General features: G+C 40.8%; 1 protein-coding gene across 1 annotated transcript; it reads right to left on the bottom strand.

Moving 5' to 3' along the window:
• Nucleotides 1-13,537: 13,537 nt before the first annotated feature.
• Nucleotides 13,538-67,642, bottom strand: LOC118109126 (RNA-binding Raly-like protein). Its single transcript, XM_035155972.2, has 8 exons — nucleotides 67,473-67,642; nucleotides 57,568-57,640; nucleotides 36,475-36,525; nucleotides 23,564-23,748; nucleotides 21,407-21,520; nucleotides 18,093-18,232; nucleotides 16,122-16,173; nucleotides 13,538-14,492 (listed from the first exon to the last, which is right to left on the bottom strand). The coding sequence occupies exons 1-7, from the start codon at nucleotides 67,507-67,509 to the stop codon at nucleotides 16,135-16,137; spliced, it is 639 nt and encodes a 212-aa protein (XP_035011863.1). The 5' UTR covers nucleotides 67,510-67,642; the 3' UTR covers nucleotides 13,538-14,492; nucleotides 16,122-16,134.
• Nucleotides 67,643-72,089: the final 4,447 nt, after the last annotated feature.

Here is a 72,089-nt window from a genome sequence, read left to right as displayed (position 1 = left end):
GCTGGAGGCCACAGTTTATTAGTTAATGTTATTTCATCACCCTCCACATCCATGTGCTCCATATGAAAAATGATTCATAGGTGTCATTTCCACTTCGCAACAGTGGATCATGTTATTTAATTTCCCCCCTGTGAACAACATTGGTCCAGTGAGTACATCATCGTCATTGTTGCTGTGTTATCCACCTTTTTGGTTAAAAAGAAAAAGTAGAGGCTGTGTAGTATGAGATTGTCATGACTTTTATTCACACATGTGCCTGGACTGTTGAGTCCTGGACTGTCTTCCAGACTGCATCGTGTCCCCCCGCACTTCTTCTATAGTGGTTTAATGGTGCGTTCACAGCGATCTTGGCGGTTGACTGGTTGTGTTTATTTGTGTTACACTTGATTCACACAAATAGGTTTGAATGGTTAGAATTCTGTGCTAAATTTAGATAGAAAGTGCTTTTAAAATACAGGATAATCCAGCGAGGAAGTTTGATATGGCTCAACCTTTGCTGCAACACCGCCTGGATAAGTGGACAGATCTGAGTGTGTGCGTTAACACCTGGCAATCAAATTTGTGTGTGTGTGTGTGTGTGTGTGTGTGTGTGTGTGTGTGTGTGTGTGTGTGTGTGTGTGTGTTTGTGTTGGCACGAGCAAGTCAAAGAGAGGTTGAATGAATCTCGTGCAGAGCTGCGAGCTGTGAAGAAAGATTTTACCAATTTAAGGTATTGGTGATCAGTGTTGATATTGTGGCGGTGGTCACAAACAAATCAGCAAGAAGACAAAAACCATGTTAGTAAAACTATAGTCAAACTGCAGTGGGTCAGAGGACGTCAGCTGAGTAGGAGATCCTTCATGTGGCCCAGGACAGATTTGCGTTCCCACTGTGGCCACATGTGTCCAAAGAATGTGGACACATGTGGCCCACGTCACCTTCGAATGTGGTCTGGCGTGATCGGATCAATATCTGATCTGAGTGCTTTCACACCTGTACTTAGAGCTGTCCACTTGAGATTGGATCACAAAAAACACATTTTAATACCAGGTGTGTACGGGGCCAAACATCGGTGTTATATTCTCTGTTTCATGAGAGCAATAACTGAATCGGATTGTGTTGATTGTGTGAAAGCTACTCTGGATTTTTATCTGAAGATATATCTGCCTTATTATCCTTCATCTCATGGGCTGTGATGGGGATGAGCGCCCAGATGCCAAACTTGAAACTTGAATCAGTGGCTGCACTATGCTGAACTCAGAGGTTTGATGTATTTTGCCTCACTTGACTCTGTCCTGTACCAAAGATGTCATGTTAAATAGTTTTTCCACGTTCAATTTTAGATTTGTTACTATTCTCACTACCATTTGGACTCTTCCTGGTGGTACCTTAGGCAGTCATATATATTACACCGCCTCTCATAAGTGAATATCCCCGAGATGACGTGCAATAGGCAGATGTTGACAATCAGGCAGAGAGAGCTGACAATATTTAACATTTTTAACACTAAGATCATTCAAGGATGAAGTAGCTGTCTCACAGCACAGTTTTCCATTATTAGTCTGTTTAAAATGTGAATAGCGTGTTAGAATATCAGCGGGGGAGATTTTTTCCAAAACAAACCAGAAAGTGATGTTTGAGGCCAGAAAATCTCAACAGTGTTAAACCACAGATGTAAGTGCATGTGATATCCTGACCATTTTGTAATAAGTTTTGATATTTCCCACTTTAATGCTCTGTCAGTATTTCTCAATGTGGCATTTCTGTGTCATTTCATGAAACGTCAACATCAAACAGCACCATTGCAACACAGACATCAACACAGATGACGTAGTTATGATTTCAGAGGTTTATGCATTAGCTGCAATTTCATACCTTCAGACCAACCAGATGTTTTGCTTAATACATGTCACACATCAGGGAAAAACAATTATTCTTAAAACGAAGAAGAGTTTTACTATAGTGACTGAGTTTAACATGTTTTCTAGGAATGTTCTTCATTATAGTGCTAGGATTTTAATACTTTTTTATTAGCACAAAACACCAAGTACAGCTGAGGCAGATGGGATATCAGTAGTCATTTAGTCAAATACCTAAGTATTAAGCCAATTTTGACCTGATGATGATGTTAGAGGAGAAATCTGTCTCCCAGAGGGGACACAGGACAGGTGGAGACAGGATTTGGAGGAAGACATGCAAGATAAGATACTTTGTGAGGTGAAAGATCCAGGGGCATATCATTGTTATAAATGCAACCAGGAGAATTGCACCAATGCCCATGGCCCACAACTCATAGAGGCAATATTATGTTTTTAATCATAGCAAGCTTATTCTCCTCCTAACTCCAGAACTTCCCCGGAAATAAATGGTTGGTAAATGGTTTTGTATTTATATAGAGCTTTTCTATTCTTGATGACCACTCAAAGCTCTTTACAGTACAGTTTTACATTCACCCATTCACACACACATTCATACAGTACATCTATTAGCAGCACTTTGTTGTTCTATGAGGGGCAATTCAGGGTTCAGCATCTTGCCCAAGGACACTTGCAGATGGGGACGACTGGGGATCGAACTGCCGACCACAGCCGCCCATAATAACCAAATAATCAGCTTTTCTCCAGTATCACAGTAATCCATGGGTTTATTTATTCATGTTCATTTGTCAAGTGACTGAGGGTTAAGAAAATTCATGGTTCAGTCCTTTTTTAGTTTTCCAATGACCAATGTGGTGAACCAAATGACAACCGACAGATTGACTTCAACATCTATAAGCAGTGATTAGGCAGAAGAAATATTTTCTCAGTTCCATCTAAGGCTTTAACAACTTATATTGTTCATGATTGGTAAATATGCATATTATCTCCTTGATGAATCAATTATTGGTTTGTACAGAAGCGTTTTCTGTCACACCAGGAAAAATTAGAAATCTGTACCACGTTATAAAGTGAAAAGTTTCCCGGGATAATGTGGTATGATGAAATGTAGAAATGTGCGTGGCCAGCAGAAGAAAAGGGGGAAATATTCACAGATCCAGACTTTTCAGATCAATAACTAATAAACGAAATGTCCTCAAAACACAAGGGAAATCTTGTTCCAATCAGAGTCATGTACACAACCAGTTTCAGTTTTATGTTCATCAAAACGAGCTCAAATCTGATCAGGAGGGAAACCACTGGTCTCTGGGTATACGGCCTGCAGTTGAACTTATCCCATTGTAATCCTATATCACATTACAATGAGAAGCTTTTTTACGTTCTAATGTGGGTTTTATCATGTTATAACAAGAAACATGCATGATCACGTTATAGTGAGAAATTGTTTATGTTATTACGTGATACGGATTTATTTTGAATTTTTATGGTGTGACAGCAATAAGCTTCCGTTGGTTTGGTCTGTAATTTGAAAAAAAAGACACCCATCAAATTTAATATAGAATGTCCTTGAACACAGTAATGAATCCTTTGATTGCTGTATCTGTCTAAGTGTTATTAGTATTAAGTGTATGAGGGTTCAGCAAAGTGATGTATTTATATTGTTCATTAGAAACTGATTTAACAACTCTATGACACCATGAAGTCACATTTTCGTAATGTGGAGAATTTCTTTTTTCCATTTGCTTCAGTAGAGAAGGACAAGAGGGTTAAATATCAGCAATTTGCTTTTGACCTACAACTGTCACATATTTGCATTTTTATAGCTGAAGTGTCTGCTGATATTGGTTCATCACTTGTCTTGCATCGTTGCAATGAAGTGCGACTACGCCAGGGATTGATTTGGAGAGTCTTGAAATTCCAACGGGTGGGGTGCAGAACGGAAAAAGTGTGTTTGAAAGCCAGAAATCTTTGCACCTGGCAGAGCAGTCATTGATACTGATCAACAACGTCGTCAACCACTTTCAGATATAGTGTTCATTTTGTACTAATGGCTGATAGATATCGTACATTTTTGTCCTTTAAATATTTATAGAAACCTCACTACAATCTGTTCTCACTGTGGGTGTAGTGCATTCACTTGGTTTCAAAACACTGATACATGAGTCATACACAAAAAAACAATGACTTACAAAGAACGCTTACGTAACAAATTGGCTTTAAAATGGCAAATATGTGAAAATTGCCAGCTGATTTTGTATACACCCGAAACTTTTTATACTCTATTATTATACACTATTTGCCATCTTGCTATAGCTACATTCAAAACTGCCTCTTGCTGTGAATAGATGTGTAAATCTTAGAGTTACCATTTATCTTTTTTTATTGTTGTACTGAGGCAACAAGCTGAGCAAACGTAGATCACATTTCCAAGATGCTTTGGGGCTTTATTTCACATTGTCTCCCTCAGTTCCAGCAGATGGATGTCTCACAAGCGGCCCATAAATGTGTTTCGAAAATAGCATGTTTACTATATTAATCCCTGTGAAGTTAACAGCGTAATTGCAACTGATGTTTCCTGCTCCATCACATTCTGCTGCTATGAGTCATCTGCTGTCACGGACACATTGCGTACTGAAAGGACACACTCTTTTCCTGGTGCTGAATTTGTAATGTGAGTAATGTGTGTAACATTGTCCTCATTTCAGCCCGTTAACAATCAGCCGATATGAGCCTTTCACTATTGGTATCAGTGATTATTTGTGCCGATATGAAAACTTTCATTCTACGGAATTAACAATGCAATGGTAATAATTAACAATGTTTACATTTTACATCAAATTTTCTTTTTATTGAGTTTATAGTTAAACTGTGAGTTTATGTCATGAGGGTTTGAAAATGTAAATTTTGGAATCATTGTCAATTTTTTGTATTTATCGGCCAATATATAATACCCTGAAATTTGTTACTGCTTAATAGCAGTATCGGCATCAGCTGCCAAAAATCCAAATTGGTCAGAATCTCCCATTTCCCAATTATTTCCTCACTTAATCATCATGCCCATCACAATGTTTTGTCCATAAGACCAAGAAAAGCAGTGAGTCCTCACATTTGATAACCTTGAACTTTCTTTTTTTTATGTATCTGCTTGAAAAGATGAGGGATTAATTTGCATATACATTTTCTGTCAATCAACTGATTTATATATCACAGTAATTGAGCAGTTCCAGTCCAAAATAACACAAGCATTCACTGTCAAGAGGTTGGAACTGTAAGTTAATTTCAAAACAATCTCATGCTGGACATTCATTAATTTATCCAGTTGTTATGAATACAAATCCCAGATATAGACAGGGTGTGTGGTTGTTTCCTTTTTCCTTTTTTTTATATATATATTTTTTTCTAGAGTTCCCACTTGACAAAAAACTTCTCAGCATGTCGTGGATTATCAAATAGATTTAACTTTCTTTGTAAAAGATGATACAAGATAATGAATGAAAATGTATTACAGTGCTCTATAAGATTTAGCTTTGAATTATTCTTTGTCCATATTTAGGTTTTATATGAATTTGATGACATACAGTTCAGACCTCACTTGTTACCGGTTTAGTGTTAATGCTGTTATGACTTGAATGTGCAGTGAATTGGACGCTCAGAGGAGCGTGTCTGATAATTGTTTTACATTGTCTGTGGGTGTGTCCCATTACGAAATGTTCTAAAACAAAATATCACCATTCTGATTCTGGGAAGTCACATCATTCAACAGGGATGTGGAACATGTACTGTGGTCAGTCAGGGAGGTGGTGTGGAGGTAGAGGATTGGCAAAGCTCCAGGCTGGTGTCTTCACTGCTGAAGTATCAACACAGTTTAGATCAGGTGTCAGTCCCTGCCCTGGATCATTTGCTTCTTATTGTTTTTGACAAGACAATGAAGCCGTTTTTCTTGCTATGTGGTCAGTTGCAATTTTACCTTGATGATAGCCTGATCCACAGGAATAGCAGGGTGTGTGTTTAGTGAAGGGATGATGATACAGGAGTGTGTAGGTAATTCTACCCTTGGCATCGCCTCATCAAGGACTTGGCCTTGCACCCGGTAAAGAAGAGCTCTGCTGACTCGGTGACTGGCTTCCTTTAAGCCTGCTGCGCTTGGGTATTTTTAGCACCATTTCATATACTCTATATAAAACTGCGATTGAGTAGGATGCTGGTAAACAATGCTCTGGTAGGGAGCCAGCTCTAAACTTGGCTCAGCCATTACTCAGACGGTTTCACTGAGAAATGAATAGCTGTATTTGCTGGCAGGAGTGCAGCACAGTCCATGGGGGTTGCAGGTTTTTTTTTTTTTCAAAGAAACACTTGTGTTTTATATTTGCGCCTTGCCACACATTCTTTTGTGTTCATGGGGGAGGAAGAGGATGAGAAGCTGACTTTTGAAGTCTTTCTGTCTTGTCACGTTAAGCATTCCTTTCAGATAGAGTAGATGATTAGTCACTCACTGATTCCTCATTACAGTTCATATCAAGTTGGATTTTTTTTAAATAATCTCTGTGTGCGTGTGTGTGTTGTTATGCACCTGTGTTTGCACAGGTATGTATTGTGCTTTACTGCATTTATGTGTAGTTTGTATGTGTACATACAGCACTCATACATTAGAGCGTGAGCATTCAGAGGTGTAGTGACTGTTGATGCATGCATTTTAAATGTGTGTGTGCACCCAGGTGTACTTCTACATGCATCCACAGTAACCTCTTACTTATGAGGGTAAAAATACTAATGGGAGGTCAGAGTGGCACACTGCTCACCTTTAGCTTAGCTGTTTATGTTGTCAAAAGATATTTATATCTGGAATGAACAATTGAGAAAGATGGGTTTGATTTCCCTGCTGTGGCCTCGGGCTCGGCCTTCCTGTGGGTGCAGAGTCAACCTCAGTCAGATGCACTGATTAGAGCCAGATCCTTTGTCCCAAATTCCGTCTTGCACCCTTGAACCTCACGAAATGTCTAAACTAAAACCTTCAGTTATTGGTGTAAATCCCACATTACACAAATCCAACTCTAATGTGATGTTGTGAAATGTCAAGAGGCCGATGTGGAGAAACATGTGCTGGTGGACGAGAGATGACATTCAGGTGAAATAAGGTTGAAGGTGAAATTCCGCCGGTGAGGCAGAGCCGCTCTGAACAGCAATAGTCACCGTAGTTGGTGTGAAGTGGAATGCTGCTGTTAATTCCTCACTCTCTGGACCCACTTTTGGTGTTTTTCATTTTTATGAGGTGGAGGAGGACATCTGTTTGTGCCGTTGACCCTTACTGGAATTCTCTGGGGACCTTTAAATCTTCTGTAGAGATCTATAATATGAAGATGCAGTGATGTGCTATTTTTGTCTACTCTCTCGCCAGATGCTTGCCTGAACTCTTAATGCGGCTCTATCATACCCCTGGGGTCCATGAATTGTCATGTGCGATACTGTGAAAGAAGGTAAATGATCTGCAGGCATTTTATTCTACAGTCCCAAGAGTCCCCCTCTGCTCCGTAAACCTCCACACACCCCTGGGCTCTTCAGAACCCTGTTCGCTATAAATACCCAGAATTCCTGAAACTTTCTAACCCTATATATTGTGAATTCCTCCGATGCCTTTAGACACTGTGTATCTCAGATGCTGTGGTACTCGAGGGGGCAGTGAGACCCCTTAACCCCCCCACATACACACACACACACACTCGCAAAATTTCTGCTGCTCACACACACACACACACACACACACCCCCTGCGATGGATTCCAGATCGGGAATTTAATGCATTTCTGTTTCGCATCACGTCCCAGGAATGCGCCACGCGTGCCACAAGCCTCATAACCTCAGGCTGATGAGTGTGAGGATGTTTAAAAGAGAGGAGGATGATGGGATACAGACGCTGCTGGGGGTTACGATGGGGGGGGGCTGTGGGGGGAACTGGGAGGGAATGGGAGGCAGGGGGGTTGACGGAGCGCATCCGGCGCGGCACTTGGCATTAATGACAGGCCATCTTGTTGCATAAAGCCATGTTAGTGCAGCTGTGGTATGTGCCGAGCGCATCTGGACCACAGATTTTTGGGAACATACTTTGTGTGTGTTTGTTTGGTCTGTCCCGTCTCCCTCAAATTAACGACTGTTGCACGATACGGAGGGAGGATGGAGTGAATTAACTTAGTTGGGGATCTTTAGAGGGGGAGCTGATCTAAAAGTGGAGATTTTACAAGCTGGTCTGTTCTAAATAATGTTCAGATACTGTTTTTCTTGTCTCGCGAATACGCGTATCAAATCTTGTCAGCGTTAGGTGCTCGTTGTCAAGTTGTTTGATGGGGAAGGAAAGTTCCTGAACCTGCAGATTTACCACAATCTCTCCTCCAGTTCATTTACTGCCCGAGTTCCTCTGCTTGGAGCAGCTGTATCCCAGGAACATTTCTGAAGAGCAGCTTGATTTGTTTCCTGCGATCTGCAGTCCGAAGATGCTTTATGCACTAACCCCACTCTTATATTCAGAGCAGGGAACAAACCAGCATTGATCTACATCATAACATCAACGTGGACAACATTTGAAAACAAAGAAACTCAATAGGGTCATGTGTCCGCAGGGCTCGGTGTTTAACCGCAATGTTTTGCTGCTGATCAAGATGTGTCAGAACAATCGGACCTAACAGATTTATAATCTTAGCTACAACTAACAATAATTTACACAATCAGTGTCATAAAACTGTGCAACGAGGTCATCACAAGTTTTCAGAGTTCAATTTTTTTTAAGTGAAATGATATATAACAAGAGACAGCAGCAAAGTCCACACATTTGAGAAGCTGGACACAGCAAAGAGTAAAACAAGACTTGGACCGGTTTATTTCCTGCTCTGAAAATAAGAGTGGGGTTATTGCATAAATCATCTTCGCACTGTAAATCAGAGGAAAGAAAGACTATGTTATTTAGAAAAATTCCTGTTGTACATTCCTTGTCTGTGTTGAGAGAAAAAATTTATTTCTCTGGATAATGTTTCTAAATTGTGTTGTTTCAGTATCAGCAACAAATCTCCAGTATTGTGTCAACACAAATTTCAAAACATTTAAAACAATACCCAGCCTGAAATCTTAAATCTTTTCACACTTTAACATAAGGGGACAAACATTGGATGCAATTTACAGTGCCACAGCGACAGGAGAAAAAAAGATGGAAGGAAAGCAAAGGCATTCGATTTGTGTGAGTGTGCGCTCAGATGGAGAGCTAAAAGAAATGTAATCGTTTTGAAGCTTAATCTTTATTTGGTATCGTACCCTCCTCCACATCTACTATGTTTCAACTTAAGTTCACTGAATTTTTTACAAGGGGTTACAACATTTATATGATCTTATATATCCAAACAATTTGACATAAAGATCTGTAATGTGAAATAATAACAACCCTGAACATACACAGCACATATAACACATCAAAATAAAAATAAACATGGGTTATATATTAGTTCCCCTTACATAGACATACATATCCACTGCAACACACATAGTGTCCTTATTACTTAGTCTTTCCCAGAATGATTAACAACTCAGCAAGACGCCCAAAATGTATACTAAGATTTAAAAAATACAATTACAGGACATTATTTATCCTTTCCCTTCTCTCTTTTACTTAAATCTTAAATCCTGTTTAATTATTCAATCCAGGGTTTGTTTAAAAATGAACACATTATCAGTGTCAGTGAGGAGATGTGTGGCAGGTTGGTGTCACTCACTTCCTCACTCTTTCCTGTCAGATTACTACAATTCCTGAGGATACAAACAGAGGATGGCAATATATTGCCATCCTCTGTTTGTATTGCCAATAACATTATTCAACGTTACAATTACACACAGTTCATGATGTCTGTATCTTACAGAGGACAGTGATGGTCTATATTTTGGAAAACTGAGATTCTTGACAGTGAGGTCTTGGAATTGAAGTAACTATTTCTCTCATCTCTCCACAGATGATCCACAGTTTCATGGTAAGTCTGACTCCCTTTGCCTCTGGTGCTGTCATACAATGAAGTTCTGTACGTCTCGTCGAGGGATGTGGCGTTTGTGGAGCTGTAGCCCCCTCTAGTGGACACAAACTGTACTGTAAAGCGCTTTCAGTGGTCATCAAGGCTAAAAAGATCTACCTGTATATAACACAGACCATTTACAAGGAGTTCAAGCAACAAAGTTAGAGCTGATTATTAACTCTGTCAAGGTGGTTATGTTTTCATCTGCATTTGTTTGACTGTGTGTTAGTCTGTTAACAAACTACAGGACAGATGAACATCAAACTTGGTGGAATGTTGCATTATGAGTCAGGAAAGAACCAATTAAATATCAGTGGTCCAGAATCCAGGATTTTCTTTTCATTTTGTGTAAAATGTTTTACAACATTTTGTTGATGTTTCAAAGAATGATTCATGGATCTTGAAAAAAAAATAAGACATGTCTTGATATTTATGAGTTTGGTGCAGATCCAAATAAAAATCTAGATCAGGTGAATATGAATGTGGTTTCAGACTGTCATTTTCAATTAAATATACTTAAGATTTATTAATTATCCAAATAAATGATTAAATTACCCTTGACTAATTGTTAGAGCTCCTAACTATAGTGCTAGTTTATATGTGATCATGGTGGTGAATCGTGATGGTGGATTGTCGATCCCAGTGGTGGATCCTGATCGTAGTGGCAGCTCATCATTGATTATGATTACAACAGGACTGCTAGATACACAATATGCCTTCTCACATATTCTACCATTACTGGTAATAACTCCTTCGTTTCGATTGTCATTGCTGCTCCCTTCATCTCTATCAGACTTTTTCTTATATACAAATACTTTAAACATTGACACACTTTTCCATCATGCTAAAAATTGTTTCTTCTAATCAATGTTGTAAATGTTGGAGCTTTGTTTGGTTTGCCTCACATGTGGCTCTCTCTGAGGTTTCTACCTTCTTTTTACCCTGTTAAAAGCTTTTCTTGGTAGTTTTTCCTTACCCTTGTTGAGGGTTAAGGGCAGAGGATGTCACACCTTGTTAAAGCCCTATGAGACAAATTGTGATTTGTACAAATACAAATATGATTGATTGAATCTATTGTATTTTAGACATGCAGATCAGAGTCTAAGACTCAGTAGAGAATACAGTCAGCCAGTTATTCAAAATGTTTTGTTGTATTGTTCAGTCTTAAGCTTTTTACATATTGATAAAAACATAAAATAGAAACCAGTGTTCACTCGTAACAGTATCAAAGGCACTGGTGGTTACAGTACAATAACACTATACACATGTTTGGCAGTGTACTGTGCAGCTTAACTTTAGTAGGAAAGAAACCACTGTTAACATATTTGACTCATTCTCAGGAAACCACTGATTTACCATGGCCGAGATCTTTTAAAAATGAAAGCCTCAATTTAGTTCAAATTAAAAAACCTGCTGCCTCCTCACCTGCTGCCTCCTCCTAACCTTCTCCAGCCTCCTCACCTCCTGCCTCCTCATCTTCTCCAGCCTCCTCACCTGCTCCAGCCTCCTCACCTGCTGCCTCCTCACCTACTGCCTCCTCACCTGCTGCCTCCTCACCTACTGCCTCCTCACCTGCTCCAGCCTCCTCACCTGCTGCATCCTCACCTGCTGCCTCCTCACCTACTGCCTCCTCACCTGCTGCCTCCTCCTAACCTGCTCCAGCCTCCTCACCTCCTGCCTCCTCATCTTCTCCAGCCTCCTCACCTGCTCCAGCCTCCTCACCTACTGCCTCCTCACCTGCTGCCTCCTCCTAACCTGCTCCAGCCTCCTCACCTGCTGCCTCCTCATCTTCTCCAGCATCCTCACCTGCTGCCTCCTCATCTTCTCCAGCATCCTCACCTGCTGCCTCTTTTCTTTCTCCAGCCTCCTCACCTGCTGCCTCCTACTCACCTCTCCAGTCTCCTAACCTGCTGCCCCTCCCCTGCTTCCTCCTACTCACCTGCTCCAGCCTCCTCACCTTCTCCAGCCTCCTCACCTGCTGCCTCCTCCTCACCTTCTCCAGGCTCCTCAGCTCCACCCTCCTCACTTGCTGCGTCCTCACCTGCTGCCTCCTCCTCACTTGCTGCCTCCTCACATGCTGCCTCCTCCTCACCTGCTGCCTCCTCACCTGCTGCCTCCTCCTCACTTGCTGCCTCCTCACATGCTGCCTCCTCCTCACCTGCTGCCTCCTCATCCCCTGCTCTAGCCTCAGCATCCTTTCTCCCTCCGGCTCTAGCAGGGCAGTCTCACCCTCCACCGCCCAGAGGACAGGCCACCCCTGTCAAGTAAGTATCAAGTCATCAAGGTCACACAGGTTGGCAGTGCGTCACCTGAGGCCTCAGCAGCAGCTGTTTGACTGTGTCACGTTCATGTGGTCGTCACCTCCTGTGTTGTTTAATGACTCGTGTGAATTATTTGTGGCTCCAGGTTCCCAAGAAGGTGATGACCATGACGGCATCGTGGTGGCGGCTGCTGTGGAGCAGGAGCAGGCGGCTTCTGGTGGATGTCTGCGTTAGACACAGGCGTGTTTCAGAGCAGCAGCTGATGTCTTCACTTTTAATGCGGTCAGTCCAGGACTGTCTACTCTATAAGTTTCAATCTTCCATGGGGGCATGAGAGTGACCCATAAATCATCTCAGCAACTGGACCCTGCTCAGTGTGATTATGCGTCTACCGTGACATGAGTGTGAATTAAACCATAATATAAATCATTTAATTATACCATGAACTGGAAAAACATAATCATAGTTAACAACACTTTTTATGAAAATACTTACACTATTAAATACATCACATTCAGCACTGAACAAACACAAATACATCAACAGCAGAAACTACACTGAAACCAAATGAAGAGTTGTCATATTTCCAAACTGATGATGTACGTTCAGTTACATAATTTCTTCTTAAACATTTTAGAATCATTTTTTAAAAGTTTGAAATAATGTTTAAGTATAAAGAGCCACTACTGTACACATAAATATTTTCAAGTATCGTTATTCAACTGACAAATATATTACATGAGCACTCGGTTTACAGTCGGTCACAGTTGTCCATATAATCCAGCAGGGTAAAGATGCTAGAGGTCTTTGTGTGGTTTGACACTAGAGTATTGTGGCTGTGCTTGGCACAAAGTCAGTCACCCACAATCTGGTGAACATAAAATTATGTCCAATAATGCAAATCAAATATATTGGAGGCAACTCAACAAAAGATAATAGTGTTTTGAGATTAGAACATGTATGTGTATGTACACAGGCTTAAGTTGTCAGTGCAGCATCATTTGACAGTGGGATAGAAGAATATATTGGTTGCCAAAAATTATGTGGTAAAGTTATCTTTATTTTTTTTTATCAAGATTAAAGTTGAAACTAATAGTATAACTTCATGCTGTCAGTCCCTGAATGCTGCAATCTTTACGACATTAGGTGGAGCACATAAGTTAAGGGTTAACTAATGCAAAGCCAACAGTTTTAGGTACTGAACTATTAGCTAGATTTACCCAGTTTCAGGTGCTGATAGCAGCTATCGTGAGATTAACTATTTTATTAAAATTGAGATAAGATAACTTTATCCAAACTGTTTTACCACTAAAGGTAATACTTAGCTTAACTCAACAGTTTTAGTTGATTAATTAGTTAAGAAAACCAGCAACTGCCACTGTGAGAATGTCATTTATGTCAAGAATATCATATAACATTAGCTCAAGTTATAACATGGGTGGTGGAAAATCTTCCAATTTATATCCACAACATGGCATTTTTATTTCAGAGTTAATACGAATGTCAGGAAATTGATAGTCTATCAGTTTATGACTGATTTCCTGGGTGGATTTGCAAAAGCGTGCTCACTGAGCCTTAATAACAGAACGGTAAAGCAGTCCTGTACACAGCTGGTTACACATAATAACCACAGGTCTGATGAAAATAAACTGTGTGATAAGGAGCTGCCAGCTGCTGCCACACTTACTTTATTAACATAGATCTGAATGGAGCACAACATGGGCAGAAACTGCTTAGAGGAATAAATGAGACCAATATGATTTAGTTGTTTTTTTATCATACTGTGGAACAAATATCGTACGGTCTTCACAGACATGTAGTTTATATATGTGTGCACTGTATAGTACATACTTTTGGCCTCACTGCTGTAGCAGAGTTTATAATCAGGGCCGGATGGTGCATGTGTGACAACTGAAAATCTGGCAAACATAGCTCATGAATTTGTTACTTTTGGGAAGGTAAACATTTTAAGATGCTGGATCATCTTTGATCGCATCAATATGCAAGGGTGAAATAAAATAAAAATAAATTGCTTGTACAGCAATTACTGTAGTGGACTCAATGGCTGCCTGAAAGGTAGGAAATCATCTATGGTGCTTTACAGGGAACATATACATTTAGTTACTGTGCCCCGTGTGTCGATATGTTAGCACGGAGCATCAGATCAGGTACACGTGGGATTTTGTTTGTACTGTGGAATGGAGACGAGAACTAAGAAGGCATCAATGATTGTGACTGGTTCAGATGTGGAGCGGGGTCGATCTGAAGTTGATAATGCCAGCGCCTCCTCGTAGCATTTTCAATCCCAGCTGTTATCAATTCAAGCGTCCGTTTCTGGAGAGCAAACAGAAAGAAGAGTGAGTATCTCTAGATCTGCAGGACTCAAACAATCAACATTTTAGCTAAGCTTAAACAACATCGTTTTTCTTGCTTCTCTTGGCTTATTAGGATGTGAATCTCAGTGGGAAAGGAGATGTGTTGTCATTGTAGCATTGAATGCTTAATTGACAAATTGCACTTAAATTGAATTGAGTGTAAATTGCTCTTAACAATACTATTGGTAAAGCTTAACAACAGCTTTTCGACTTCAGAGCTGCTACAAGCTTCAGTTCAGTTCACTATTTCATGATTTAAAGAGACATAAGCTGTGAACACCAGCAACGCAGCAGGAGATTCTCCGCTCAGACACTTTCACAGCACAGACATCTCTGGAGCGTCCAGGTGAGGGCTGGTGCAGCAGACAGAGGCAGGGTGTAACATTTACATTTGACTTTGTAGATCACATGTTTTTGTCTATGACACATCACTGTGTCAGTCCTTATCAGCCATAGCTTTCTAGACAACTTTGTCTGCGTCTTCTATGTGTACGACTCCACTTTTTCATCCTGAGATATTTCTATCTTTTAGTTTTTTTAAGTTTTGTGACTGTCGCATGTTATTAACGTCAGTGACACATCCACTTGCTTGCAGTGAATCCTGCAGAGGATCTCCTGCTGTGTTCTCACATGAGCTCATTCAGGCATTATACAGAGTTTTTACTCGGGTGCTGGATGGAGAAACTCCAGACAAAAGCCTCTCACATACAGCCCCACCAGAGAATGTCAGGCGATTAGTTGTTAGATCTTCACCACTAAGAGTTGCCTTTATCTATTTATTCTCTGATGTCATTTCTCGCTTTAACAGTTGCAAGAACTGTGTTGAAAATTAACTTTGGTGAATTACAGGACACTTTGACATCTGACATTTAACACTTTCATATGTCCAAACTATTTCAAAAAGGTTTCTTCTAGATGTTCTGAGATGAACTGAAACTGTTTACCAGTAGCTGCAAGATTTGAGATCAAATCTTTGAGTTAGTGCTTTGAACTAACATCATATAAAATAAAAATGCATGATTATGTTTAGAAGGTAATGATTTCCAACATCTTAGATTAGCATGTTTGTATTCTAACATGTGAACAGCCCTTGCTGATGAGAATGTCATTAGTTTAGCAAGTATTTTGTCATAAACAGAAGCACTGAACAAATTGGGATTTTGACCATTTGGTGGCGCTGGATGAAAAGTCATAGGATCACAAAAGTTATGACAATTCATCAACATGAACATTGAATGTGGAACAAATTTCTGGACCATCCATTTAGTCATTGAAAAATGTATTGCCTAATCAAAAATGTCAATCTCATGGTGGCATGAGAGAAGTCAGACTATCTCCAAAGCCATTGGGCACCAAAAGGTTGTGGCATTCCATGCAGAACATGTTGATCTATTTCATTAAACGAGTGAAGCTGCTGGTAGCACAAGACAAAAGGTCAGGAGATCGCTGTGAGAGCTCAATGCCCTGCATCTTAAGAAAACATGTGTGAATAGACAAAACACAAGCAAATGGACACATGTATTTAATGCATTAAAACATCTAAAACCAGCACTCTTTGTTCTCGGTGTCTCAGTTTGAGAATTCATACCTGAGCTGCAGCATCACAGGTCGTCCTCCAGATCAGACTGATGCTGCTTTATCTGGAAACACACAGGAAGACGCTCTTAACAAGACACTGGGTCAACACATTTAGCAAGCCTTCATCACCATCATCAACACCATCATCATCATCATCACCACAGCCTTATCTTCACACAGACATTGCTGATAACCCACACAAAAATGCTAATTCACACACACACACACACACACACACACACACACACACACACACACACACACACACACACACACACACACACACACACACACACACACACACACACACACACACACAGAGACAATGGTAATTGCAAACACACTCTTTATTCACACACACTCCTGTCAGAGGAACATTGCAGCCGATAAAGGGCTGGTCTGTTCTCTGCCTCTGCTCAGAATAATGAGGCAGCTTCGCTCTGTCAGGCAGGTAGGAAGCCTGCAGGCTAATTCTATATCATTAAGTTTCGTTGTAAAGAAACAGAAAGACGGAACACACCGTTTCTCCACTGGCTGATCATTCCAGCGAGGTGCTGAATAAAGAGACCCACGACACAACAGTAAACACGTCTTCAGCCACTACAGATTACACAAATTGTCTTTGGGACAGTGGGTGTAGTGTGGAGATGTGTGAAACATGCTATTACTGTAAAGAAAGGAGAAGGGATGGTATCAGACGGATAAAGAGGATCTCCTCAAATTGTACTTTGTCATTAACTACAGTAATCTTCACTTGTCCTTGTTCTTTTTACTAAATCTGAACTAAACATCAAACAGTCCATCGCAGTATCTTTTTTCAAGCTCTACCTCAGGCTAAAGGATTTAATTGGAACTACTAATCCTATCTGGCTTCGACAGAGGTATGTATGCTGCTAGTACAACATTGACTGTTGGTCAGTAAATACAGGACTTTAAAAAACTGTGACAGGCATTTTACACTTTTCTTTGACATTTTGTATATTGATAAAGCAATTCACTGAGAAAATAATCAGCAAATTAATTAATAATAAAAATAACTTTTTCCCACACAGTTGTGCCCTGCAGTTAAAACATACAAACACAACAAACAGCAGAGTTTCATGATTTTGTTGAGCTAAAAGAAGCTGGTGTAAGTAATTGACTCTCCACTAGAGGGCAGACTTACATTAGCTTCTGCAGTAATGCTGACTGCCACAAGGCAGTAATTGGGGTAATAATTTACCCTGTCGGGGTGTAGTTGAAGGTACCTATTGGAAAATCTGTGTGGAAAAATACTGCATGTACTAGTAGTTGTAGAAGTTTGGGTAGTATTTGAATTAAGGTATATTTTTACCCTGTGGGGGTAGCAGTGGTATATATATTATCCTGAGGGGGTAGTAGTGGTATATATTTAGCCTCTGGGGGTAGAAGTGGTATATATTTACCCTGTGGGGGTAGAAGTGGTATATATTTACCCTGTGGGGGTATTAGTGACATGTTTACCCTGTGGGGTAGTAGTTGTATGTATTTACCCTGTGGGGTTATTAGTGACATGTTTACCCTGTGGTTTTGTATTTATATAGCGCTTTTCTAGTCTTGATGACCACTCAAAGCGATTTACATTACAGTTTGCCATTCACCCATTCACACACACATTCATACAGTGCATCTATGAGGGGCAATTCAGGGTTCAGCATCTTGCTCAAGGACACTTCGGCATGCAAATGGGGAAGACTGGGGTCGAACCGCTGATCTGGTTGGAGGACGACCGCTCTACCGCTCAACCGCTTAACCACAGCTGCCCGGCTGTAGTGGAATATACTTACCCTGTGGGGGTAGTAGTGGAATATACTTACCCTGTGGGGGTAGTAGTGGTATGTATTTACCGTGTGGGGGTAGTAGTGGTATGTATTTACCGTGTGGGGGTAGTAGTGACATATTTACCCTGTGGGGGTAGTAGTGGTATGTATTTACCGTGTGGGGGTAGTAGTGACATATTTACCCTGTGGGGGTAGTAGTGCTGGTAGTGCAGCTGCTCGTCCTCGCTGGCCTCTCCTGGCTCAGGACTTTCTCTCTCTAGACTGCTGACTGAACCCCGGTGAGGAGAGCCTGACACACTGGGCTCCCTGCTCTGAGGACACTCTGACAAACACAGATACAAACAGCAGGATTAGCACCATTGTGAGGACCATATGCTGCATTCCTTGACTGAGAAAGAAAGCTACAGTGTGTTTAGCTCTGCAGGTGTTTTGACTTTGCCATGAAAAAAAACGGATGGTGATGCACTACTCTAAATAAATTCAAAGGTTTCAGTCCATCCCAATACCCACACTCAGCAGCATTTCCATTTAGTCAAATGCTTTCTTTGACATACAGTATTTCTGTGAACTGGTAATACAAAATGAAAAAAACTACTTAACCTTTTACTGTACTCAGTTTTTATCCTGGCTCTAATCTTATTGACTATTTTGATCATTCTATTTCTTTTTATTTTACTCTTTTTCCATCTGTTCTTAATTCTTATATTTCTGCCCTAATGTTGTCTAATGTGTAATTCTTAAACTGCTTTAAATGGTTTCCTATTGTTTGCCTTCAATTCTTTATTTTTATGTTGCAATGCACTTCGTAACTGTGTATTTAAAGGTGCTATAGAAATAAAATTTGCAATTGTTATTATTAACTGGTGGAGGTTACATTCAGTTCATTGTCACCTTTTTATATACAGTCTATGATTGTGACATGACTGATTATAAGGACATCTTGGTATTAAGTGTCGTCATCATCCTCATCTACACTTCCTTTGGTCTCCAAATTAACAAACCAATATCTACTGGGGTTCAGATGGAACTTGTGACACTTTACCTGTCACCAGGCTGTCACTGAACTTTAAAGTAGCTTTATACTTTTAGTCTTAGAGGGAAAAATAATTTATCTGAATGACTAAAAATCATTACAATGCCACTTTGGATAATTCCCTTATTTTTTTTACCAGAGTGAAATACACAAACACACGCACACAGTTGACTGACAACAAGATAACTCCCGAGCACTGAAGGGAAGCTTATGAAAGGTTATGAGGCCGTTGTTTATCGGTGTTTACTTCACTGTCATAATCCACGCTCCACTGGCGGCAGTTTTGTCATTGAACCATTAGTCACAGATGCACTACGATGGCGGATCACATCTGATGGTACACACACTGACTCCCCCGCAGATCATTTGCAATAATACACTTTATTTAAAGTTCAGTTGTTCTCTGGCTGGATTAAACCTGGATCAGACTGATGTATGAAGTAGATATTGTTCTTTTTAATAAAACTGGATCCATCACACCCGAGGTGACGAGTACCTCGGGTGTGATGGACATGCTTCATAATGACAGATATGTTAATTAAAAATGTCTGTGATGTGACGTGATATAAGAAAAGGAAATATTGAATTGCTCCCTGTTCGTCAAACACAATTGTGCCGTACAAAACAATTTAAGAATCAAATGTGTCAGCTGTGTCATGCTATTATTCTCAAATTGATTGACATGCCTTTTCATGCTCAGAACAACCATCAAAAACTTTTTTTTTCATTTACTTTCACAATGTCTACAGACCACGACAAAGCAGGATTAGGTTACCTAGTTTGAACCCCAGCTTTGCACATGGTATTCTGTCCAGGAGAGAATTCCTGTTAACAGTATATGTGGCTTGGTCATATGTTTAATGTAGCTTTTGCTCAGCCAGCATACTTACTGTTGCTACCACTGTCAAGCTTTCATTGTTGCACCGCACAAATTTTAACATATATAATATCGACTGATATTCCACTTGAAATGCAAAGTAATTGTTCTCCTTCCTTTATTCCTCACAAAAACAATCAAAACCAGCTTCTCAGTTTTAGTTGAAAAACAAACAAATCTTGCTGATCTCGCCTCGCGAGACCTTGTGAGAACTCTCAATGACGCTGTTTCAAGTCAAATTGTTAGTTTTTTTATGTTTGAAGAATTGGTCACCATTTACTTCCATTGTGTTGGATTTGGCTGCAACGCTGTTTAACCTTGAAACTCCAGAAGTGTTTTGTGGACTCAAACATTTCACCAAACACTTCCATCGGCATAGTGGTGAGTAGATTGAGTGGACTGAGTAGATTTTAATTTTTGGGTGTGCTATCCCTTTAAGGAAAAATGTTTAGTGCCATACTCCAGGAGCATATGACCCACATCAAATGGCCCAGCTAACATGCTAGTATTTTGATGTAGTACATTACTGTGGGTTTAGAAATACACTTGTTGCACCTAATTATGCCAAAAAAAGAGTAAAACTAAAGCTAACAGGCCCCATGCAAAAAGTTGTAATCCTCATCAACTTGATGAGCCCTGTAGATAATACAGAGATAATAAAGACGACCATAAAGAAGGATTGTAATTTGATTGCAGTATAAAGCTAAATTGCTTTAATATTATATACTGTAAGAAATAATATCAAGTAGGGCTGGGCGATATGGCCTAAATCGATTATCGCGATATTTTTTGGCTATATTGCAATACACGATATATATATCTCCATATTCTGAAATCTCCTCTAAATCGCTGTACAAATGTTAAATTCAATTCAATGAGTAAATTCAATATATCGCCCACCCCTTATATATAGCCCTTTTCACAGTTGAAATACACGAACATGCTCATAGTTTTGGTGAACGATGAACTGAACGGATCAGTTTCCAACTGTTGAGCGTGAATGTGATCATCATTTAAGTCCGAACATCCCAAACTAAACGATGGGAGCAATACCTCTTTTGCTGTAATAATGTCACCCTGGAACTAAAAAATAAATGGAAACTCATGAATAATTTCTCAGTAACACAGAAACATTGGTTTAGCTGACTTTATCGTCAAGGGGTGGCTGGGGATAGATGGGTAGGAGAAGGGTCTGTTGAAAAACATTTACTTGGAGTAGCTTATTTTAAAAAACAGAAGAAATTAATGTGAACTAGTTCATATTTGGAACTGTGAACTAAGTTCAAATTCTAAATTGTGAACTATGAATGAAAATGTGTTCATTTTAATGTTAATGACCTGAACTTTGAGCTCTTTTTTAAGTGTGATCTTACACAGCAAGACCATCTGCTCTAACCCTTGAGCCACAACTGCCCCATTAAGTTTATACAGACTTCTGAAACACACTCTTTGTTGATGGTGAACCCTGAGAACTGTCCTGAAAAAAAGCACAGCAGTGACACTAACAAACAAAACTGAATCCAGTGCAACAGTGAGTTGACAGAGAGGATAAATAACAATAATAATTCAACACGTTCAGTCTGTACCTGAGCAGTCCTTCCTCTGTCTGTCCATTTTGTCCACACGGTCCAACAGGCTGTCGATCTGAACCTTGATCACTGTCAACTCCCTCTTAATGGCCAGAAGCTCTGTCATCTTCACTGCAGGGAGACAGAAAGAGAAGGGAATATATTCTGTGTATTTGGTGAATTAATATAGACAATATAGAAGCAATATAAGCTTTGGCTCCTTAGAAAATCGTGTTCTTCCACTTTCAGCAGTTTGGCCCTTTTTTTGTTCCAACATGACATAGTCAAATCACGAAAATTGGTCAGTTTAGTGTGGATGATGCCGATTGGCCAGCAAACTGTCCCTTTTTCGAATAACTGTAACGCCAAATGAGAGGCAGATCTTATCTCCCCCAGCAGCATTGCACCCCAGTAAAGCTCTAAAGAGGCTAAATGAGAGAAAATACCTGCAGGAGGTTCAATATCTGGTGGAAGGCCTCAACAACCACATACAGTTGTGTCCACATGTCTTTCATAGTTGGGACCATTATACCCCAAAACAACATGGAACATGCCAATGTCATCCAGTGACCCCTGCACTCATCAAGCCTGTAGCCCTGCACCATCAACAACTCTCAGCATTGCACACCTACCTCCTTCAACTGCAGGAGCCTTCCCTCTCGCTGTGCTCTCTAATGGACCACCAGTGCACCAACAGCTCACCAAACGACCCTGAAAACTACAGCACCACTGAAAGCTTTTCGACCTCAGAAGCTTGCAAAGGCAATCTAATTTCCTTGTGATGGGGTGCAGTAAAAACTATTAAGGCTTGTAATAAACTAGTATAAACAATTCTTATTTGCTATGCACTATTAACTCTGTCTAATTGCGAGCACTGATAGGCTGAACTGGATTATAGCAAGGTGGAGAGCCTGGCGGTAGAGAAGCGTTTAATGAAGAAACCATCTGGTGCCCCACCCCACCCGCCTTCTCTCCAGTACCCTGGGGCCCTACCAGTGAGACGAGCCACCACACAGGCAGGAGATTACATGAACAGGGATTTTAAAAAGGAAACATCCTGGAGTGCTTCAGGTTTCCATACAGGCTCATGCAAGTTGCAGATTTAAGATTTTTAAAAAGGACAATATAATATTAGAGTTGCAAGTGTTTACAAATGTGAACACAGGATCCCGGTCTCTTATATGGGTTTGAAGTTTAAAAGCCACTGGACAAGGTTAATAAACATACAAACACATAACCAAAAAATATAAATCTTCGATGTGAAGTTTTGATATGAAACATTCAATTAACAGGAAAGTGCAAAATATTGTAATTGACAGAAGAATAGACTCCATCTGTCGTAGTGATCACTTGACAAGATGTGGCTAAAAGTTTGGATTAATTTAGATTTGTTGATAAGACGTATCTGTGAGAAGAGAACCGGAAAATGAAGAATGTAGTAAAAAGTAATTATTTCATTTTAAGGCTTTTGAACAAACAAGGGGGTGCTTTTTATTGGGTGTAATTAATGTTTGCCTGCAGTCATAGTGGATGGTTATGGCTGTGGTTTCAGAAAAAATGCACAGGAATAGTGTATTATTGGATTCTATGGATACGTCAATGCAGGGGTTGGGGAATGTCTGGCCTCCGGGCAACATTTGGCACTTAGTACCTCATTCAGATGCAGCGCTTATGAAGGAGTATTGTTGCTGCTGTGGACCTGCTTGAACCAGACAAATTAAAATGGCTCCTAAGTGTCAGTTGATGTCAAAGAACTGTAGCAGACCAGATTAACGATATAGCACAATATATTGAAGATAAACTGTAAAGACACATTTCCAATTTTTCTCTCTGGTTGGAGGATTTGTTTGAGACATCATCATCATCATCATCATCATCATCATCATCAACATAACTAAGAATTAAAACTGTAAGATTAATGGAGCTGAGTAAAACATGCAATATTTGTCTTTAAAACTAAAAAACTAAATAGAATGACTCAAGACAAATACAAGTACTGTACCTCAAAGTAGTTTCAAATGAATTAAATGTATCTTACTTTCCACCACAAATGTGTGTCACACCAAATGTTTCCTTATGTCGGAGAGATGTGAGCTGTTTGTGTTGGTCAGGCGCTGAACACTGCAGCGACCCTGACCCTGAACGAGTGGAGCGTGTGAATAAAGCATCTCTTACATTTGGCTTTGCTGCTGCTGGAGGCAAGGCTGAGTGTTTTGTTGGTCCTGCTGGATGCTCTGTTGCTCTTCATCCTCAGAGCTGCTGTGGAGGAGGAAGAGGAAGAGGAGGAGGAAGGTCGGGGCCTCTTGATGGGGCTGGGATCCACTGGGACTGAGGATGGGACACGCTGGTAGTCGAATACCCTGCAAAGAACACACATGTAAGTTGGAAACACACAAAGAGACACACACTAGGAAGGGGACGATATATGATTTTACTGCACATCACTGAAAAACTCTCACAATAAGTTTGTCAAGATATCTTTCTTTCATCGGCATAACATGAACATGCAAACAGTCCAAACCAAGGTTTGGCACATCGCACTCTATGTAGATGTAGCGTTTGATGACCACACTGTGCCATGAGTGTTCAGGTTCTGGGCCAAAGCAGTTCACTTTGACTCTAAACCTGGTTGAAAAAATACAGAGCGAACAAACTCGCAATGTTGCTATTTTCATTTATTCACACACACACACACACACACACACACACACACACACACACACACACACACACACACACACACACACACACACACACACACACACACACACAGTGCAGACAAACGTTTTTAATGGGCCTCTGCCTGAGGCTCTGTCGTTTGTGCTTGTTTGTATCTTGACTGTTTTATCACTGTAATGAAGTGGGGCTAAGTTTATGTCATGAACAGATTGAATCTTTATGTTTGTAACAAAGTGAAGAGCAGTTTGGTTTGTGGGTGAGCCAGCCAAGTTATTTATACAAAAAAATAAAAAGTTTTATAATAAATCAGTTGAAGTTTTTCCGCTTTCCGACATTTTCTTCACTCAAAGACATAAAATAAATCCACCACAAGGCGTGTCACTTCTTTTCTCTTAGGCATGAGTGATTAATACCCAGTGTCCACAATTTATTTCCTTTTCAAAGATAAGCCTGTTGTTACTTTGTTTTCCTTTTAAAAGTCCAGCTCTCCAACACTTTCTGATGTCCCTACTTTATCCAATTCTGAAGACATAAATCTTAAAGAACAAAACTTTTTTAGTATTTCAAAAAGGCTCAATTATTGTTGGTTACTGTATTTTTCATCAAACAAACAAAAGGAGGAAATACTGTCTTTTTTGGGGACTATTTTAGTGGTGGATTAATCAACATTTTGTCCTTTCCTGAGAAATTGCAGCAGAAGGCCGGTGAGAGTTAAAATAAACTACACAGTGTATGTGTTTGTTCATGATGATTAAAGAAAATGTCATCCAGTGCAACATGTCGCATTGATGTGTTTCTAATAGATTTTAAACAAGCATGGAGCTCTATGGCCGAAGCTGGATGACAAAGTAGGCAACTGCCCAGGGTCCCCAAAAGCCCCATTAATGACTAATGACTATATTTACCATGTGAGGGAAAAGCCCCACAGAGTTAGAAATCCTAAATAAAACATGTAATAACATGGTGGGCCAAGGAAGACCACTGGGGCAATTTCATTCGTCATCACAGTAACTGGCATTCTATTGGTTGGGGAATTTTGACAGAGTTGTTGCAAATCAGCAGATCCAAGCACAAGCAGGGTATGTTTATGTGCAAGTGAAGTGTATTGTGTGAGAGCCTAACAAAATCTGGGTGTGAAATCATTACGCCCTCTCAAACCACGCTCTTGAATAAAGACATGGGGAAAACCCATACATCTATAACACAAAAACTACTGGACAGATTATCATGAGCATTGGTGAAGGGATGAGGGGAAGCACATGCGAGCACATGAATATCACTGTCACGCACAACAGATTCCGAATGACAGTGAAAGAGAAGTTCTCAAATGAGAGAGAGAATTGCAATGCATGCCACTTGCGTATATATGTGAACAACTGCAGCCGAAACTATGAGGTCTGGCAGTCTACGTGGATGGTAAAAACGAAATGGATGATAGCTTCGAGCTAGCACACAGCAAATAACAATGCAGCTACGGAGCAAAACACCAAGTTAGAGATCTCTTATCTTACTATGAGAAGTGTAAAATAATAGTTTGGTTAATTATGAAACTGTGGCAAGTCAAATTATATGTGACGAGATAGGAAGTCAGCCTGGGCAGAGATCTACATACTCAGAGCCCATGTACGTGAAAATGTTTTGAGGCACAAAGCCGCCATGCTGCGGTGCTGAACCACCATAAACATACTGCATACACACACACACACACACACACGCAAACACACGCACACAGACACATTGTCAGAAAGTACCAGGCGTATCAGAAGTGATGCCGGCTTGCAGGACCATGAATGAGAGGAGCTGCAGGATGAAGGATGACCTGTCTGTTCACACAGCTCTTTAGTATTCAGGCCTGTGGGTCGACTGTAATTGGGTCACATTCACATTGTGGCTATTTATTTTCATATTAAACTTCTTCCTCCATTAGTTTGATTGGCACATTCAACCTTTAGCTGGAGGAAGAACACAGCAGTTAAATAGGTGTTAGAGCTGAAGGTGGTTCTGTTCCAGACTCCCCTCTTCCATTAGTGTATCACTCACAGCAGCAAGTATTTAGTCAGGAATGTTCTAATTAACCATTTTGTTAGACCTACTTTTCATTCACCTGCCCTGTGTGCATGTCCTGCATTTTCCAGAATGCCTCTCATTCACCAACCCTCAGTGGAGGGGTTTGGACTTGCAGCTGTTTAATGTAAACATTTTTTATTGGTTGAGAATAATCACACCACAAAAATGTATTTTCATTTGAATGCCAAGTAATGACTAAGTCTGACATAATGAATAAGATTATCATAAATGATTAGAAGTAAAGTGAAATGTTCATTTACTGTTCTTTAAAAAGTTGTGTTTAAGTTTTTGGTTCAGTATAACAAACACTTTTTTATGATCACTTTTCAAAATATTAATCACCCAAAGAAATGGAAAACCTTTTGAAAAAACATCTTACATTTCAACTAGAAGGGCAAACTGAACAAGCATTCCTCAGCCAAGATTAACGTCCTGTGACACTATGTCAAAGGAGTGCTGCCCATTCATTATTTAGACTGTGTAATATTGGAATTTGTCCAGCTACATTTTTATTATGAATAAAAATCTTTTTTTACACTTCTCACAAGAGAGCTCTAGTTTGGTGTTTTGCTGACAATCAGACCTAATAGTTTCAGATGCATGCGTTCATACCTGCAAGTGACATGCAAGAATTTGTCTTTTACCCTTCAGTCTTTGTACCTGTCGCTCAGAATTTGTTGCTCGTGAGAGCGACCTTTGTGTGTGCGCATGTACAACCTCCACTACCACCATAACATGGGTATTGTCTGTATTAAACATTTTATTGAAGAATTCTCATTATTATATCTTTATTAGGTTCTTTATTTCTCCATGTCCCACCCCGCCAGAAACCTTCATGGAAATCGGTTCAGTAGTTTATGGGTAATCCAGCTAACTAACAAACAAACAATTGATGATGAAAATATGACCTCTTGGTGGAGGTAAAAACATTTATTTTATGTATTATCAGTGTTGGACGGTAACTACTGTTAGAAATTATACCCATGTACTGTACTCAAGGACAAATATTAGGTACTTGTACTTTAGTGAGTATTTCCATTCTCTGCACAAGGAAGATGAAATTAATTCTAGGTCAACAACCGTTGATATTTGCATACTGCTTCAATGCATTTGGATCGCTAGTGTGAAAATGTTTGTGGGTATAACATCTTGTGAGATAGCGGTGTTTGCATTTCCAGATGTTTCCACGTGTTTTATTAAAAATTGGCATCACACAAATAAAACTAAAGATAGAAGATCGAAGTTTTGAAAGTCTCACGTGAACCACTGTGTGGATCAAAGACTGAACCGAGCCATTGTTTCCAAAAACTATTTAAAACTCAGACACTGGGTGATGTGGTCTTTCATCACTCATCACTCACACACACACACACACACACACACACACACACACACACACACACACACACACACACACACACACACACACACACACACACACACACACACACGTTTAAAAACCCTCTGCCTGAAGGACGTTCTCTCTGCTTCATCCACTAACAATCCCCTTCCCCTTTCTGCATGCCTAGGTGTCCTTGGGTGAGATACTGAACCTCAAATTGCCCGTGCTGCACATAGATGCACTGTTTGAATGTGTGTGTGAATAGGTGAATGTAAAACTCTACTTTAAAGAGAGACCATACAGACCATTTACCATAACCAGCTAACCAAGATCCGAGTACCCCTTATTCTTAAAACTGTATCAAAATGATCTACAACTAAATTAATTGGGAATGAAAGCGCTGCCATTCTCATGTGGCTGCAGGTGAAAGTCAAATGAAAGTGAATTTGGATTTAAACCTGCAGCAGCTGTTGGAACTTTCTGAAGGACAGAGTGATTTATACAATAAAAAGAGACAACCCCCACTGATTTCATTTCATTGAGAAACCCCACATTCCATCTTTTCATTGCTTCCTGCATCTAGTCCCTTTTTCTAACAGGTTTCAGTGGCGTGTTGGGGATGTGTTTTCTCCCACGGTTGTTTCTTTCTGGGAGAGTGTGATGTGCTGTGGCGGAGAGCTGACTGACAGCTCCAATTTGATGAAGTGAGCGATGGAGGAGGTGATGAGGAGGTCTTTCCTCTCCCTGTCAACCTCTGCTGTCTATCACAGCAGCCATCTCCAGCTGGAGGAGGACTGACTGCAGGGGAAACAGGAATTCACTTCATCTCTTCCACCATCACACACATATACACAAATAAACATGCCTAAAAAACACACCTGAATGCACCCACTCAGTTCATTTTCAAAAGATGAGTTAGTGGCATGGAAACTGCATTTACACTTCAAAGGCCTGGGCAAATACTAACATATAGGCCATGAGAAATATGTAATAATGTGGAGGGGATTTTCACGTGAACACCTGAAATGAAAGATTACATGCTCTGTGCGTCGGGGAATCCTCCATGTGCCCTGTTTTATGAAACGAGAATTTTGATGAGCTTGATTCATTTTGGATTCTGCTGGAGCTCTCAGTGAGAAGACCTTTGTACAGAATTCAAATAAATATAACTCATACTAACAACTTACACTCATGCTTCAGCCACAAACAGATCCAAACATGAAATTCAATAATTACATTACAGTTACTAATCCCAGTAACCAGTGATGGAACATAACTGAACAAGGGCCCTTTTAGCTTACTTGAGTACTTCCATTTTATGCTACTTTAGAATTCTACTTTATTATATTTGAGAAGAAAATACTTTGAGTTTACCCCCATTACATTTATATTGCAGTTACAATTACATAAGTTTTCAGATTTGCTCACACAATACAACCTTCATTTACAAAATATCTCTGTCCAGGTTAAGTGACGAACTTTCAAACAAGCATGTCCAGCCAGTAGGTGGTGACAAAGTCTACATCAACGATCCATCATTTACCGGAGGAGAAGGCTGTGGTTCAAATAATATTGGACAGTGAATGCTGTTAATGCGGTGCAATGATCCTAACTTTAGCTACAAACTTGTAATTAGAACAAGCAGTGTTTTCCAAACATAAAGAAACCAGTGTAAAGCCTCATGCAACAGTGGGCATGTGTGTGGAGTGAGTTTGATGTTATTTTCCAAATGCTACACTTTATATGAACACACAGAAACTGGAGTTTAAAAAAAAAAAATCTGCACTTTGGAAAGTGTTTGGATAAGAGGACCAAACGCAGAGGAACAAGTTTGTTTAGCAAAATATCCTAACATATTATTGTGGATAGGATTTCACTAATAAAGTCTCAGTTCTGTAGATATGATGCATTATTATAAATTGAACAACCAAAAAAATACATTATTTAAAAGTATATGTATGAGTACTTTCACATTTAATACTTTGAATACAGATTAAGTTTCCTACTTCAGACTACAGAATCTCTTTAACAGGAGTTTCTGCCACAGAGACCATGTTGCTAGTTGAGTGTTACATTTCCCCTGTTGACATCATATATCTGATCTGCTCATATGGAGCTTTGATTACATTACCATGTAGCTCTGTTGACATTCTTCCATTCACTCTATGATATGAGTGATGGTGGGATGATCCACCTTGTTTCTTCACTGAATAAAGGACTATTCCGTGTGGTTTATTGTTTTAAAGGGCCCATATTGTGTAAAATACATTTTCTGGGCTTTTACAATCCGTAATTACTTGAAGGGGTAAGTAGGGAACCTCAAAGTATGAAAACAGTCACTCCACAAGGTGGAGTGAGTGACACTAACAAGGTGTGACCTCCTCTGCCCTTAACCCTCAACAAGAGTAAGGAAAAACTACTAAAAAACCCTTTTAACAAGGTAAAAAGAAGGTAGAAACCTCAGAGAGCCACATGTGAGGGATCCCTCTCCCAGGACGGACAGAAGTGCAATAGATGCCACGTGTAATGGAGAACATCAGAGAGATAAGGGTATTTGCAGCATTGATTAGAATAAACACTTTGTAGCATAATGGAAGGTCAATGAATTGATGGATTATTGTCAGTAATGGTCGAGTATCTGAGGAGAAATATTGTATATCAAGCAGTCCTGTTGTAATCATAGTCCATGGTCAGCAGCCACCATGAAATATGTTATGGAAATGTCTCGTTTGATACTTCCTCTCCCGTATGAGTCATAAGGGATCACACTCGTCTCTCAGCACCACCCAGCCGGTACCAGTCCAGCCTCAGAACCCACCACCCCCGCTCCCCATCCTCACCCCTCTTTACAGCCAGAGAGATCGTCAAATGCGCCAGAATGCGACCGGTGATAGGCCTGGTCGCATGTCACTCAAAGTGCAGTCAGCCAATCAGGGGAGGGGCTCAAGAGGCAGGTGAAAACAGCCTGTTCTGTCTGCAGCTCCAGAGAGAGGCAGCAGAGAGGACATGGAAATACACATTGCATCAGTTTTTCCGACTTTAAACCACTGATATATAATCTTAGGGGGACCAATACCTCAAATTAAATCCCAGAAAGCTTTGCTGTGCTGGAGTGAAGGTGGAAGTAAGCAGACGGTTTGCTGATACTGTAACTGTCCTCATGTGTTACTAAGAAAAGAAATGATAAGCTGAGTCTTTGTTCAACATGCTACATGTTGTATTCACACTGAATAATCTATAGTAGCATCAGAGGGCCAAAAAACGCAGCCCAACACACAGCCCAACTCGTGTTTTATCTACACAACCAGCTGACATGTAATATGTTGCATGTCTGCAGAGGCACAATGCTCAGCTACAGTGTAGCCTGCAGCATAGCTTCAGACTCACACACATGGGACGCACACCACTGACTGTAAACACAGAGGTAGAAATCCAGCTCTACTCTTTAAACTCATCTCTCTGACTTTAAACCATGCTCTCTCATATGGCTGCTGATGTTTTGCTCTATGTTCTTGCATCATAAAGTGTAGATCGATCTTCATTTGAAAGGGTTTGGACTGCTCCTCCTATGTTGTGTTTAAGACTCCAGTTTACATTGTCTCAGGGAAGTCAGCCTTTATAGACTGATTTGGTATTTCAGGATTTTATAAATACTGTACATTTTGGTTTAATGCTGATTATGTTGCTCCTCTCATTGTCTTTAACTCAAGTGTGTTGTTGAGAATCTGTGTAGGTGCAGGATTGACTGTGGAGGTTTTTTGGGATGAGCATTTAATGACAAACATAAAAGAGTAACATTAAATGTCAGTCAAATAGAGCTGGGGCGACACATCTGTATAACTACCATAGACGATTATGACAACAGCACATTGCAAAGATGGCTGAGCTCAGTCAAAGCATGGACTACACGGTAGAATCTAATTGAGGGATCCAAGCTCAGCAAAACTCACTCACTTGAAGTCAGAGCAAAACAGTAATGACACCAAGCATTTTATATTAAAATTATCAACAGGCAGAACATGTTATATATATATAAATATATATATATCAGGGCTGTCAAAATTAACGCGTTAACGTGGGATGATTCATTTGTGGAATTAACGCGTTAATGTTTGACCCGCTCCATGTACCCATACCCGCCCCCACTCAGTCTCTCAGAGCGACACGAGCAGTGAGATCACAGCTCGTTCACGTGAAGCAGCCGGTCAGTGACTTTGTAGAAGAACAGTGGAAACAGTGAAATATTTCTTTCTCTGGTCTCAGCGCCGCTGTGTCATGATCAGAGCAGAAGCTGCAGTTGGTTTGTACAGAGCTGGAGTTTCTGTGTCCTCCTCCACTCTGCTCTCACTTGAACTAATAAACACTCATCACTAGTTATCAGGACCTGATCAGAACATGATGTCACTTAGTGTTTGTTTGATTCGCTCCAGAGTTTATGAGGCTGCATTTAAACATCATGAAAATGACTCGTCAACATTTTGTGCTCAGTACAACACGAGACGCTCACAGTCAGGACTCAGTGTTAAAATGAGCGGAGCGACACGCAGACATGATCGGACACCATCGATTCAGAACCAAACACATGACCGGACGTTTGTCACCTAAATCACCCCAATAAAAAATTAACTATCATTTGGAGTTGTCATCAATAAACACACAAATGTTAAATGTATATATACGCCTTCTGTCATTTATCTTTCTGTTCCCACAACAATATACATAGAAAGGTGTAGCCTCAGGGATGTGACTTCTCCTTATGGAGATATTTTTATCTCCATCTTTTACAGTTCAGAATTCTTTATTCAAACGTCTTTCTGAAGATGAATGTGAGCTCTGCTGTTTTGTGTCACACAAACACAGTTTTCTGCCGTGACCGAGAAGTACAAGAGCACAGCAGAGGATTAACATACCATCAGCAACTTTTTGATTTGGGTTGTTATATGATCAGCATATATGTGTGTGTGTGTGTGGGCGTGTTGGTCGATGGGGGCTACTGTACCTCACTAAGCTGATAATCCGCAGCCCAGCAGATAAACGCCTATAAATATTTACAGGATGGCAGTGTTGACGCAGCCAGGCTCCACAGCTTTACATCCTGTCTGATTTCACACAGAGGCTGACGCTTCAGAGATGCTCACCCACTGAAGCTGGGTTATTCTCCAGAAAATAAAGAAATAAATAAGATACTCCTGATCATTCCCGGAGGCATTTCAGACAGTGTGCATGAAATTTTGGCTCAGAGGGTCAAATATTCTTATGAGTTTGGTCAAACACAGTAAAGGTGCTCTGCACAAAACAAATAGCTGAGCAAAAAGGTCACAATGGCAGATGTTCATTATGTTTGTGTTTCTGGTGGTAGGTGAGGACAGTAACAGAGATACAAGCTCATGTTGTAATTCAATTGATTTATGTCTGTAAATTTATGTCATATATATATATACTGTATATATTTATATATATATATATGTGTCTGCACTCAAAGTCCTAAACAGAAAAAAGGTTTCACCTTCTCCTACCTACTTGCCTTTACGTCAGCAAACTTAACTGTCAGAGATAAATGAAAGAGTAAAATCCTATTACAAACTTGTTTCAGTACCATGAGACAAATACAGCCCAAAGGTGACTCAATTTCCCCTCTGGACTTAGTTGTATACTCTGTCCTCAACATGTTCTGTTCATGCTGAACTGCAGCCTGTACGTCACAGACAAATGACTGTCCCTATAGTAATGTCAGTGGTAACTACAAAATACATATTTTGTAGTTTTCCATTTCAAAACAAATCTCGTCTTTTGGAGGATAATGAAACATTGTTTCACCTAAACCTCAGCACATAATGTCAGTGTGTGCCCTGTGCTACTGTAAAACACCAAATACTGGAAAACTCTAAAACCTTTACTGAGGAAAAAACACTCGACAGTAAGGTACATCACATGTATTCCTTCATACAGACATGGATGAAATAACATTTTCCGTCACTTTAAAAAACATCTAACATTGACAAGAGGGAGATGTGATGAAAACCACATTTTTCATACACTTTTTACACCCAACACTCGACCTGAAGAATGTACCTGTGTTCAAATTGCTTCGGTTGCTACTTAGAGAGGACAGTCATTATTAGCACAACCACAAGAGCTATGGCAAACGTAACACAGGTTGTTTTAAGTGATGGAACAAATGACTGACACAAGGATTTTACTGGATAGGGCAGTGACACATCATCCTTCAGTCAATGGAGCACAACCAGAGCTGCACTGCACAAAAGAATCAGCTGAGCTTATCTGTTGGGGTGTGAAATGGAGGCATGTGTAAGGAAATATGTGTGAAAAAGACAAAAAGGATGATGCAGACGACTGAGCGGAGGGGGAGGGAGTGTGGATGAAAACAAGTGGAGCGTTTATCTGAGCGATTGCCGGGTGCCGACATACTCATTTTTCATGCTGTCAGCCTCTTCCTCTCTCTCTCTCTGCACTCGTCTGTTGTTCTCTGCGTCCTCTGCTCCTCTCTTTCATCTCCTGTCTCTTACTCTACAGCTTCCATACAGTTCTCCTCCTCCTCCACCTGTCCTTGGCTGCCTGCAGTGATCTGTATTTCCGGCCTGTGCAGGGGGGGGCGGTCAGCTGCTGTCAGTCCACTGCTGTTTGTTTTTTGCAGTTTTTTTAGCCATTATCTTTGTAAAGTCAAGTAAATACAAAATGTTATGAAAATTTGATTGATGATCTAAATCTTTCTTCATCTCTGTAAACATGAACATGTGTTCTCTGTTTGAATGCTGTTAAATGTGAAATCAGTGATGTTTGGATATGAAATGGTTGATCTGTCAGTTTCTGTCACCATCCTCTTCCTCCCCTTTTCTCTCCTATAGTAATAAATCAATCACTTCTGGTTGGTCCTGCTTTCCACATCATTATTTTTAGGTTCACTTTTCTGTTTTCTTTTTAGTTGTGGGGAGTAGGCAGATTTTCATATGCTTATAGGTCTGTAATACAGTAATTATTTATTACATGCATCTTCAGGAAACTTCATGTTCAGGATGTCACTTTTTATTTGAACCTTAAATATTTGTTTGAATAATTATAGTCCATTTGTGCAGATATATTTAGAAGAATTATATAATATACATATAATATATGTTTAACTTGTGATCCAGCAGAAAGCTCTCTAAAACTCTACTATCAGCTTGACCTATGCTATCACCTATTTGCTACAAACACTGGTGGGCAAATCGATGTTTGAGCAACCACAACCCCACATGTTGGAAGCAGTGTATGGAAGTAGTGTTTCGGGAAGCGCAATGTGTTTATTCCTCAACCTGCCTCTCAAAGTTACAGAACTGAGAATACTCTTCAATTGTAGTTATTAAGACATTACACTTGTTACTACTGCAGTGTTTGAACAGTGCATAAACCTGTAATTTTCCCCCGAAAATAGTATGCAATTCACACTCTATTGGTTTCTTATAGGGTTTCAGATATACTAGAAATATCAGATACAGAGTTAGCGTACTTCAAAAACGTTTTGGATTTGATTATAAAATTGAAACACCTACTTTGTGGCCTGATCAAAACTATCAAAATAAGTGACATAATAACTGTGATAGGACAAAAATGATAACATCTTTGTGCCAAGGTGGAAATCTCTACCATCACCACTGCTAGGGATTTGTGAGGAGCTGCTCACAAATCCTCAACTTTTCAGATATATCCAATATCGGTCAATATCCAGCACAGATTTTAGTGCAAAATATAAATTACAGATCGCTTGTATCAAAAAGTAAACTCTCCTTTTAATATATATCTTGTTAAAGGCCTTTGGCACATTTCATCTTCATCACTACACAAACGTTTCTTCTGCAACAATGTGACCATTCAAAAAACGTTTGTCTATATGATAAATGGATTGTATTTGCAGTACATAGCACTTTTCTCGTCATATCTACCACCCAAAGCACAATTCATATTCATATTCACACACACATTGACACAGTGTTTCTATGCACAGCACTTTTTCTATCACACACCATTCACACTGTCAGTGGTAATTTGTGGGTTCAGTATCTTGCCCAAGGACACTTTGGAATGCAGACTGGATTAGCCAGGATCAAACCAACCTTCTGCTTAGTGGATGACCTGCTCTACCTCCTGAGTCACAGCTCCCCATGTCATTTATGATTTTCATTCTTCATAATTAAATATTCATTGATTATTCATTTGCCTCTCTTTTCTTTGCTTGCTCATTATGTCTGATGTTTTTTTCAGGAATGCATTGCTGCCATCACTATCTCTTTCTTAATTTCTTGACCTTCAGTGAATCCTAGTGATGGGATTGTATTCCTCCTAAGTCACAGCAGAAAGCCCTTTTCTCTCCTCTCAGTAATATGTCCCCTAAATGACTGTTTTGTCAAATAGAGAGAATCTGTCTCCCTGTTTTTGAAGAAAAATAGGATAGATGGATCATAAAATGGATCTTCAAATGGCTGAAAGCTGAACTCAACAAGGTCAAACAGGGATACACTCGTACTTTCCATCGTTTCCTTGTGCAAACAGCTGTCAGACAGAGGCAGGTCTCTTCCTAACCTCAGAGTTCAGTGTACACTGACATCAGACAGCTTGGGAGTGGAGGGTGTGGATGTTCACATACCAATTTCATCTCTCAGTCTAAGTTTGGGCCACTTAGAAAACACATGTAGGAAACACTAAAATGTTAAGATGACATCTGAGGTGGTCAAGAGCTGCAGTCTCAGTCCTTTGGTAGCAGAACTAAGTTTTAGCATAGAGACTCGAGAAGCCATTACACAAAGCCGTCTGATCTTGAGGTACAAAAGAACTATAATTAACTGGAATTAAAACAAATGCGACAAATCTCAATTCCCTAGAGAGAGACTGTAACTTGCTCAGCTTCCTTACACACTTTCTTCATAATTAGATGACAAAATACATTGTCTGAGTGCACCCTTTAGAATGACACACAGACACATCCCACAGATGGTTGCCGTACCTGTTATAGTAGTCCTCAGGGTATCTGTCGTATTCGATCTCATAGTCGGATCTGCAGGGAGAAAGAGAAGTGAAGTTAACACACAGCAGTACATTTTAATTAATTAATTCATATTAACACAGCTTAAGATTTGAGGTGAAGACTGTCTGTTTCAGGTTCCGTTTATGCATTAGGCCAATGCCTTTCCAGCCAGTCTGATGACTCATTTATGAACTTGGGGAAATATTGTGGTGAGAATGATGAGCAGCACTTGCTCGATTATGGAAAAGATCATAATCATTGTTATCACGATTATTTAATACGATTACTTATTGACTTTGGAAACATCACGCACTTAACAGATTAGAGTGTCTACATGCCCGAGTGAGCAGCGCAGCTCGGCAGCGTGACTCTGCTCCTCTGCTCTTTCAAATCGCTCCCACATAGAACTGATCTTTACAATAACCTGCTGAATTCAAATTTATGTTCATGAATAAACGGGGAGTCGCTTCCTTTGCAATAATGAAGTTAAAATACTGCTTGTGTCATAATCTGCAGGAACAACTTTTCTCCTGAGTGTGTGTGTGTGTGTGTGTGTGTGTGTGTGTGTGTGTGTGTGTGTGTGTGTGTGTGTGTGTGTGTGTGTGTGTGTGTGTGTGTGCGTGTGTGTGTGTGTTACTCTCCCCACAAACAGACAATCACATGTATTTAGTTATTAATGTCAGCTCATCAATCTGGATTGTTCTGGTCACTTTAACCCTGATGTCCTGGCTGTGCACATCACATTACATCTCGTGTTGTGTGGCAGGTGGACTGCGTCCCCGCAAAATGATTTTCAATTACTTTAACTTCAAGTACTGTACGTGTCCTACTAACTTCTTATCAGGTCAGCGGGGGAGGAGGGAGGACATGCGGCACAGTAATACAGCTCAGTACAAGGACACTGGGTCTATAATGTGTGTCTGTCCTGATCCTGAAGCAGCGGCGGGCCACTGTAGAATCGCTGCCTGTGTGAACAAGGAGAGCCTCATTGCAAAACGAAACACGGGATAATAATAATTTTATGTTGATTACTTTGTTTCATAATCGTTGGAAGCCATAATCATAATTGTAATTGAAATTCAATTAATCGCGCAGCCCTAACGACGAGGTGATCAAAGCCAGCGCCCTGAGGTGCTGTTGAAGCAAACTGAGCTGCTTGTCGAAAGCGTGCGAGAAGGACATAAATGTGTTCTTGGAACAAATATATTTTGGTGTGTATATGCATGTTTTGTCGTATAATACATTTTAAGTGGTATTAAAAAGCTCTAAAAAGGTCAATTTAACTTGTTTTTGGGTGTAGACACGTCAGTGGCTGCAATGAAAACTGTAAAATCCTGCCATAAAATCTGGTCTCATGTTTTTGTGAAGCACTGTCGGCGACGCCACAGGCTGAACTAAGCAGATGGTATTCAGACCTACTTAGAGCCTCTGGGCAGTTTTAGTAGGTCAACAAACCACAGAGATCTGGTGCAAGTTCTCATTTTCACACTTACGGACCAATGCTGGGTACAAACTGTTTGCATGTGAGCCTGCCAAAGAGCATGTGGTGTCAAATGAAGGCTGATAGTTTGGTTTCTCCACCCTCTGACTTGAAAGTGAACAACAACCTTTGGCAAAGGAATAATTTATGGATTGTGAGATTGTAATTATAACCAAACTACTTCCTTACTTAATCTATTATTTTGTTCCATAATAACCTTTGGATCTAGTTTTGGACCTTCATTGGATCTATCATCGGGTCAAGATTTTAATTGGTTCTCTGGACTGTGAACAGCAATGGTCAAAATGAACCTGCAGCAAACGGGAAATGTCCCACTGTGCCATCCAGCACTGTGATGGTGTAACCATATCATCCCTACATTCATCAGATTCATCTTTATCTTTTAATGACAGAGGAAGAATCGGTCCTTTCCTCAGCTGGATAGATAACAGAGAGAAGCAGACTGAACTCCAACTTCTGCACTATTTATCCACTGGGAAGGGATCAATAACCATCTAACAGAAACACACACACACGCATGCACGCACACACACACACACACACACACACACTCAACAAATCCTCTGTAATAAAGAGAAGACAGGAGGAGACCTGGGCGGCCAGAGGAGACCTGGGCGGCCAGAAAGAGACTGAGGGATGAACAGATAAAGGTAAAGAGAGACAGAAAGGTAATGACTCAGGAAGAGAAACAAGGGATTTGGAGCCAAATTCATATCCTTCCAGTCTTTTGTAAACAGTTGTATCATCCATCGCTCCTGCTGCTGCCATCATTCATCTTCATCTTCATCATTCAAGATGGATACGAATCAGCGATTAACGACAGTATTGACCCGAAGCCGACTTGGTGCTTTGGCTCAGCCGTGCGTTTCCTTGTGAGCTGTGTCGGAGCAAACCTTTAAACATGACTATTGATCTGCAGGACAGCCCCGCTGTTCTGAGCCGGGATCACACCAAATGACTCTTTCTGGCTCATGCTGCTGGTTTATCTGCGTAATTAGTTCACAAATTATAGCTGCAGCAACACCTGACAGGACGCTCCACGCTGTGATTATGGGTTAATCACAGGCGATACAACTGACTCCTGGAGTCTTCAAATCCCAGTTAGAAATTGTCCTTCAGCTGTTTTGGATCTCATTTAAATACAAACTATTAGCTCTCTTCACTGGTGCATTAAGGGAAATTAACACACCCTCACTTTTCCTCCTCATCACCACTGAAAGCTGTTGGAGCACTTTTCCAAATTGGCCGATTTCAATTCCCCTGGCCTAATTTCCTCCTGTTATAGGAATTCAATGATGTTGTTTAATGTTGATCTTGTTTGACTTGGCACATTTGAAGTTATTGCATTACCAAGACCCATTTTCTCCGGCCAGTAAGAAAATAAAGCCTGGCATTCACAGATGTCTTGAACAGAGTAATTGGATTTTCATCGAAAAAGGAAAATAACTTATGTCATGATGAACACTATTGAATGGAGCCAGGATCAATAGATTGTGTAATGAAGTGATCATTTACTAACACAAACAAAGGGAACTTTGTGTGAGGATACACAAATGCAGAGCAGCTCAGTGAGTCTCCTGAAGTAGAATTCATTATCTGAGTGAGGACCATGAAATAAGCAAGCATCAGCAAAAGGCTGTTTGATTGTGATCCAGTGAAGATGTTGAATAACATATTTAATTGAATAATTTATTTAACTGGTGTTTTTTTTCATTTATTGCATGTGCGCTATTTCATAGGTCTATTAAGTAATCGACTCAATCTTCAGACCCAACTTTTCAGCTCAATATAAAAGCATTGCAGCAAGAAAACAACCGCTTTTAATTTGAAGACAAATTACCAAACAGGAAGTGATTCTATGAATTTTGTTGCCATAACGGAGATCAACACCCACAAGACTCGTGAATCTCTGTGTCAGTCTGATATGGTGAAATAAAAATAATGAGATTATCAATATCTGGTGGCAATTTTGATCAGTGGTTTGACCCAGTTGCCAACCACTGCAGCAGTTTATTTAAGGTCTGGCAGACTTAAGCCCCATCCAAATATTATTTGGACAATAAGTTCAAATTTGACACAATAAGTTCAAATTTGACACTGCACTTCCCTGGCCCCTTAACAATACACATGCCAAGTGTGAACCAATAAGATGAGCGGTTCTCAAGATATGCATCCCACATCCAACAGACAGACGAGAGCTCACACTGCTCTCTGTATCCAGTATGAAGAGGAGCAGCCCTGTCAGGAATTCAGTCAGCAAGCCAGCACCCCACTCAGACTTCACCTGCCAGCCAGCACCTTACTCTGCTACTTTTTCCATTAAAATACAAACTAATTGTACCTTGTCACTGGTAGCTTTTGGGTTCTGCCTCGCACGAGACAAATGCATTACCTGCAAATTCTTTGAGGCATGGCTGTAAACAGGGATTTAGAAACACTAGGGTCAACAAAAGGGAGCTTGTTAAGGGGGTTCAGATGTTCTGATGATCTCCTTAAGTCAAAGGAAACACTTTTGGAGCTTCAGGGGTAAACTGAGTAGCAAGTGAATCCAACACAACTGAAATAGATGAAAATACCTTTAAAACCAAGTCAGTGGGCTGCAGCGTAACATGTGACAATGAATGATTCACACAGCATTCTGGAAATGCAGAGGACACCATTTTCTTCAATTCATCTTTGTGTTTGAGTTTGAGCTATAGAAATGTGTCTCACATGACACGGGTAGAATGTGTTCTATACAGTAATATAACAACATCTTATGACACTATAATTCTGGATAGTTTTGTATTTACCACATAAAGCTACATTACCTATAAAGTAGGCCTACATTGTTTGAATGGGATTAGATTGGTTTAGTTGACTGTGTCGATCATACACAGGCAAATTAACATTAAATACATATTTGCCCTCAAAATGTAGTGGGGTTGAAGTACAAGGTAAAAAAGAAAAAGAAAGAATAATTAAAATGAAAAGTCAAATTAATTTCTATTTAAGTACAGTGCACAATGCTGCCGTGAAGTTATGTCTGAATTGTGCTCATAATTGCAGTGAAGATGCCACTTCAGGTGTTAATTAGGCTTTGAACTTGCTCTGCACTGTACTGCTTCCAACCTTAATGGAGTTATTAGAGAACTCAGAGGCTGTTCTCCCGATGGGAATAATTACACAGCAGCGAGGTACGTCAATAAACACACACTTAGAGAGAGCGATCGCGGAGAGAGGGAGGAATCAATGATCTGTTTCAATGTCCTTTTTATTCTTATTTTGCAGCGAGTTATACGAGAAGTCAGCTGAAGCAGGAGAGTCATCTCAGCAGCGATAAACTGGCGATAGATGAAGCATAACAAGGTGTGAGACAAAAAGTGGAGGTGAGCAGATGAACTGAACTCTCTCCGACGCTGCACAAAGAAGCAGCAAGGGAACGATGAGGAATTTGCATTTATATAGCCACTACTTACTGCTCTCTCTCTCTCTCTCTCCAACACTAATGATAGCATTCAGCATCAATAACCCCCCACCTGCCCCCTCACACACCAGACAGCAAAGTGAGTGTGTGTGTGTGTCTCTGTGTTTATACATATTCATGTCCTCTTGGGTGTGTGTATGGCAGCAGGTGAGTCCACACGGAGTGGTTTGGTTTTGTCATCTTTGCAAGCATACACGCACTCACTCATACTCTCTCTCACACACACACACACACACACACACACACACGCACACACACTGCACCGCCACATCCATTAATTCTGATTTACCGCTCACCCTCACCAGCCTGCAGTGTCATTAATCAACGGCGGTGTACTGTAGCGTGCCGCGGTGAGAAGGAGGTTAATGGGCCGTTCAGCCGTGTTCTTGCCACCTCAGCTTGCTCGGACCGAAGGGTGGCTCAAAAGGTAACGGCTCTCAGCAGCGACCTCAGTTTGCCACAAGCTCTCAGGTCAACATGAGGTCAATCAGTCAATGTGGGGCCGGGGGAGAAATGGAGATGGGAAATTATGCTGCCATTATTAAACTTGAGAGAGTTACTGTAATTAACCAGTGTCTACTTTTAATGGATATATGAATGAACTTTAATTCCATGACACATTTCATCCACAATGTAGCTCAAAGAACAGGTTTGAACACACAATACACATAGAGTGTTGGTGATATGGATACAGTTCCCGTTCTAAACTTTCCTGTTGTAGTGGGCTGTTCTCTTGTCCTGTGTTAATGTTCTGGAGCTTCTTCAGAATTATACCTAGTCATTAGTGAGTCCAGCTCTACAATATACTGTCACTTTTAATTGTTTGTGTGCTGGATGCTGTGTGCAGAGCTTTTTATAAACAGTTTTGGTGCAGTGTGAAGATTTTGCATTATTACTGTTTACGTGTGGTTTATATATAGGTTTGAATGATTTACTTAACTGGTGTTATTTTTTTCATACATTGCATGTCAGTTATTTCAAAGGTTTGTTAAGCAACAAACACAATCTTTAGACCCAAGTTCACAATTTTGTATAAATAAAAGCTCTATAATTCAGCTCAAAATAAAGCATTGCACCAACAATACAGACATTATACTTTTACTTTGAAGACAACTTGCTAAAGAGGAAGTGATTCGTTGAATGTTATTGCCATGACTTAGATAAGGACCAATGACACCCATGAATGTCTGTGACAGTGCAATATAGTAAAATAAAATACTCCAATCATCTTAATGATCGGGCGGGATAGATATTATGGTCACAGGCTGCCAGTCAGGTTTATCAGATGACCTGACATGTCTAACTCGGTCGGCAGACTGAAGGCACACTGTCCCGCCCCCACTGACTGCTACAGAGCACTGCTCGCTTGTTAATGCAATTAATATTGAAAATGAACAGTTCACAAAATATGTTTAACAGACGGACAAAAACAGAGACAAGCATTTGTGGAATTATTAGGGTCTATGGATGAAACCAAGCTACCATGACAAATACTTGCACTGCCTTGATTGTAGTCTCTTCTTTGCCGACAAAATAGGAATTTTACTTTGATGTTTCCATTTTCTCATAGTAAGTGGAGTGGTGTACATAAAGGCTATAACCTTGAAGAAGTTACTTTGGATCCCCTGGTTTTCAAAAGTAAAAATGCCAATTATTTTTCCCTTAGACAATATTACATGAGTTAAAAGCACTAAATATGTAAAACTACACTAGAAAACACCTGTCTCTCTTAAAAAGAGTAAAGAAAAAGGCATTTGGCATTAATAACTCCAAAGTACAAGTCCCATTAAGGTGCACTTCAGCAAATAATCATCCAGTCAGTCATCAAGCTTAAATTTTTATGACGTCAAGATGAAAACTAAGAAAAACTGAGAAACCTTAAAATACTATCTGCAGCTTAAATACTTTCTCTTTTAATTCCTAGGTCATTTTGAAAGAAACCCACTGAATATGTCACCAGGCTTTGTTCTCAACTTTGGGGAGGAAGCATTTAGATTTCCCATTCCTCTGATTCACAACTCTTCTTCATTGCAGTGCAGTCAAGAGTCATGGGTATTGTAGTGGCTAGAGCTGTCACAGCTGAAAGAACTGAAATTTATATAGTGTGGGAAACATGAGAATAATTTAAAAGTAGGGCTGTTAAACCATTATCCGACAATAAGTATTTTGACCGACTATCAGTTAAACCTTCAGGCATAATGGATATAGAGCTGCGTAGTAGTACAATGTCTTTCTACTTTAGCTGCAGTAAACACTACATAACAAACATTATATTAAAGCTGTGGCTGATGTCAATAAGATGATGTTGTGTTGTGTTGCATTCATTTCTTTTCAGCTGAAATTAAAATAAAAAACATTTAAAAAGATAAAAAGAAACTATTATTAAATATTTTGTCATTAAAAGGAAGCAAACCTTTTCTTTCCTTTTCTGCAGAACAGGAAGGTCTTGGAAATGTTACAGCAGTTTTACTTTGCACCAAATAAGAGCGAATCAGCAAGAGCATGGTGCATCTGCTGGTCAACCTGCACTATTATCTTAAATATATTTAAATTGCATGTTTTGTCTGCATGTAAACACATTCAGTCATTTCAGAGTTGATGAGGTGAGAAGGGGAAACAGCAGCCGCCATCACAGCTCCATCAAAGGCGACATTTAAATTTAAACAAGGAGGTTATCTTCCCTGTGTGTGTGTGTGTGTGTGTGTGTGTGTGTGTGTGTGTGTGTGTGTGTGTGTGTGTGTGTGTGTGTGTGTGTGTGTGTGTGTGTGTGTGTGTGTGATGGGTAAAATGGTTTAGATTTTTTTGGTGGGGTTTTGCAGCCTCTTTATCGAGCTGTTATTTTTTTCCTCAAAGGAAACGCTGATTCATCTCTTTCCACTCAACGCTCATCTCAGCAGGGCAATCGAGGGACAAGAACACATAATTACAATGTTGTGCATAGTGCACTCTCGCTCCCTCTCCATTTATCTCTCTACCCCTCCATCAATACTTTATCTTCTCTCTTGTCCTCTGTCTCTCCTTTGATTTTGCTGCATTTGCTTGGTTGATGTGAAGTTAATCAGGAGGTGGTAAAAACTAAGTATTTGCAGTCAGGGAGTCCACCTCTAACAAACCCACAGATCAATGTGAAATCAGTACGAACTGAAGTCTGGAGAGCCTTCTCATCAGTTAATTACACACAGATCATGGGTTCAGCGTGAAACGAACTGCAGGCCTCCCAGCATGCCTTGTGGAGCGGCGGGGGGCTTTTGTGATGTAGCTTGTTCTGAGACTTAAAGGGTCGCGTTCGGTGTGGAGGGGTGGTGGTGGTGGAGGTGACAGGGGAGTTGGGGTGGTGGGTTCGGAGGCTGGACTGGTACCGGCTGGGTGGTGCTGAGAGACGAGTGCAATCTGACTCATACGGGGGAGGAAGTACGAAACGAGATGTTTCGATAACATATTTCTGAGAATGGACAAAGTGAAAAAGTCCGTGGAGTGACTGTTTTCATACTTTGAGGGTCCCTACTGACCCCCTTCAAGTAATTACAGATAGTAAAAGCCCCCAAAAATGTACTTTCCACAATATGGGCCGTTTAAGAAAAAAGTAACTTGAAAAAAAATATGAGCTGAATAACAGCTGAAGCTGTAGTTGTACTGGTTGCTGTCTGACATATGGTTGGACAATATGTCTTATCTGTGAAGATTCTGAGTCATCCAGGTCATGGCATCTTCAGGAGTTCTACAAGTGTACATAGGCAACTGGACTTGGGCATGTTTCAAATCTCATCAAGTTAAACTCTGCTAGGGCCTCCACTACTCTAGAGTTTTAGAGCCGCAATAACAGATACGTTTGGAAATGCTGCTAGCCCTGTTTAAGTTTAAAAAAGGGCTGCGTTTAGTCTGGACGGGCAGAAACACACATGTTTGGAAACAATAACGTAGACACTCACAACCGCTTGCTGATTGGGTCTTTTCAGTCACAACAGGTTACCCTAACCCTTATAACTAGTGATGAGTGTTTTATTAGTTACAGTGAGAGCAGAGTGGAGGAGGACACAGAAACTCCAGCTCGGTACAAACCAACTGCAGCTTCTGCTCTGATCACTGAGCAGCTGTGACCAGAGAAACTCTGTATTTCACTTCTACAAAGTCACTGACCGGCTGCTTCACGTGAACGAGCTCTGATCTCACTGCGTGTGTCGCTCTGAGCGAGTGAGTGGGGGGTAAATGGAGCGGGTCATTCTGCGCATGCATTAATGCGTTAAAAAATGTACGCGTTGATTCCACAAATTAATCATCCCGCGGTAATGCGTTAATTTTGACAGCCCTTATAATATATATTATTACAAATTTTTGATATAAAAAAGGTATGACTAGTTAGAAAGGAAATGAAGATATTCTAACTATATTTATTTTCAATATAAGTTCTAGATATCTGAAAATATATAATATGTACCCCAACTTGGAATCATGACCTGCTATAACATGAATTACAGGTATATGTAATTGAGGTTACGCTAAAAGTTGACATAAATTACATAAATCGACATTGTTTAAAAAATTGTTTAAATAAAGAATTAATGTTGTAGCTAGTGGAAACGGGTTCTCCTGAGATATCCACCTGGTAAAATCAGGTTTTCTCTAATATCCAGATGATGGAATCATCATAAACAGTTTTCAGGGGTGCCTGCTTGCCGAATGTGTAATAGATCATCCAACATGAAGACAAACACTTTCAGCTTACACACTGAAAACATTTGTCTTCATATACAGTAGTTCCACATGATTTCAGTGTGATTCTAAGACTCTCTATGAATGTAGTCTAAGTGACACTGAGATGGGCACAGTCTCCTCTGCTGGGCCATTTCATCAGGTAGATATACAAAAAAGATAAAAACATTGTCTACACCTCAATCTAAGACAGTTTCCAGTACAAACACTAGAAATATGAAAAAGACGAATTCACTTACTCTTGTTTGAGGAGCAGTGTATCTAAAAAAATGTAATGTTACAAAGAAAAGAGACAAGGTGAATAAATGATCATGTACATGAAGGATGTGATTTAATGTGAATAGTAGAAAGCATTAGACGTGTGTGGAGCGATGAAGAGACTGAAACCTTCCTCACGTTGTTTCCTTCCTCACGAGACAAACAGAAATGTCACCGTTGCATTATGTTCATATCGTTTTCCGTTGTTTAAGCATTGACTGGAGCTCTTTTAATGATGTCTGAAATTGTTTATTTGCACACGTCATTTACCTTATGTCTTATATTCACATAATAGTAGTGGATGACATTTATTGACTTTTTCTATTGCTGCTTTTATTGAAATTGGGTTGTCCTACATTTGGACTGATACTATAGCTTGGCAGGTAAAACGACCATTATAACTTTTTTATCATATTTCTCAGTGAGAATAAGGCCCAATCCCATTTGACCCCTTCTCCCTACCCCTTGTTTTCGAGGGTTATCTTGCTCCTTGAAACGGAGTCACAAGGGGCAGTGGTTGAAATCTTCCCCTACGAATTGGGACAGCCCTTTAAGAAGCCGTTACATGATCAGTAGTCTTCACAAAAACCGGTCACGTCCTCAGTAGTCGTTGATGTAAACAGACGCGACAAAAAGTTTTGCGGGGATGTCATTGTAATAACATTGTTGAGATCTTAAATAAACCAATGCTATTGTTTACTAAAGTGACAAACCTATAATATCCTTATAACATCTATGCTAATGCAGGTGAATCAATGACATTTGAAATTGAAAACCTTGGATGCTTTGCTTTTTTCAAAAGCACACAGGCTGCTAGCAGTGGTCTGTAGGCAACCCTGCCTGGATGCTTTGTTATCAGAGGGGGGATGCGACATGAAATTATATGAAAATACATGATTGTCATACTAAGAAATGGCTAGTATGCTAACATTAACATGCTAGGGATTTTTTTTAAGGTTGTTGTGAACAAAAATTACCAGAATATATTGAAAAGATATTAAACTAAGATATTACAATTATTATTGTAATTTTTAAATCCTTATTAATGTAGAAAACACTACATTTGTGGGTTTCTCTCCCATCTTGCCAGTAATTGGCAAGGCATTCTGGGAAATTCTCATAGCCCTCGGCTTTAAGTGTGGGCCTGAAAAATCTCAGTTTCGAGGGCTGTTCAGCCCTAACACTTGGTCCTCACCCTTCTTCCCAACAAGTATTGGGATAGCCTACCTCTACACTTGAACGCGCAAAACAGAGGGGAAGGGCTAAGGGCTAGGGAGAAGGGGAGAAATGGGATTGGGCCTAAATATGTGTGCTGGGGTTCAGGATTAAAATGAAAACCTAGAAATTTGATTTGATGGAGAAAAAAAGAGCAATGTGTGTGGTTTAGTGAGCAGAACAGAACATGGAGCAGTGCATATAGAATTATAAAGAACATCTGGCCTCCACACTCACACCTGTCATTAGATCAGAGCAGGAGGTTAATTAGATCTGAACCATCAGGGTGGGGGTTGAACAGTCACCTAAATCTCGTTTGGTTGGGTAAATTCATGTAACCATCATAGTCTTCAATATGAACCATCAAAATTAATTTAATGTTTAAAAGGAAGAAACTGATTCACAAAATCTGAGCAACAGCTGGTCCAAACGATGTGAGCATCAGGAATCAGATTAGGATCAACTATTAGTCTTATCAGAGAATTGTGACATTGCGGAAGACGATTGCAGCACCTGAGATGCATCATGACTCCCAAATAGTGTTTATTTCTTTTTCACAATTTTTTTTTGTCATCTTCGTTGAGCAAAAGTGTCACTTCTGCTAGAAACATGACAGCCCCACCCAAACAGTTGAAGTGGGGGAGAGTTCTGCAGAAACAGGGTTTGTATCCCTCACTGCCTATTGGGGATTAAGAGTTTAAAGGGATGAAACCAAATATGTTAATAATATGTTAATGAAATACTGTACATCGCAGGTATTTTAAATGCGGGTAAACCTGTTAATTGACACCTTTCCCATGACCGGTAGAGGAGTTTTATTCCACCAGTGCTTCATGTTGAATGCACTGCCATCTAGATACACCTTAGCAGCCAGTCGTCTTGTTTCACTATCAACGATCAAAACAATTAAAACATCTTGGAGGCTGGGGGGGAAGCTTTGAGCCCATCACATTAATGCTGCAGGGAGGATAGAGTGTTTTTCTCAAACCCTGTGCACCTTTCACTGCACCGGTGCAGTGAAATAACAACAAAGTGTGACACACACACGCACACAGCTCTGTTTCTTTCACTTCAGAGCAGAGCTCAGTCACTGTCTCTGAAGCTCAGAGTCAGACTGAAGCACTGAGATGTGTTAGCTGCTTTAAACAGCTTTTCCTTAGTACATGAAAGGACATCTGTGGTGAGAGAAGTGACTTAAAATGCAGGACAGAGTGAGGGGAGGCTCTCTGAGGGCTACAGTGTGAGAGACGAAGCTGTTGGGGGTCGGGCACAGAGCAGACAATCAAAGGGCAAGAGATGACATGACAGTATCCAGATATTTGTCCAATGGTAGTCACAGGGTCACAGATCAGGAGATTCTTTGATATACAGTATGTGCTATGTTGCAAGAACAGGATCACAATATCTAAGTAAGTGAAGCAGGAAGTGGAATAGTATTTGTTCAAAAACTAGAAACCAATCATACACTGAACTCACAAACTGAATTCTGACGAGCCAAAACGTCCACAGACCTGAGGGCTAAAAAGCCTGGAAAGTTTGAGCTTTTTAACCTTTAACGGGTAAATGGACTGTATTTATGCAGCCCTTCTCCTGTGCTATCCAACATAACGTCCCACTAATACATTCATGCACAGCTATCAGGGGCACATGGAGTTCAGTATCTTGCCCAAGGACACTTCATAATACAGACTAGAGGTGCCAGGGATTGAAGCAGAAACCTTCTGGTTAGTAGATGACCTTCTCAACCTCCTGAACCACAGCCACCATTCCGCCTATGAGACACTTTGGCATTAAGTAATATTATTATTTTAGTAGTACTTTAGGTGTGTTTTGGTCTGTAAGTTTATACTTGCTGTAGTTGTCCTTGCGCTTTATGTTATTTGCACTGGCAGGCCATCGCACCGCGTCATATCATTTGTCCTAAATTGGTGCATGCAACGTGTCTTGTGCAATATGGATTGAGCTGGAGGTAAGAGTCTGCGAACAGGTCTTTCTCAACAGACATTTCTATGACAACTTGACAAATTCCCAGATGGATCCTGAAGGAAGATTCCAGAAACTGTTGGTAAAGATAAAACATTATGCAGGAAACTATGGGGGAGGGGGGAAACGTGACCGTCAAGGCAAAGAGGTGCACTCAAGCCCCCAGGCGGTGCCTCTGGAGGAAACAAGCCAATGCCTGGTCTGTTCTGTTTGTTTCGTATTATTCTTCGTTACCTTTTTTCGGCAGTGCTGTACTCTTGTATTTTCAGGTTGTTGTATTCTCAGCAGTGACACCAGAGACAACAAAGTTAATTTCACAGAAAATGTAACTACAGGCCTTATATTAATGTTGAATGGCAAAATAAAAAGTAACATCTGTAAAATGTTTGTGTCTTTGTAGTAATGGTTCAGAGTTTTAATTCAAAGGAGGCCGGTGAAGAAGATTATGGAAATATATTTCTTTGCCTCAGTTACGTTCAGGCTTGTCAACAATAAGGGGGATGTCTAGAAACAGATTAAACACACTCATACTGTGCTGTCATTCAGATGTCAAATAACAACAATACAACATCATCTGAGCTGAGGGGGAGGAAAACTGTTCACACTTTAAGGTGCTATATGTTTTTGCTATTGCAACATAGACAGTTACCCAGCTGGCCAATCTCTTCACTTTCACTTTCTACAACATGTATAGTCATGTTTGATATTTTATCTATATTTATATAATAATTGTTTTTATACCAAACATAATGTGAAATAATGCTATACTGGAAATTATATTGTTCAAGGTTTAATCTAGGTTATATACATATACCAGTCTTAGGTCATGAAATCTCTGGAGTGTTCAGGTGAGGGGTGAAGCAGCAGACAGGGTTAGGGTTAATTGTATTAATTCTGGTGCGGAGATCACATGTTTTTGTTAACAACACATCCACACTGGTGTCAGCCCTCATCACCAAAGGTTCCCAAAGCTCATTGTCTTTCTAAGTTGGCATCTTCGTCAGCATCTTACCTGTATGATTTCTCTTTTCATGCTGAGATATTTGTATTCTTTCTGTTTTGCATCTGTCATGTGTGAAAATGTCAGTGCATGTCTGAAAGCTGCTATTCTTGACACATGTATATGTACACAGATACTTAACCCGGAATTGCCCCTAATAGAAAAAAGTGCTGCTCATAGATGCACTGTATGAATGTGTGTGAGAATTGGTGAATGTCAATAAACTGTACTGTAAAGCGCTTTGAGTGGTCATCAAGACTAGACTATATATCAAGCGCTATACAGACCATTTACCATGTATGCAAACATCAGGCACTGCAAAACTAAAGGAGCAGTAAAACATACTGAGTGTACCGGTGGAGCTTAAACAGCCGACTCTTCAGGGAAATGATACAGCAATAAAGGCTAAATATGGCTATCCTAACCTGAGCACCTTTAAGGCTGAAAGGCCAAAAACAAACAAAGTTCTGATCTTGATTAAACTTTGGACAATATGTTGCAACTTTTTCCTGTTACTTTAAGTTTCCCTTGCTACTGGTGAAAACTTTTGTCATTGATAAATGGTGGATGTTCACTGAGCTCCTGTTTTTATCTCAAGCAACTGCTCAGCTGATCAGAGCAGGTTTGGTGTAATTAGTTTTGATTGGAACACACAGAAGGAGGTTGGATCCATCTGGAACAAAACCTGGTGTATTCAAACAGGAAAATATTACATAAATCACACACACACACACACACACACACACACACACACACACACACACACACACACACACACACACACACACACACACACACACACACACACACACACACACACACACACAATATTGTAATTAAGGCCAAAGAACTCTATTGTTAAGATAAGCTGTGGGCAAAAACTGTTCTGCTGAGTATTGAATCAGTGGCCACTGCCAACTCCTACAGCCACATGGGTGGATATTAATGATTTAAGTCAAAGAATCTCATACTTCAGTTGGGAATAGAAATACATCATATATTTGTTACAATTAGAAATTAGATATTTGGGTTGGAGTAGGTTAGAAAAGGATTCATTTCCTGGAATTAAACCCTATACAGATTACCGTAAAGATGGAGTCACTTTCACAAGTTGTTTATTTGTTGTTTATTTAAAAAAACACTCAAAGTCGGCAAACTAGAATGGATCCTGAATTGCAGATCAGTATACCCGAATCAGAAGATGACCTGTATGACGCCCTGTTCGAAGCAGATTCCCCTCCAGCCATCACTCAGTCAGCCAACAGCCAAATGTCTCAGCCAATCCACCTGTGCATAGTGGTCCAAATACCACAGCCTCGCCGGCGCTTCCATTCATACTCCCCAAACGAGATTTCACTGACTCCCACCGGGTCTCAGGCCTCTTCTCCTCCATCCGCACGAGCCGGAAAGAGCGGACGCTGCAGACATATCCGTGGGAGTCGGCACCAACTGTCTCCTTGTCATACACAGCCTTCTCACTCAGTAAACGGCCATCAACCACGCCGTCTCCTCATTCTCAAACCAAGCTCTCCGCCTCCAGAGGTTCCTGAAAGGGAAAGGCATTCCCTTCCACCGCAGCGACAATAAAGCAAGGCTTTTTCATCTATATTCAACTTCTATTAACACTCCAGCAACAACAATACGCTCACGTGCATCCAGCACTTCCAGGTTCCTCGTCTGGCCCAGCCCCCACTGGCTGCATCAAGCATGATATCACCACACCTTCCCCGCATCCATGGCCACAACCCGCATTGTCAGCTCCCCCTGGCAGGGGACAGGTCGTATTAACCCCTGAGCCTGCTCCCTCGATTTCGGAGTTCTCTTAAGTGATATCAGCTTTCTTTTCATTCCTGTGTTCGCAGGCTACACAAAATCCCTGTGCACATGCATCCCTCCATCCCATCATTCCTTCCTCTTCTCTTTCTCCAGCCACTCACAGCAGTACGACTTCTGCTCCCCCTTTTCTTTTCCTGCCAACACAACAGCACAAGAGCACCATCAAGCACTTCAAACGACCTCATTACAGGCTAATCAAGTTGCTCAGGCACTTTACCGAGACACCATTTGCTCAGCTTTTCCCACTCCGAGATCTGAGTTACATGATTATCTCTCTATCATGCTAAACATGGCCTTACGTTTCGAGGTACAGGCTTCTATAGCTACCATGTGCATTTCAAATCAGGGAACATATTGGAGCGCTCTAGATTCCGAGCTTTATTGCAGCCTCTTTGAAGCCCATACATCCCTCTCCTGCAAGCTATGCAGAGCCCCTTCCCACCCAGCCTTAGCTTGCACAGTTACTGCTCCACCACCTCGATCACGCCCCTCTTTATCACGTAACGCCCCTGTTTGCAATCGTCTGTCATATGCAGCACCCCCACCTCCCATCATTCCTAGACCTGTCGACATACGTCGTAAATGTGGTAGGCCAGTTCTCTACCGGGGGGGCAGGATCGTGTGCAAAAACTTTAATGACCTAGGCCGCACTTTTTCTAGCTGCTGCTTCCTGCATGTGCGGAGGCACCTGCCACCCAAAATCGAACCACACCAGCAGACCGACTAGAACAGCACCTCAGCACACCCGTTAAGGTAAACGTCCTAGCCATAGCTTGACAAAATCATCTAGACAGACAGTTTGTGCACTTTCTCATCAATGGCTTCACCCAGGGTTTTCCATCCTGGGCGGCTGTGGCTGAATGGTAGAGCATTCGTCCTCCAACCAGCAGGATGGCAGTTCGATCCCTAGGCTTCCCCATCGGCATGCCGAAGTGTCCTTGGGCAAGATGCTGAACCCTGAATTGCCCCTCATAGAAGAAAAAAAGTGCTGCTAATAGATGCACTGTGTGAATGGATGAATGGCAAATTGTACTGTAAGGCGTTATGAGTAGTCATCAAGACTAGAAAAGCGATATATAAATACAAACCATTTACCATTTATAGAGATACTTCCCGACTCTTCATAAAGCTGCCTTCAGACTGAACCTCATACTGTCAACACCTTATTGGCTGAAGAAGTCAAAGTAGGATTCAAGATATAGCTCGAGAAGAGTTATCTTGTGTTAACTGTGATTCTTGGCATTTTAGGATATCCTGCGACCTAGCATATTGGAACGTTCTTCAATGGATTCTTTAATGGATTCTTCAACAACCTTCGATTGACCTGGAGTATTTGGAATACTGTACTTAACCATTAGGGAAAGTTCAGCAATTGCCTTGGGCCCCGAACTACCAGGGGCCCCATAAAACACCTAATAAACTTATTATTAAGATGTAATTTTTTTACTCTTCGATAATATATTATTTCATTCTAAAAATCCATACGCTAAAATGGCATCAGAATGCCTATAATTTATGAGTAACTAGTGTCTCTCTGTCCCTCCCCCCTCAACAACCCCACTCCTCCCTCAGTCCCCACTACAAACAATTGAACATGAACTAGTTCATGTTCAATTGTTCCATTTTTTATTGGGATGATTTAGATCAGGGGTCTTCAACGTTTTTCAGGCCAAGGACCCCCAAGCTGATGGAGAGATGGAGCAGGGACCCCCTACTATATATATTGTATAAAATGGCCTAGTGCCATGTATAAACATAGCTACCCTGTTATTGTGCATTCAATACTAGCTATTCAAATAATACACAGGTTCATATATTCATGTTTTTTATTGTGTGTCGCTGAATGTGTGCATTGCTGACTGAAAGATAACGTCTTCTGCCTCCATTTATCCGTTCGCTACAATATGTTGGATTCATGTTAATGTGAATTTAAAGACATTTAAATTTGTGGGAAAAAAATTTAAAAAATATAAAAAATTGTCTAATCAACCAAAAATGACGCGACCCCCCTGCAGTACCTCCGCGGACCCCCTAGGGACCGCGGACCCCCTGTTGAAGACCTCTGATTTAGATGACAGACTTACAATCATGTGTTTAGTTATTAATCGATGGTGTCGGATCATGTCTGCGTGTCGCTCCGGTCACTTAAACACTGAATCTGCGTCACGTTTTGTGTTGTACTGAGCACAAAATGTTGATGAGTCATTTTTCCTGATGTTTAAATGCAGTCTCATGAACTCTGGAGCGAATCAAACAAACACTAAGTGAATTCATGTACTGATCAGGTCCTGATAACTAGTGAAGGTTGAAAGAGAGCAGGTCAGAGTGGAGGAGGACACAGAAACGCCAGCTCGGTACAAACCAACTACAGCTTCTGCTCCGATCACTGAGCAGCTGTGATCAGAGAGAAACTCTTTGTTTTCACTGTTTCCACTGTTCTTCAACAAAGTCACTGACCGGATGCTTCATGGTAACGCTCCTATTATCTCACTGTGTGTGTCACTCTGAGCGAGCAAGTGGGGGCGTGGCCCTGGGGTACCCCGCCCCTGGTTCGCTCCTGGTATTTCACATGATGGTGTATACATGATGATGATGATTTAAAAAAAACGTGAGCGCTTTTTTAAGAGTAAGACATGAAAATATAAACATTCAAGGGAGAGAAAGAAAAAACAGGGACAACGAGAAATGGTAATCATTTTTAAAAGTATATTGTGTTATTATTTCTGTAACTCCATAATTGACCTCCTATTGCCTTGTGTGTTATCTTCTCACTTAATTAAAACATGATATAAGACAGATACATTCTTATTGTACGGAGATCATATTGTTTATATAAATAAGATTTTACTGTGAGTGCATTTGTTAAACTATTTATGTTTTGTTGGGTTGGGAAGAAGTTAGAAGTAGGATTTTCTTAGATAAATAAGGGTTAAAAAAGGTGGAGAACAACGGATGCAGAGGGCCCCATGCCTGTGTTAGCCTTGGGCCCCCAAATTGCTAATCCGCCACTGATCAAGAATACATCTTAATTGATGCAGAATCAGGAATTTTTGATATACCTTCCGCCGCAGAGGATCTTAGACAGTGAGACAGACATGTGCGTTCTGGCATTGAAGGGGAAAAACGTCAAGGGGAAAGGAGACTCTGCTGATTTCCTAACCAGTCTTTTTGAAATACCACTGCCCGTAAAGTGTGTGGCCAATCTACTTGGTCTTAGTCATAGAACGATTTTTAGGAGAATGAAAGATAATGGCATTTCAACAAAGACATCACACATCTCTATGTCCGATCAAGAAATGGACAACAACATTGCTGCTATTAAAGCAAGAGCCCCACATGCAGGTAACAGACTTGTGGAAGGAATTTTACAATCTGAGGGCCATCGTGTTAAGTGGCACAGAATTAAAGGTTCCATGCACAGAATCAACTCTGCTGGTGTTCTGTCCTGAGAAACACGCATGGGATGCACAGTGAGACAACTTTATTTTGTCACTAGTCCCCATAGACACGAATCACAAACTAGTAAGGTTTGTGTGGTGTGGCATGCATGAGTAGTAGTTAGTTATAGCCATTAAACTGTGTGCTGAATGCATGTGTCATTCACTGTGTTTACGCATCAACAGGTGCCATTTGAAATATTGAAAACTCTCTTTTTCTCCTGACTCCATGGTGAAGCTGCAGATGCGTCAAGTTAGGTTGCAGCTCTGACATCTAGTGGAAGTTCTTGATAGCAGTGCAATCGACTCACAGGGCCATTGTCTCGTCATTTTCATTTTCAAAAGAGAGCAAACAGTTGAAAACGTGAGTGAGCGGCCAAAACTAAAGTGAAGCGAGCAAACTGAGATGTGACCCTCATGTCTGTGCTCAATCACAACTTTTGTGTTCATGAGAACAGTTTTATTCGCCACGAGATAATATATATTTCCCGTCCCTGTGCTTTATTTATGGGTGTGCGCTCTTATGATAAAGAAAGCTACATAACACCGTGCATGTGACCCTTAATAACTTTAGGGAACTACATTTCACTATAAATTTAGACTAATTCAGAATCAAACTTACAAACACAATTGTGGAAGAACAAGACCAAGGCTCATGCAAACAACAAATACAAAAACAACAATAATAACAGCAAAAATAGAATCAATCCAAGTCGATTTTAAACTTGTAAAGCACATCAGAAGAAGATAAGAAAACAACATATTGTAACAAATGCAACCACAAATGATAAAATACAATCATCAGATTAGTATATTTGCCAACTGTATGGCATTGTTGCTTTTCGGATAATGACCATTACAGATTCCCACTGGCTTTATTTCTAAAAATCCACAACCATCCTCTGTCCAGACTGTGAACTCTGACCTTGCCTCAGTTTCGCCCAATAGTTGTGATCTGAGAATTAAATCTTATTTGAGCCTGCTGTCTCTCAGCGCAAAGCGAATTTTATAAAAACTCTAAGCACCGTCCATGCTGAGTGAACTGTTTTCACTGGATCTCTCCACAGAGCTGGCTGTGCAACTGCCTGGCTGTAAATCCCAGCTCTGGCCGGCACAGGCTCGTGTTCCCTTTAATCCGTCCAGCGGCGGGCGGCGATGGGATTTGTACGACAGTTTGGCTTCAGTTTCCATGTAAACAGAAATTGAGGTTAAAGCTGGTGACGGCTGGACCGTCACTCACTGTCAGCTTCACATAAAATACCAGCAGCAGAACCACTGAGTAATAACCAAAACTGAAACTACTCACCACCTGCACAATTCTACTTTTCCAACTACTTGTGTTCTCTTATTAAATTAACACTAGATGAGCCTCTAAAATACTACTGTTTTAATCTTGCAATAACTATTACAAAGGAGAAGCTTCTGTGTATGTGAACTGGGTAGACGGTTATTTTGGTCATGTATTTGCATCTACACACACACACACACACACACACACGCACCACCACCAATTACAATATCCCCGCACGCTACCAATAAGCCAGGTGTTCAAGAAAGAATATTGTTGACGAAGGCCAGTGGAAAAAGGGGTGCATGTGATAATGTTAATAAATGATAATAATAAACTTAGATAGATGAGACTTTCAGTGTACAGATGCACACTCACCTGATGGGGGCACCGCTTCCTCTCTTGGCTGACGCGGTGCGACCAGCTCTCTGCTCGGTGTTCATCCCAGTGTCTGAAAAACAAACCGTCAATTCAGGTTAAAAACTGATGCCTGCTGGGTGTCTCCCCACTGACCGGAGGGAGACAGCAATGAAGGTGGACAAGTAACACAGTCTCACCCTGCTACAGGCTCTCTCTCACACACACACACACACACACACACACACACACACACACACACACACACACACACACACACACACACACACACACACACACACACACACACACACACACACACACACACACACACACACACACACACACACACCAAACTGAAATATAGGCTACTGCCCAGCATGTTGCACATACACATACACACACTCACACACAGACCCAGCAGGCTCATCCGGCCTCCTTAACAAGCGGCCTCAGAAACTAATTGGCCTCCATCTGTCAGACCAGAGATAATTTTCTCTCACACTCATGTTGCTTTGCTCGATGCAACAACAAGCACGTACCTGTCTATGAGCCTGAGAGAGACAGACAGGGTCTCCATGCCAGAGTTCTGATATTCATTTTAGAAAACACTGACAACTCCTGGCGAGTGTTGTCACTTGCACAAATTTGACCAGTGGACTGTATGTGTAGTCTGTTTATTAGCCCCAAACAGCCAGTGGACAGGTGCTGACATAAATGGACTGTGCCTATGTTCTGTGAGCACATCAACCCAACCATAGAAGAGTTAAATGATGCTGTTGTCATTAAGCGGGTTATGCACTGCAAAGTCGGGCATGTTGGTGTGAACATTTTACTAAAATGTTAAGTATCTGTAACATCCTGTCAAGTTCTGCACAATTTTTCACTTCCTGTTTTATTTTGTCATTGCTAACATTTCCTGTCTTTTCAGTTCATGAGTCCAGGGCTGTCTTCAGCCTGGACAAGTCCAGCAAAATGTTTATTTAAATGTAAACAGCAGTGCAATGTACATCTTGTTGTATTACACAAGCATTGCAACCTAACTGGTAGCTGTCATTCTTGGTGTTCTTGTGGAAGAGAATCTGGAGGTGGATAAAATGAGTTTATACATGTTTACTACTTCAAAATGGATGTTACAGTCTCTGCCTTTGGCAATAAAATAAGATACAATTAAGTAACTATGGGCTTATTGAATAATTCATTTTAAAATACTTGTGTCTTCTTTCATCTCCAATTGATTTGAACACCAAGCAAAAGTTGTCACATTTATAGAGAACTTTAAAAATCCATTTTTAAAAACGCCTTTTTAAAAACCGAGGGATTTATATACACCTCACTGCTGATTGGGCAATCTTGCTGGCTCATCTTACCCTTGTGTACACACATTCCAGCACTGTTGTGTTGCTTTTTCATGTATGATCCTTGCCAGAGTTTTTAGACTTCTGATTTTACATGCCTCTTACTTAATGAGACAGTGAGTGAAGATAACTTTTATCTCTAGCCTTGGTGCCCTTTGTGTTCTCTGCATCTGACTCTGGATATTTGGGACTTGACAAATGCATGAATTAAATTGTACATATCCTCATTATGTAAAAAGAAATCTGTCACATTTGCTGTTGCACTTTAGTTTGTTCCTCTATTTTAGACTCTTCAGCTCTCTGTCCCGCTCAAAGGTCAGCAACGTCAACACGGCTTTCCATTGAAAGTTAAACTGGTAGATCTTATGTTCAATTCTGTTCTTTCGGTTATTTCCCTCCTCTCTTCTTTTACCTACATTTATGAAGACAATTGACAATTGCTTCGCTCAAGTTGAAATATTTGTACCTTGTGCACTCATAGTTTCTTCACAGTTCAAAGTGCTTTCAGCATATTAGTCATGTGAGGGTCACCAACGGTTCACCTCTAATCTGGCTCCTTAGTGAACAATGGGAGCCAGCTCACAATCGTTTAAGATTAAGGTAACAAGTGGATCCAGCATATATTTCCTAAAAATGATGTTGAACAACTACAAAAGTTAAATGATTTTGGAACACTCTCTCTCCTTTGTGATAGCTCAAGTTTTGATGTATTTCAAACAGACGCAGGCAGCTAACAATCTAACAATGTTTTCACTGTGAGAATAGTTTGATACTGCTGTTTTGTTGAGTGTGATTACTTTGAAATGGTTTGTTTTCTTGATAGTTTATCAAAATTTGTCATCACCACCCAGAGACCAGACCTGATACTGTGAAAGATGCTTTTGATTCAGCGAATGAAAGGAAAAGGCTGCGCTGTGATATGCAGACATGGCATCTGAGGCAGAACAACGTGGCTGGAAAGCAATAGTTCACCCTGTGGAGGCTGGCTGGGGTTTCATTGCAACATCAACCATCAGGTTGCTCAGAGATCGAGTAATTCAAGGACAAGCCCTGCGCCAGACCATAAAGAAGCATTAAGGTCTGCAGATAACTCCAGCCAATGGCTCTGGATCAGGAGGAAAAACCTCAACTGGGCCCCAAGATGTTAGGGACACACACTCAGGTCTGATCAAACTGTGAGGGGCCTGCATTAGAAGAGGGGGTCTTGTGATTAAAAGGCAAACACTTGTTAATGCTAAGGTACACAACTGAAGATATCCCCCTAACATCCGCTGGTGGTCTCTAAGATCAACTAACATCTACTGGCGGTTGGCAACCTAAGTAGTGTAGTAGGAAGGAAGACCATCAAACGTACATGGGATATTACATCTTGTTCTAAAATATAAATAATTGTATGTAATTTACAACTTTCAATATATAACATGTATAATAGTGTTTGTGATTTGTGAATATGGGCTATACAAATAAAATTTGATTAATTGATTTGATTGATAAAAGCCAGAAGAGGTACTAGGAGTCGGGTCAAAAGAGCTGCTGAGCTGAGCCAAATTATCTGATTCACTTAAAAAAGCTTTAATTCCCATCAACAATACGTATCCTCTCGCCTCTTTCCATCTAAAAAAAAGTCTCACAATCGAATCTAAACACATGGTTAGGATACAATTAAACTCATAATTATTAAGCATACTTTTTTTACATTGCTCTGTTCCGTGAAAAAAGTTTTTTAAAAAAGCACTTTCACATTTTAGACCAACAAGGTGTTGGGATGATAATATATATTATGTCAAGATTCAGGAATTTCTTTCTTTCCAGCCAATACAAAACAAACAGTTTGTACCTAAAAGAGCAGCTACATCTCTTGCATGACTGGGTGAAAGGTCCGACACTGATCAGAGATGTGTACATAGCAAAAGATGCTGCTTACCACTCTGAGCTGTTTTTACCTCCTTCACAAGAATCATGTCAAACTGTACTGAGCGTCGATGGATGAGAGCCACAAAAGTATAGTTGAGAGCTCAAAACAAACTCCAGACTATGACGTCACAACCTGCGACACCAAATATGACAAAGAATGATGAAGATGGGAAGAGACAACAGCTGCTGTACAACCTAACTCCTGTAGAGACAGGCACACAGTTTACACATTCAAATTGGTGTTTAAAGTAAAGGGTCATGTTTGTTGGGGATGGCAGCGTCCGTTGGTTCATCACATGTCTCAACAGCTACTGGAATGATTTCGATGAAGATATTCATGTTCCTCTCAGGGTGACTTGTGATAACCAGGACTGCTGTATAAGTGCAGCCTCACAGAGCCATTAGCGTGATCATGGATTACATAGCCGGCACTATCTGATGTTGGTGACATGTCAGCCATATATAGAGCTTGTTGCAAAATCACCTTTTTGGGATTATTTTATCTCTAAGTCCTACGCAAGTTGATTTAATAAGCTTACTGAGTGAGGTTAATTGTTTTCTTTATGAATGTGTGTGCAGCAAAATATTCTAACACGTCATTTGTCTTTGTGAACCCTTCTTTACCCAGTCTGAGTTTACAGATGTGTCCGATGACACCATTTGAGTGTGTGTGTGTGTGTGGCAGTGAGAGAGAGAGATAGACAGATAGACAGACCATTATATGAGCAAAATATAATGACAAAATCACCCGAACAATCATCCAAAAACAAACAATCGCCAATGGATGATATATTCATCCTATCACCCAACCCTGATTCTAAATCACCTGAGCCCACAAGTACACAGTCGTCACAGTGAAATCCCTCACTAATTAATATATAGTGCACTATATAGTGAGTTCGCCATTTTGTAGTGGTGTCCGAATGTTTAGTGAAGTTTTTGATACCCTATTTATGCACTCATTGTTCCCACAATGCATCATGAAAATTACTGTAAAACTGACTATCACTAACCGATCAGCGAAGACACAAGAGGAGCGAGAGCAGCAGGAACAGCCCGACCTGTCGTACAGGGCGCTTTGTCCTTAATCTAAAGATGCTTGTCTTTAGCAGGTGTAATGATTGCAATGTTTATCATGTTTCCCTTCACAAAATTCTGTAGGATTCATCCTCTGGGAAGAGATATGTGATCCTGAAATTATGGTAAAGCCTCCAGCACTTGTTGAGATATTTCAGCCTAAACCAAAGTGGTTCACCCAACAATAACGTCTCGCTGCTAGCAGGACTAAAAATAAGTGTTTTGCCTTGTGATTACCCCGTCATGATTTTGCGAGAATAAGACATCACATTGTGTTAGCTGAGCTCAAAAAGTCCCTTCCCTGTAGCCACAGCAACAAACTAACTAAATAAACTTTCCAGCTTCCCCTCCCTCTCTTCATTCAGACTTGTCGTCTTCAGTCACCATGTGGGTTTTGTAATTGAAAGCTGAGAGCAGTGCGTCTCTCCATGACCTCCATCAGTGCTCGGTGCTCAGCTCAGAGGACCCCCTGGATGTCAGACTGTGTTTGGCGAGGCAGCAGCTTGCCCTCTCTCCTACTGCAGCGCTGACAGTTGGCAGCAGGGTTGTTTATGACTGCCACAACGGCTGCAGCTTGTAGGACATTAGTCTTTTAGTGCGAGGTTTATGAGCACCGTCACTCACCATCTGTTAACTGCCGGGGTGCCTTTAATCGTTTTCCCCACCAGAGACCGATAAGGCTGCCAGGTTGCCGCCGTGCCTGCAGCGTGCTGAATGGGTGATTGTGCATCATCGACTGAGAGATTACAGCTATTTGCTTGCTTATTGCTTTGCATTGTTTTTGACGGCACATCAGCTTTACAGAGGAGTGGGGAAAGACGAAGGAGAAAGAAAAAAATGGGGAAATGAGAGAGGAGAGAAGGAGGAGAGTGATGACAGAACAATTTCACACCCTCCTGGTTATTGGTTTTCAGGGACTGGCTATTCAAAGTTTGGCAGGAAATCCAAAGCAGGGGACTGGCTGATTCCACAATGATCACTTCTGTTACTTCTGTCCATCCACAGTATTGTTTTTCACCATTTGTCAGGGAATGTCTGTTTGGTGTACAGTGATGGGGAATATCTGTGGTCCGCCAGATTTGTGTTTGAAACATTCAAAGAGACTGAACATGTTGAAACAGATCATCATGAGGTCATAATCAAGCATTGGCTAAAACTGTGCCTGAGGAATTCAAAACATTTCAAAGACAAACACAACTGTTAAATCAGATCAGAGTGGCGGGCACTCAATAGACCCTATTAAATCGATTTTTCTCTTGAACATAGTCAGACTTTACTAAATGCTCCTGTTTCTGAGGATTTATCCTGATTGTGAGGCCTGGAAGTGAAAACACAACATGCATCCTCTTTCAGCTTAGATAATCTATAACTTAACATACCATTTGAACATTATGATATTGATAATAGCAGTAGGCTATTTGTAGGGGGATAAGGAGGAATCCCATCCTCTTTTAACCAAAATTACCAAACATCCATCCACCTTGATGAATTCTGCCATCCCATTTAGGAGCTCCAATGTCTAGGTGGAGGTCAGCAGAGCCTCTATGGCTTCAATAGGAGGTCTTAGAGGTACAGTCTGTTCAACTGGTAGGAGGCCCCAAGGATACACCCAGAATACACTGGAGAGATTATTTGATCAGCCCTGGAAACGCCTCGGGATCTGCCAGCAGGGGCTGGAGAATGTTATTGGGAGACGAACATCTGGATGACTTTGCTTCACCTGTTGCCACCGACATTTATAATCTCTTACCGACTTAATCTGCGTGTTTTAGCTTCATTGTTGCAGAAGAAGTTATGCCCCGTTTATCCAGGAACATAAATATGACTTCAGCAGGTTAAGGTCACTCCTGTGTGTGAGTGATTAGAAAAGAGCAGAGGAGCAGAATGGCTTGTTGACTGGTGCTAACTATTGCGCCTCGTGTGTGTGTGTGTGTGTGTGTGTCGGGGCAGGGGGGCATCAAATTATTTATTATTTTAAAATGAATCGTAATTAAGGTCAAAGTTAGATATAATCGTAATATTGATTTGAAGTCATATCGCCCAGTCGTACTCTGGCGTTACTCTGTGTCTGGACATGAATAGAATAAACTTCCACTTCATTTCTGTTGTATGTTGTTACTCACTCTAAATACAGCTTTGAGGTGCAAATCCAGTATGGGTGAAAATGTCCTTTGCGTTGGTATTTTTCTGACATGGGACATTACTAATCATAGACTTGTGAATGTGCAAATGATATCGTAATCCAAGCTAAAGCTTTGGTAACCATAATTTTTTCCCTTTTTTCGTGCACATCATCTTTGGTCTCAGCACAGCAGAGACAGAGAAAGAAGACAGGATACTTTAAATCCAATGTTTGCTAAATGATTTCTGTAACTTGTCTCTTGTTTCTGTCATTCTGAAGTGGTAAAACACAGATGGCATCAAGAGGCATCCTAGCTACATAAATGATTTATAAAACCAAGGAACAGGAACAGGAACTCATTCCAGGTGAGCTGCTATACCCTCGGCCACATGACCAAGTCATCACACAGGGATCAGCTGTTGTATAGTCAAAACAATAACATTGCTGGGACGATAAATAATTGATATTGAAATGCAGTTTACCACCTATATGACACATAAACACACATCAGTCACCACCCGTCTGCTGCATAATGTTTGACAGGAAGCAGTCAAATGGGAGCTTCTCATTCAGACCATCTGGATGATCAGAGTGGAAATAACACATCCATTTAGTTTCCTGTTGCATAACACTTTTCATTCCCACCACATCCCGGTTGCATTATTGCCTGTCATTCTTCATTCGAATGATGACTCAGAATGGAATGATGCTCATCCTGCAAAAATGTTCTGCTGTAAAATGGTGTCCATCAATAACTCGGGACACCGCGGATCATGCTTCATGAAACTGAAAGATGCTTTGTGCCTTATTCAAGAACATTCTCCTGTTTTTATCCTGAAACCCTGAGCTGCGCTGACAGGGTGGGCGACCAGTCTCTTTGGTCCAGAATTAAATATCTCAACCACTAAGTAAATTGCCATATTTGGTTCGTATGTGTTTGCCCATTAAAGTTGACCTGAAATAAATGTATTAATATTACATTATTACTTTAATAAATTGAATCCTCAAGTCAGGTCAGTTAGTGACAGACAGGTAGGTCAACCAATCATTTAATTCAGACCGAATTAAGTGTTGTTTTTATTACAAACCTGCAAGGGCCACAGACAACAGTTTTTTAAAATTTATATTTCAGCCAATTTTATTTATTGATGGCTATCAGGGTGTGAAGAAGATGTCAACAATTAAGATAAAAATAAGTGTTTCTGAACAAATCAACTTCACTTCAGAACAAATCTTTTCATATGAGTGGTTCTCAAATAGCTGTGAATGGATGAATCTCTGATAGAGAACATCCTGCCTAAATTTCCCTCGACATCAGTAAAGCATCCACCTATCTGTTGAACTCCTGAACATGGTGCAGAGTAACCACACTGTCTCACACTAACACTTGTTTTTTGACAGGTTTTCTGGTGTGTTGGTGTTCACTGTCTCCATCTTCACAAGAGCTGTTGTGTTGTGTTGCATTGTTGCACGAGGCCCAGTGTCTCACAGCTCATTTCAGAAGCTGAGCAGTGTATTTGCTGCTGCCTTCTTCACCACACCATCATCATCCTCACTCATGAACAAATGCTTGTTCCTGTGACCTCTGTTGCATTCTGGGAATGAATGAGTGGCCGCCCTCACTCTTGTCACTGAGTGAAATGAACTTGACACATCAGTTCAATGCACCTGAGACATTCATTCCATTGAGCCAGCAGATGTTTGGTCACAGGAGGCACCTTGTCAGACTTACTTCCCTGCTGCATCCATTCTCACTGCAGTAAAATAACATACGAGCATTTCAGGGTCACTTCTTCACACCCTGCTGATCACAGCCGCTGCTCAAATGTTCAGGCCCCTTTTAGAAACTCTAACGCTGATGTTATTTCTCATCTGTGACCACAAACGGCGAGGATGTGAGCGCTGACATTTCAACAATTTTATGGATGAATAAACCGAACCTTGAACTTGACTCACAATAATGAATGTGCAGGCTGAAGTGGATACTGATGTCCAACATGGTTAGCAGTGTTTTCATCAAACAAACATTTTTAAAAATAGACCTTTTAACACACACTGTCTTGTCTCCTTGACATAGACTTGCATTCAATTCCAGGAGTACTACTCTCACCAACCCTCACCCTGACCTTAAACCATGTCTTCACCTTACAATTTAAACATTTGTACGATCTCTGAATATTTTTTACCTGTGCCACTAAGGTCATGTTTTCACCTCAGTGTTTGATTGTTGGTTTGTTTGCTTGTAAGCAGGTTTACAAAATACAAAACAACTTAACGGATTTCTACAAACCTTGCTGGAATAGGTCAGGGAAGAAACTGTTCAATTTTTGCTAAAATCCATATCAGCGGGCGGATCCAGGCTTTTGTATTTATCACTTTCTTTAACATTGCAAGATGAGGCATCTTTCCAGGGAATAATTGATGTACCTTGATGAATACAAATCGAGCATATTTAGAGGACTGATATCTATGAGTGTGTGAAATGTGGTTCTGCATTAATGAATTTAAGAGGACAGGTGAGCGCTGACAGAGGTATGCGCTCTACTGAATGTCATTTTAGTTGATGGTCCTGTGTTAAGAGCGAGACGTACAGCAAACCAGAGTCAAACTCCTTGTATGCATGGACATATTTTAAGCCGATCCGAGATTCTGATACGTAAAAAAAAAATCGTATTTTGCAACAGCTCTTTAAAGAAGAGACTGGACAAAATATCCTGACTGTCAAGACATGTCATTGATAGAATGTGACTGATTAACCAGCTGATAAGTGTCAACAGCCACTAACTCACAAGGTACTGAAGGATCTGAAGTTATTTTGATACTCCTGTGGAGATATAAAAACAGTGTCATTACAGGGTTTGTCCACCAGAGAGCACTGACCAGCTGTAAAGTGTGTCAAACACCATTTCTTGGTTGTTATTCTTCATTCATTTAAGGGATTCTTGAAAAAAATATATTTTTTGTTAAATAAAACTATTGTATGCCAGAATGTTTATACATAATGACATATTGACCTCAATATTTCTACATCAGCAGGCTTTTCCCAAAAAGTGTACTCAGTGTGAGGACTCACAACTTGGTCCACAAAGAGACACAAGTACAGAGGCAGGAACACAACACATGCACACACACACGCACACATCTGTGCTCGTGTCCCATCTGAACAGTTGAATGACACGTTACACAGAGAACATCCTCCTCATGTTGAACTGCATCAGCAGTCCAAATCTCAGCTGTCTCACTCACACACACACAGCACACACACACACACACACACACACACACACACACACACACACACACACACACACACACACACACACACACACACACACACACACACACACACACACACACACACACACACACACGCCTTAACATGTCTCGTAGGATGTGTCCAGTCACAGTGCAACATCACCAGTGCCTCAAAGAGCTCTGATGTGTGTTGTACTCACGTCTGTCTCGGTGGCAGTCACTCCTGAAATGGGTCATAACAAGAGCCGGAGGAGAAGAGGAGGAGAGAAAAGAAAACCTGACGACTCAGACAGTGTGAGAGAGAGAGACTGGATCCTCGCTTACCATCAACAGAGAGAGAGAGAGAGAGAGAGAAAGCGCGAGAGAGTAGGGGGGAGGGTTGACCGCTGAGTATGGCAGCGGGTTGTACCATCCAACACGCCACTGAGAGGGGTGGAGGAGGGGGAGACTGATTCATTATCTACAGGAAGAGGGGGTGGAGTGGGGTGGGATATGAGCGAGCGTGACAGTGAGCGAGAGAGGAAGAGACAGCAGGGGGAAGAGAGAGAGAGAGAGACCAGTGATAGAAGATATTCAAACTGCTACATCGGACACTGAGGTCACTCTCCACTGAACTCCTTTGTGAAGTTAAAGATGCTCCGTCATTGACTCACCATACAGGAAATCCCTTGTGCGTGACCTGTGGAGATGCCCTGCCCCCTAGTGGAGGAGGGAGACTGTCTTCCAGCTGTTTTCTTCAGCTCCATTCTCAGCATTTGGCATCTGCAACATCTGGATCCACAAATGGTCCATTCACTGCACATATCCTCTGCTGGAAAAGGATGTGATGTTCAGCTTTAGTACCATGTAGAGAAACTCATCACCATGTCATCCCGTGTAGTTTCTGCCATCGCAGAGAACGTTGCAAGAGGATGTTCAGGTTTCAGTTTTTACATTGAAACCATCGTGCTCACTTTCATGTCCTCATGATTGAACCTCTGTCATGACCTCTTATGTCGCATAAACCACTTCTGGCATAGAGCAAGAAAAGAAACTGCATCACTCCTCTTTAACAGTCCTTATGACTGATTGATTGATCTTATTTAAAGTGACAAGATTTGGGTCATTCACTGGATCTGAATTGCAAAAAGCCTCTGTTCTGATTGGTCAGCTGGCCCAAAGTTTTGTGATTACTCAACTGCTTAGAGTGTTTATCACTAAACGTCAAGTCTGAATTAAGTCTTGAGTCTCCGCTGATTGAATCCTGGTGCAAATCTGAGTCACCAAAGAAGAGTCAGGTCAAAATCGACATTTTCCATGTTCAGATCCAAGTCTCCTGAGGTGTGTACTTACATTATTATTACAGCCAATACTTACAATGAGAGTGTAAGCAACTGCAAGCAAACCGCAGAGTGTATCTTTGGTCACAAGGTGGTGCTACGTGACTTTAGAAGATCCCAGTGCTCAGGAGGTGAAAGGTCAGAGAGCAGAGGTCAAACTCGTCTTGAAGAGCACAAATGCTCTCTGGTACACATAAGGAATACCAATTTTTGCAAAGAAACAAGCAACTGTTGGCATTGTTCAAAAAAACAGTCAGTGTTTTCTGTATTATATCAAAAGCAAAAAAAGCTGATTCATGCATGACTGTGAGATGCAATTATGCTCCAGGCAGCAGGAAGGAAATACAGACAACCTGAATGTATTTCACCATTTTTAACAACAAGGAGGATTAATTATGTACATCATAGTCAGGCACAGTTTCTTGGTTCTTCATGGGTCCAGTAGTAGTTTTTAAATCATAGAAAATCCAGGTCAGGTTCTGGTCTGGCATCTCTTGGTTCTGTGTTTACCTGGACTTTCACTAAACAGAAAAATATCAATGCTCGTGTCCAAGTCCAAGGCAGAGTCATCGCTGCTCAGGTCTAATCTGAGTTACGATTCTTCACCCAGTCTTCTTGATCAGCTGGAAACCCAGCTGTGACCAAGTTAACGATGGGCTCAGTCCTGCCGTAGCAATTCAAGCCAAACTAGCTTGTTAGGTGTTACATGTTAAATGTGACATGTTGAAGGTTATTCAGAGACATAAAAGCTTTACATTCAAAAAATATGAAGGAATGTACTTCAGCCTCTTCAGGAGCAGAGTTTTCTCAGGGACAGAAGGATTCCCTTGTGGAATCTGGCCTTTGTAACTGAGCAGAAAGTTTATTAATAGGCAATAATATATATAATTATGCTTTGTGGTCACTTTAAGATCCTACTTATTACAGCGCTGCAGGGGCTAGCTCCAGCTTCCATCTCTGGATGACTTTCCCTTTCTTAATGTGGTCTAAGAACTGCCCGACAAATTTAGACTTAATAACACTTGTCTTTTTTTTTTAAACGACCCCCATAGTAACTAATTGTTAGGTACCATCTAGGGACAATATATGACAGGAACAAAGACAGTTTGGCACAACTTTCATCAGCAACCTTATCACTCCCTCTTTCTTTACTGCAGTAGTGATGGACCTGTGAGAGCTTCCACTGAAGCCAGGCTCAGCCAGCACAGAGACAATGTCTTCAACTCAAGGCACTTTACATAGTCAGGACAAGACCCCAAAATATTAGAGAGAAACCCAACAGTTCCCACAATGGGCAAACACTTGGGGACCGTGGATTAATTGGGAGAAACCTTTAACAGAAACGGACTCGATGTGTGGCCATCTGCCTCGACAGGCTGGGGTGAGCGGAGAAAAATGGGGGAGAGAGGAAAGTTTGGGGTTCATTATCTTGCCCAAGGACACTTCAGCATGCAGAAGACTGGGATAAAACTACCCACCTTCTGGTTAAAGGACGACCGCTCAAACCCCTGAGCCACAGCTACATTAACATTGTTTCTTTTAACCTCAACCTTAAAATGTTTAATGTGTATTTTACTTTCTACAATGCTGCAATGTGATTCTCTACAAAGTGAAAATGAAGGTGGAGTAACTCCATTTATAATGATGAAGTTAAACAATGATGATGATGATGATGATGATGATGATGATGATGATGATGATGATGATGAAGATGACGACAACGACAATGACGACAATGATGACGATGGCGATGGCGGCGACGGCGGCGACGACGGCGACAACGACGGCGATGTCGATGTCGATGACGATGACGATGATTGCAATAAGTCTGAAATATGAATATACTGCTCACAACTGACCAAAGTATTGAGTGTTAGGAAGTGATTTCAGACAGTCATCAATCAGAATCAGTCCAGCAGATTGTCTCCACAGCAGACTTGGCCACAGTGTAACCTTAATGTTTTTGAATCAGTTCATATACTAGATAGTGAGCAGCCTTGGAGAACTGTCTGTATCTGTGAAACCTTCATCGTGCTAAATGTAACTAATTAAATCAAAAGTTTCTATAATAGGCCCCAATGTCCTGCTGTTGATCCAACATCTAAACCAATCATCTGGGGACTACCAGGAGTTACCCATCATGCCCTGAGGTCTTGCACCTGCCGCTGCCTTGATCTCATGGCGTCATCATAGTTTATATTTGATTAAGTGATGTGGGAGTGAGGCACCATCAGGCTTCATACTGTGTCCACATATGCAGTCAAACTCCCCAACAAGCAGAAGTGAGCAGAGAGTTTGACCGAGGTCAGATGGAGGGGAACGCGCCGCGGCCCGACCAACCAGCCTCATCTAACTCTGTTTTAATCACAAAATCCATTCCATGATTTCATTTTAATTAAAGATGTGCTATCTAATTAAAATACGATGAAGAAGAGTGCTAGGGCATCTCCTGGGCCTCTTTATTTGTCTTTGAGTCAACTTCTGTCAGCAGCCGCCAAATAGCCTTCCAGCGTGCATTTCACTGAGAGCTTATCCATCAGACAGCAGTTCACACAAAGTCATTCAGAGATTCTCCCAGTTCTGTTCTTATTCTGCAGGGTTTTTGCATTTACATGCATTTTGTTATATATTTACTTTTGTTATTTTCTCCCTATTGTTTTACACAATATGTTTGACTATATTTTTCATTTCTCCTCTTCGCATTCAGTGGCCACTTATAGGTACAGTTATGTGTTCATTGAATTTACACGTTTCTGACAATATCAATAAAAACTGAGTATTGTAAACTTTGTAGAGTACCTAATAAAGTGGCCACTTATCTGTGCTCTTCAGTTTAACTTTGAAACAATCTCAGTCATATAACAGTTTCTATTTGTATAACACAGTGTCTCAGAGCTCCCACTGTCACCATGGTTACTGATGTCCAAATCCGTATTCAAATACAGCGTTTCAGTATTATTAATATTGTTAGTAGTATTATTATATGCAGTGCCACAAAGGGCTACTTCTACTTTTCAGATTAGGACAGTGTGATAGCATCAGAGAGAGAGAGAGAGAGAGAGAGAGAGAGAGAGAGAGAGAGAGAGAGAGAGATTTTTATTGTCTGTCCCATCAGTGACAGAGATTCTTCTTCGACAGGGCTTTCCTGATCGCTGAGCGGCTGTACAGATCAGATAGTGGAGTTTGAGGTGAACTGATGTTTTTGCTGGCCTGATGGTTATACGTGAAGGTTTAGTTTTTTGTTTGACGGTGAGGGAGTTGTACCAGGATGTAATATTGAAGCTGAGGATGGTAAGTGAGTAGTAAAATGCCCTTGCTGACATTAAAAGTCCTCCGTTTCCTCAGCAGGTGGAGGCGCTGTCGTGCTTTTTGTACACATACTCTGTGTGTTGTGTAAAGGACAGGCAGGTGTCTAGCTCTGTACCCAGGTATTTCAAAGACTGGACCTGCTCTACCAGCTAACCCTGGATAGTGATTGGCTGGAACAGAGGTTATGTG

The sequence above is a fragment of the Hippoglossus stenolepis genome, chromosome 5, assembly GCF_022539355.2.
Source record: "Hippoglossus stenolepis isolate QCI-W04-F060 chromosome 5, HSTE1.2, whole genome shotgun sequence".
Classification (NCBI taxonomy): Eukaryota; Metazoa; Chordata; class Actinopteri; order Pleuronectiformes; family Pleuronectidae; genus Hippoglossus; species Hippoglossus stenolepis.
Note: the sequence above shows the minus strand (reverse complement) of the source record. Positions and strands in the feature narration are given on the sequence as shown.

Bases quoted from the DNA above. Each gene is read 5' to 3' on its own strand.
- LOC118109126 (XM_035155972.2), bottom strand. From the start codon at position 67,509: ATGACCCATTTCAGGAGTGACTGCCACCGAGACAGAC. The intron at 57,641-67,472 runs GTGAGTACAACA...TTTGTTTTTCAG, and splicing joins TGACTGCCACCGAGACAGAC to ACACTGGGATGAACACCGAG. The intron at 36,526-57,567 runs GTGAGTGTGCAT...TTCTCCCTGCAG, and splicing joins GGAAGCGGTGCCCCCATCAG to ATCCGACTATGAGATCGAAT.